Below are 72089 nucleotides of genomic sequence, written 5' to 3' on the forward strand. Positions count from 1 at the left end.
TGTTTTTTTTGTCTTAGTATACCTTTCAAAATAGATGATAGATTTATTTAGATTTTGAGTTTTGATATTGTTATTTGTATAATGTGATTAAAATCATTGTTGCTATTCTTATTTGCATTTATCTATTGCTCATTCAACTATCTGTACATCATACATCGACATTCAATCATATTACATTTGTTTTAAAAATGGTGTTTCACTGAAGCATTTAAATCATTTTATTTCGATAAATTTTTAAAAATGGTCATTTTTCATGATTCTCGAGAGGATTGTGCCCTAACTTACTGGGCTTCAATTCTTTACGATAAATTTAGATAGCCAAGTATTTATTTTGCAATAAAACCATACAAATTTTAAATAAAAGTTTTTCAGGATTTCAAAATGTTAGATCCTAACTCACTGGATATGACATTTTGCTAACTCGAATTAAGGATTTTAAAAATAAAGGCAATATTCGGTATTTAGGAATTTCGGGAAATTTAACCCTAACTTACTGGGTTTTGATTTTTCATTTTACCCAAATAACCAAATATCCTTCTCAAAATGCATGGGTTTTAAAAATGTTGCGCCCTAACTTACTGGGTATGACGTTTTATTTCTTTGAAATAAGAGTGTTTTATTTTCAATTTATTCAAGTTAAAAGGATTGTATGTTAAAATATTTTCCAAATTTCGACACTAAGACATTAAACAATCAATTCGGTACCAATTTTGGGCGTTACGAGGGTGCTAACCCTTCCTCGTGCGTAACCGACTCCCAAACCTGTTTTTTCATATTTCGCAGACCAAAATCGTTTTTAAGGTGAGCCGATCACACCCCAATAAAGGATCGGTGGCCACTCCAATTTTTGTTTTTAAAGTCGACAACTAACTTTTGTTTCAAAAAAGTGGTTTCGACACACTTAAGTGAAACTATTCTTTGTTTGTTTGTTTTCTTTTTACTCTTATAATGATGCGAAAACTAAAAATTACTTTATTGTGTAATAAATAGATATAATAATAAGAGAGGTTGGAAGGTTTAGGTAAATGCATTCTCATGAGATTGATGGGTTGTAAGATTTATTGATACAAAAAAGTAAAAAATTCCCCAAACAAGGTGGTGTCGACCATTATGTGCCACCACCAAAATTTTTTTACTTTTTCGTGATTCGTGCCGCCATTGACAAACTAAAACTTGAAAAAAAAATTTCCGTGTACAGGAGTGCCGACCATTGACAGGCCAGCACCCAAAATTTTTTTTATTTTTTTTCTTTTTTGTATATCAGTATTATACAATTTAAAAAAAATACACTGGTTCCGGCCATTTACAAGCCATAACCAAAAAAATCATTTTTTTAAGTCTGACACATTTATCAGGCAATTATGGGTCCAAAATACGAGTTGGTTCCGGCCATTGACAGGCCACAACCCCATTTTACTGTTCATTTCAAGTTATTTTGGTGATTATTTTTAAACCTAGGTTATTTTTGTAAATATAATATTTTTTTGGACTATTTAGGTAAAATAGCCACCCTTTTAATTAAATAAAAATTACATTTTAGTCTCTTCTAAAATTAGTAAATCATTTTTAAGGACACATAAAGTGAAATAAATTGAATCTTAAATGAGTTAAAATGTTTTTAGCTTCTGTTTCTCATCTTTAAAATTTAAACTCGAAATTTTATTAAATTTTAATCTGTTCAAATAATTTAATTTACGCTTTTAAACTCCTTGGTAAAATGAAACAAATATATCATTGGTACCTCTGAAAATAATAATTACATTAAACTCTTTCAATACAAAATATTTAATTTTAACTCTAAAGTTATATATATTTTGTCTATTTTTATTCAAAATCTCTAAACCCTGAAATCCGCTTTTGAATTCACATTCTCTTAAATGTTTTAATAACAATAATACCAATTAAATTAAAACTCGATTTGTTAACCCCAAAATTTTAATACAAAATAATTATTGTGTTATATTTATAAATTATTTGGCCAACGAATTAAAACAGAACAAAGTGGATAAAAGTATTTTGGAGGATCTTATACTATGAGTTAGATTGCATTTTGCTCATTCTACTAAAAAAGGGACAAATTAGTCTTTGTAAATTAGACTCAAGAGCAAATTAGTCATTCTGTTAACAAATTTATCCATTATTGTTAATTAAAACTGATTCTTATAGGTCAACGTGAGGTATATGGGATACGCCACATGTCACTAATTGTTTATTTTGTTAGCCATATCATTTTTTAATAGTACAAATGGATAAAATTTTAGCAAAAAAGATCAATTTGTTCTTTGATATTGTATATAGAAAAAACAAAATGTAATCCAATTTTTAATATAGGGACCTCTACGATAATTTTACAAAATAAAATGACATGTATGTAGAAAAATGAATCAAAATTTATTCAAATAACATTACAAATATGATTATCACTATCATAGTAAAACAATGGATCTCATCTCACATAACATCAAATAACAAAAAGTGCAAAATGGAATTAATAACCTAATCAGCACATCAAAACTAAGGCAATGGCCATGAAGAAGACAGGAGACAGAGTAGAAACAAGGGAAGAAGCTGAGTTGGTCTCAGAAGGAGGACTTGAAGTTCCAGGCGAGGTGGGCGTCGCAGCGGTACGGTTGTTCCCATTTCTAACTTCGACGTGGAGCTTTTGCCCGCCGGAACAGTGACCGGGGACAGTACAAGTGAAGTAAAAAACTTCGGGCCTGTTAAGAGGAATACTTGCCGGTCCGGTGCTGACGGTGTATATATTATTGGTAGTGTTGCACGCATCGTAAGCAGTTTTCGTTACCTCTGCAACATCATGTAGTTGTCCGGTAGTGAAATTGATTACCTCTGCAACATCATATAGTTGTTCTGTAGTGAAATTGAACACTGCAAAACCACACGCATAAAAATATCAAATTTCGAATCAACAAGCTCAATTAACAAAGATTTTAAAGCTAAAAAACTCACCAAGAACATCTCCAACAACGAAGACCGAAACTCGAAAAAAAAAATTTCCATGTACAGGGGTGCTTTTTTTTTTTTTCTTTTTTGTATATAAGTATTATACAATTTAAAAAAATACACTGGTTCCGACCATTGACAGGCACCAAAATTTTTTTTTTTAAATCTGACACAATTATCAGGCAATCATGGATCCAAAATACGAGTTGGTTCCGGCTATTGACAGGCCACAACACCATTTTACTGTTCATTTTAGGTTATTTTGGTGATTGTTTTTAAACCTGTGTTATTTTTGTAAATATAATATTCTTTTGGACTATTTATGTAAAATAGCCTAAGATTTATTATAAATTTGGATTATATTTGTTTTTTTTATATATATTGTTTGGAATTATTCATATTTCTTTTTCAACTATTAAATAGAAAGATAATATATTTCAACGTATTTAAATCTATATCCTTTTATATTGATGATAATATTGATACTAATTAACTTAAGATTCAATTGACTTTACAATTATATTTTTAAATGTAATAAGTCAAAATTAAAATATTGTTGGCTTTAATACTATTATATCATACTGAAATCAAAAGCTATTTTACCAAAACAATCCAAAAAAAAATTTATATTTACAAAAATAACTCAGGTTAAAAAACAATCACCAAAATAACCTGAAATGAACAGTAAAATGGGGTTGTGGCCTGTCAATGGCCGGCACCACCTGGTATTTTGGACCCATGATTGCCTGATAATTGTGTCAGACTTAAAAAAATGATATAGTGAGTGGTTTGAGTTTTGATAGTGTAAATGGAATAAGAAATAAAATTTGAGAGAGCCATCAAAATGAGAGTGTTTTGTAGTATATTATCAAATAATTTTTTTTGGAGTGGATTGTATATGGAGTTTTTTGTAGTGTACAACCAAATTTCGGGTTTGAATTATATACTGTCATATTTTATTGGAGTTGAATTATATACTGTCAAGTTCACCCTAAAGGTTATGCTATTAGGGGTTGGATGATTATTTGCACCATAAATGGCTAATCGAGTTGTCTAATATGCAGATGGACATTATCTATGGTGTAATAGTGTTTATTCCACAACTAGGTTCTGATTGGAACCGGTTGGTAGAGTCTCCATGCAAAGGTATCTCATGGGACCTCATGGGACAATGGAGGAAGAAAAGGTCTAGAGTAGAAGACGATTAATTGTGAAGAAACTAGTACCGATGCCACGTAGACCTGATTCAAGCAGAAGACGATTAATTGTGAAGAAACTAGTATTGAAAATAATTATATTATTTCTTAAGAATGTTATATTTATCGTTTTAAAATAATTTAAAAGAATATTTAAAATTAAATAAGACATTTTATTTCTCGGTTACCTTGTGCACAATGCTTGCAATGTGGTCGTTGTCATTTAAAAGAACATTCGGATTAGGATCCATGGAGTTATCGGCGGTCGTCGGCGATGGTTAAGCGTGAACAGCGGCGGTCGTCAACAGTGGTTGAGGGTGGCGGTGGACGGAATGGCCTATTTATAGTGGGGGACCATTTGAAAGGGGGCAAAATTGGAAAAAAAATTAATACTTCTGACACACTTTTTTTTTTCATTCAATTTGATTTATTTCATTTAATTTTAAGCATTCAATTTTATGACACACTTTTTTTTCTACCAATCTGATTTATTTCATTCAATCTGACACACTTTTTTTTTTCATTCAATTTTAAGCATGCCAACATCTGACACACTTTTTTTTTCATTCATTTCAATTTTTTTTCTACATCTAACACTTTTTTTCATTCAATCTCATTTATTTCAATTTTATTTTTCTACATCTAACACCCTTTTTTTCATTCAATCTCATTTATTTCAATTTAATTTTCTACATCTAACACCCTGTTTTTTCATTCAATCTCATTTATTTTAACTTTTTGAATTTTTTTTTTACATAAAGGTGGTGTCGGCCATTGCCAAGCCACCACCAAAATTATTTTTTTTGAATTTTTTCGTATACTGGTGCCAGACAATGACAACCAAAATGTAAATTTTTTTTACATAAAGGTGGTGCCGGCCATTGCCAGGCCACCACCAAAAATTTTTATTTTTGAATTTTTTCGTATACTGGTGCCGGCCAATGACAACCAAAATGTAAAAAAAAAACTTGGTGGTGGCCTGGCAATGGCCGGCACCACCTTTATGTAAAAATTTTTTTTTACATTTTGGGCTGTCATTGGCAGGAAATTTTTTTTTTTTTGGTGGTGGCCTGCCAATAGCCGGCACTACCTTTACGCGAAAAAAAATTTTCCGGTGCTGGCCTGTCAATGGCCGGCATTAAACTTTATATAAAGTGGGTGGTTTGGGTTTTGATAGTGTAAATGGAATGAGAAAAAAATTTTTGAGAGAGCCATCAAAATGAGAGTGTTTTGTAGTATACCATCAAATAAGTTTTTTTGGAGTGGATTGTATATGGAGTTTTTTGTATTGTACAACCAAATTTCGGGGTTGAATTATATACTGTCATATTTTATTAGAGTTAAATTATATACTGTCAAGTCCACCCTAAAGGTTATGCTATTAAGGGTTGGATGATTATTTGCACCATAGATGGCTAATCGAGTTGTCCAATATGCAGATGGACATTATCTATGGTGCAATAGTGTTTATTCCACAACTAGGTTCTGATTGGAACCGGTTGGTAGAGTCTCCATGCAAAGGTATCTCATGGGACCTCATGGGACAATGGAGGAAGAAAAGGTTTAGAGTAGAAGACGATTAATTATGAAGAAACTAGTACCGATGCCACGTAGACCTGATTCAAGCAGAAGACGATTAATTGTGAAGAAACTAGTATTGAAAATAATTGTATTATTTCTTAAGAATGTTATATTTATCGTTTTAAAAATAATTTAAAAGAATATTTAAAATTAAATAAGACATTTTATTTCTCGGCTACCTTGTGCACAATGCTTGCAATGTGGTCATTGTCATTTAAAAGAACATTCGGATTAGGATCCATAGAGTGATCGGCGGTCGTCGGCGATGGTTAAACGTGAACAGCGGCGGTCGTCGGCAGTGGTTGAGGGTGGCGGTGGACGGAAGGGCCTATTTATAGTGGGGGACCATTAGAAAGTGGGGCAAAATTGGAAAAAAAATTTAATACTTCTGACACACTTTTTTTTCATTCAATCTGATTTATTTCATTTAATTTTAAGCATCCAATTTTATGACACAGTTTTTTTCTAACAATCTGATTTATTTCATTCAATCTGACACATTTTTTTTCATTCAATTTTAAGCATGCGAACATCAGACACACTTTTTTTTCATTCATTTCAATTTTTTTCTACGTCTAACACCCTTTTTTTTCATTCAATCTCATTTATTTCAATTTTATTTTTCTACATCTAACACCCTTTTTTTCTTTCAATCTAATTTATTTCAATTTTATTTTTTACATCTAATTTCCCTTTATTTTCATTCAATTTTATTTTCTACATCTAACACCCTTTTTGGTTTTTTAGGTGTGACACCCCATTCAAATAAATTAAATTTGTTAAAATAAATCTAATTTCATTTTTGATTTTAATATTTTAATTTATTTATTATTTTGTCAATTGAAAATTTAAACTTATTAAAAAACATCGATTTTTTTTCTAGATTTTTTGAGCCTGACACCACATTTATCAGGCCTGATAACATTTATTTTTACCTCATTTCATTTTATATTTAAAATTTCTATTTTCAATGCAAATTTATTTTTACAAGAATATGCGCTTAATAATATTTTAGTCGTCATCTTGGAGTCCAGCATTACGAGACGATTGGCCAGAAACGTAGACACGATGTGGGCATGTTGATCGGTTGTGTCCGGATGTTCGACACATAGTGCACAATTTGGGTTCACCCGTCTCCCTAACGTCCATGTCATTTCGAATTCTCGTTGATTGTAGTCGACCTTTAGGATGTCTGCGGAGACTACTGTCAGGCACCATCTCGAAAGCAGGCGGTGGAACTTCCCAGTTTGAGACATCGGGCATTACAGGAAATTCGTTCCCCCATTTGCGTAATGTGTGTTGCAACGTGTTGATCTCGTCTACGAATTGTTCAACATTTAAGTTTGCTCTCGCACACGCTGCATGAACATGCGCACACGAATATCGAAGAGTTTGAAATATCTTGCACTCGCATCGCTTGTTTCGCAGATCAACTGCGCACACAGATACCAATTGTTGTACGAAAGCGTGTAAAAGAGTAAAATTATTGTACTAAAAAATCACACTAAGTTCAATTCCCAGGAAAGAGAGGTGGATCACAAGGATTGCCTAAGTACCAGGTCTTTCCTAGCCAGAATATCCCTAAATCGTAATTTAATAGCACAATAAATCATTACAATCACACTCACAATTTATGCAAAATAATACAATAAAGAACACAATAATTTAATGAGGTTCAAAAATTTTGCCTACGCCCTCGGCACTACCAAATATATTCCACTCCAAAATACAAGTGAGAATTTACAAAGAGAGAGAGAGAGAACAATGCCTTAAGTAGAGAATGGAAAATATGGGATCTGAGAATGAGAGATGGTTATACCTATTTATAGTTGAGGTTCAGGATCAACTTGCAAAGTCACTTTACAATTAAGGACCAAATATTGCAAATATCTCGATTTCTTATGCCAATATCTCGATACCCATATCTTTGACTTTCCAATATTTGATACCCATATCTTTGACTTTCCATTATTTGATACCCATATCTTTGACTTTCCATAAATATGGATGATTACCAATAATCTCCACCTTGAAGATTTGATTCAATAATCTTATCGTCACACAATTCTCTCGCTTTGTCAACAACACTTGATAGTGCCTTCTTCAACTGTTAAACATGCATAATATTGATCAAGTTCAAACAATGTTCGAACTTGATTGTTGTTACCACCTTGGTTATCATATCTGTGGGATTATCTGTAGTCTTAATCTTCTGAAGGTGAATTTTTCCCTCATCAATAATTTCCCGCACAAAATGGAAACGTGCATCGATATGCTTTGTACGTGCATGATAGACTTGATTCTTTGCTAAATGAATAGCACTTTGACTATCACAATACACGTTAATATGCTCCTGAACCAATTCCAAGGTTTTAACCATACCAACCAAATAGCTTCCTTTACACCTACATCACGACCATGTATTCACTTCCGTGGTTGACAACGCAATCAGAGATCGCAGTGTAGACTTCCAACTTATTGGTCCTCCAAGCAAGTGTAAACACATAACCAAGTGGTTGATCTTCGTTTATCCAAATCACCGCATAATCGTAATCAACGTATCCAATAACATCTTTACCAAGTGTAGTATCCCGCTGAACAAGAATCCAATATCCATGGTATTCTAAATATCGTAGAATCAATTTCACAGACTTGCCGTTGTCCTTTTCTAGGATTATGCATATACCTGCTCACTATACTAACTGCCTGTGAAATGTCGGGTCTTGTACACACCATTGCATACATCAAGCTACCTACTGCATTAGAATATGAAACTTGTAACATGTATTCTTGTTCCGTATTTTTCGAAGGAGATAGTTGTGCAGAAAGCTTGAAATGAGAAGCCAACGAGGTACTTACAACTTGTGTCTGCTCGTTCATGCCAAACTTCTGTAGTACCTTCTTCAAATATTGCTTTTGAGACAAACTAACTCATCATGAGCTCTAACCCTACATATTTCCATGCCAAGAATCTTCTTAGCTTCACCTAAATCTTTCATCTCAAACTCAAGGTTGAGTTGAGTCTTCAATCTCTCAATTTCAACTTTACTCTTAGATGCTACCAATATATCATCAACATATAAGAGCAAGTATACGAAAAATCCTTCATGTAGCTTCTGAAAATACATGCAATGATAAATTTACTTCTTGTGTACTTTTTCTTTTTCATGAACTGATCAAATCGCTTGTACCATTGCCTCGAAGATTGTTTCAATCCATAAAGCGACTTATCAGTTTGCAAACCTAATTTTCTTTATCAACAATCTTAAATCCATCCGGTTGAGTCATATAGATTTCTCTTCCAAATCACCGTAAAAATGTGGTCTTCGCATCAAGTTGAACTAGTTCAAGATCATATTATGCAACCAAGGCTAGCAAAATCCGAATAGACGAATGCTTTACAACCGGAGAAAACACTTCATTGTAGTCTATTCCTTCTTTACAGCGTAACCCTTTGCTACCAATCTAGCCTTGTATCGAACTTTATTCTTACTAGAAATCTTTCCTTCTTTGCATATACACATTTGCATCCAATTGCCTTCTTTCCTTTGGGTAGTGTCACCAACTCCCAAGTCTTATTTTTATGAAGAGACGCATTTCTCATTCATAGCTTGCTTCCACTTTACACCATTAGGGTTACTTCTTGCTTGTAAGTAGAAGAAACATTATCATCTGCAATTGAAAGTGCATAGGCCACCATATCATCAAAGCGAGTAGGCATACGAATCTCTTCTTGGTCTCCTATATGCAATTGAATCATGTTCTTGTAGAAGTTTTTGGGTCGAAACTTCTTTATTATTTGTTCCTTCAATATTAGCTAGACCATCATTAACCTTTTCAAGCTCCACATTTGCAAAGTGCCACGGTATTGTTTTTCTTTTGTAAATCCTTGTTCTTCATCATGGTTGATTCATCAAAAGTCACATCTCTCGAAAACAATCTTCCTTGTATCACGACACAGAGACGGTATCCTTTTACTCCACCAGTTATACCCATGAATAATACTTTCTTTGCTCTTGGGTCTAACTTAGATTCTTTACATGATAATATGCAAGGAACCAAAATATGTAAAGAATCATAATTAGTAGTAGGTTTACCACCCACCTCTCATAGGAGTTTTTCCATTTATTGCAAATTGATGGCAACCGGTTAATTAGATGGCACGATATGTAATCGCCTCATTCAAAATTCCTTGCCCAATCCAAAGATTAGACAACATACATCGAACTTTCTCTAGTATAGTCCGATTTATACGCTGTCACCCCATTTTGTTGTGGTGTATTTTGAATAATGAAGTGTCGCACAAGCCCTCATCTTAACATACTTGTAGAAATGGATCATTCTTGTACTCGAAGATTATTGTCGATCAAGTCGTTTGACCTTTCGACCGTCTAGGTCTCCACCATCTTCTTCCATTTCAAAAATGCATCCAAAACTTCATTTTTTTTCTTTTCATTAGATACACCCATACTTTTCTTGAATAATCATCAACAAAAGTAACAAAACAGTGCATACCTCCCAAAGAAGCCACTTTAGTAGGTCCCCACACATCACTGTGAACGTAGTCTAGAATTCCTTTTGTATTGTGAATTGCTAAACCAAATTTTATCCTCACCTGTTTGCCCAGAACACAATGTTCACAGAATTCCAATTTGCAAGAATTTTCACCTTTCAACAAGCCTTGCTTCGCCAAACTCTGTAAAGCTTTTTCACCAGCATGTCCCAATCGTATATGCCATAACCTGGTAGCCTCTAAATCTGCATCTTTCACAGAAGCTGTTGTTGATCCAATAATTGTAATTCTATTTAAATAGTACAGATTATTCCTTCTTGTTCCTTTCATCACCGTCAATACCCCAGTTACTACCTTTAGTAATCCATCTCTCAAAGTGATTGTAAGCCCTTTAGATTCTAGGACCCCTAATGAGATGAGATTTTTCTTCAAGCTAAGTATGTAGCGAACATCTGTCAAGACTTGAATTGAGCCATCGTGATTCTTCAATTTGATTGTACCTACTCCCATTGTCTTACAAGCACTGTCATTGCCCATAAAAACAACTCCACCTTCTAGTTCTTTAAGACTAGAAAACTAGTCCTTATTAGGACACATATGGTAAGTACATCCCAAATCCAAAAGCCACTCATCTCAGATGACATGCCATTGCCATGCCAACCAAGCTAAAGTCGACTCCTCATCATGTTCACTACACATTAATCGAAATAGCCTTGCCCTTTTGTAACTTAGGACAATTCTTTTCCAATGCCCTTTTCACGACAAAAAGCACATTCATTTTTGGCAGGTCTCCCTTTGGACTTACTCCTTCTACTAGATTTGTTGTTGTGCGAACGACCTCTTACTGTTAAGACTTCTGTAGTTGTATCTCTGATATCTTTTTATCTTTCTTTCGAGTCTTAAATCTATACAACGACATGATCGCATCAAATGTGAGATACCAATTGTTGTACGAAAGCGTAAAAGAGTAAAATTATTGTACTAAAAAATCACACTAAGTTCAATTCCCAGGAAAGAGAGGTGGATCACAAGGATTGCCTAAGTACCAGGTCTTTCCTAGCCAGAATATCCCTAAATCGTAATTTAATAGCACAATAAATCATTACAATCACACTCACAATTTATGCAAAATAATACAATAAAGAACACAATAATTTAATGAGGTTCAGCAAATTTTGCCTACGTCCTCGGGCACTACCAAATATATTCCACTCCAAAATACAAGTGAGAATTTACAAAGAGAGAGAGAGAGAGAACAATGCCTTAAGTAGAGAATGGAAAATATGGGATACAGAATGAGAGATGGTTATACCTATTTATAGTTGAGGTTCAGGGATCAACTTGCAAAGTCACTTTACAATTAAGGACCAAATATTGCAAATATCTCAGATTTCTTATGCCAATATCTCGATACCCATATCTTTGACTTTCCAATATTTGATACCCATATCTTTGACTTTCCATTATTTGATACCCATATCTTTGACTTTCCATAAATATGGATGATTACCAATAATCTCCACCTTGAAGATTTGATTCGAATAATCTTATCGTCACACAATTCTCTCTGCCTTTGTCAACAACACTTGATAGTGCCTTCTTCAACTGTTAAACATGCATAATATTGATCAAGTTCAAACAATGTTCGAACTTGATTGTTGTTACCACCTTGGTTATCATATCTGTGGGATTATCTGTAGTCTTAATCTTCTGAAGGTGAATTTTTCCCTCATCAATAATTTCCCGCACAAAATGGAAACGTGCATCGATATGCTTTGTACGTGCATGATAGACTTGATTCTTTGCTAAATGAATAGCACTTTGACTATCACAATACACGTTAATATGCTCCTGAACCAATTCCAAGGTTTTAACCATACCAACCAAATAGCTTCCTTTGACCTCATCACATGACCATGTATTCACACGTGGTTGACAACGCAATCAGAGAGACTGCAGTGTAGACTTCCAACTTATTGGTCCTCCAGCAAGTGTAAACACATAACCAGTGGTTGATCTTCGTTTATCCAAATCACTGGCATAATCAGAATCAACGTACCCAATAACATCTTTACCAAGTGTAGTATCCTGCTTGAACAGTAATCCAATATCCATGGTATTCTAAATATACCGTAGAATCAATTTCACAGCTTGCCAGTGTCCTTTTCTAGGATTATGCATATACCTGCTCACTATACTAACTGCCTGTGAAATGTCGGGTCTTGTACACACCATTGCATACATCAAGCTACCTACTGCATTAGAATATGAAACTTGTAACATGTATTCTTGTTCCGTATTTTTCGAAGGAGATAGTTGTGCAGAAAGCTTGAAATGAGAAGCCAACGAGGTACTTACAACTTGTGTCTGCTCGTTCATGCCAAACTTCTGTAGTACCTTCTTCAAATATTGCTTTTGAGACAAACTAACTCTGTCATGAGCTCTAACCCTACATATTTCCATGCCAAGAATCTTCTTAGCTTCACCTAAATCTTTCATCTCAAACTCAAGGTTGAGTTGAGTCTTCAATCTCTCAATTTCAACTTTACTCTTAGATGCTACCAATATATCATCAACATATAAGAGCAAGTATACGAAAAATCCTTCATGTAGCTTCTGAAAATACATGCAATGATAAATTTACTTCTTGTGTACTTTTTCTTTTTCATGAACTGATCAAATCGCTTGTACCATTGCCTCGAAGATTGTTTCAATCCATAAAGCGACTTATCAGTTTGCAAACCTAATTTTCTTTATCAACAATCTTAAATCCATCTGGCTGAGTCATATAGATTTCCTCTTCCAAATCACCGTGTAAAAATGTGGTCTTCGCATCAAGCTGAACTAGTTCAAGATCATATTGCGCAACCAAGGCTAGCAAAATCCGAATAGACGAATGCTTTACAACTGGAGAAAACACTTCATTGTAGTCTATTCCTTCTTTCTGAGCGTAACCCTTTGCTACCAATCTAGCCTTGTATCGAACTTTATTCTTACTAGGAAATCTTTCCTTCTTTGCATATACACATTTGCATCCAATTGCCTTCTTTCCTTTGGGTAGTGTCACCAACTCCCAAGTCTTATTTTTATGAAGAGACTGCATTTCTCATTCATAGCTTGCTTCCACTTTACACCATTAGGGTTACTTCTTGCTTCTGTGTAAGTAGAAGAAACATTATCATCTGCAATTGAAAGTGCATAGGCCACCATATCATCAAAGCGAGTAGGCATACGAATCTCTCTTCTTGGTCTCCTATATGCAATTGAATCATGTTGCTGTAGAAGTTTTTGGGTCGAAACTTCTTTATTATTTGTTCCTTCAATATTAGCTAGACCATCATTAACCTTTTCAAGCTCCACATGCTGCAAAGTGCCACTGGTATTGTTTTTCTTTTGTAAATCCTTGTTCTTCATCATGGTTGATTCATCAAAAGTCACATCTCTACTGAAAACAATCTTCCTTGTATCACGACACCAGAGACGGTATCCTTTTACTCCACCAGTTATACCCATGAATAATACTTTCTTTGCTCTTGGGTCTAACTTAGATTCTTTTACATGATAATATGCAGTGGAACCAAAAATATGTAAAGAATCATAATTAGTAGTAGGTTTACCAGCCCACCTCTCATAGGAGTTTTTCCATTTATTGCAGCTGATGGCAACCGGTTAATTAGATGGCACGCATATGTAACTGCCTCAGCCCAAAATTCCTTGCCCAATCCAGCATTAGACAACATACATCGAACTTTCTCTAGTATAGTCCGATTTATACGTTCTGTCACCCCATTTTGTTGTGGTGTATTTTGAATAATGAAGTGTCGCACAAGCCCTCATCTTAACATACTTGTAGAAATGGATCATTCTTGTACTCAGTACTATTGTCTGATCGAAGTCGTTTGACCTTTCGACCAGTCTAGGTCTCCACCATCTTCTTCCATTTCAAAAATGCATCCAAAACTTCATTTTTTTTCTTTTCATTAGATACACCCATACTTTTCTTGAATAATCATCAACAAAAGTAACAAAACAGTGCATACCTCCCAAAGAAGCCACTTTAGTAGGTCCCCACACATCACTGTGAACGTAGTCTAGAATTCCTTTTGTATTGTGAATTGCTAAACCAAATTTTATCCTCACTGTTTGCCCGAACACAATGTTCACGAATTCCAATTTGCAAGAATTTTCACCTTTCAACAAGCCTTGCTTCGCCAAACTCGTAAAGCTTTTTCACCAAAGATGTCCCAATCGATATGCCATAACCCGGTAGCCTCTAAATCTGCATCTTTCACAGAAGCTGTTGTTGATCCAATAATTGTAATTCTATTTAAATAGTACAGATTATTCCTTCTTGTTCCTTTCATCACCGTCAATACCCCAGTTACTACCTTTAGTAATCCATCTCTCAAAGTGATTGTAAGCCCTTTAGATTCTAGGACCCCTAATGAGATGAGATTTTTCTTCAAGCTAAGTATGTAGCGAACATCTGTCAAGACTTGAATTGAGCCATCGTGATTCTTCAATTTGATTGTACCTACTCCCATTGTCTTACAAGCACTGTCATTGCCCATAAAAACAACTCCACCTTCTAGTTCTTTAAGACTAGAAAACTAGTCCTTATTAGGACACATATGGTAAGTACATCCCAAATCCAAAAGCCACTCATCTGTATGACATGCCATTGCCATGCCAACCAAGCTAAAGTCTGACTCCTCATCATGCTCCGCTACACATTAATCAGAAATAGCCTTGCCCTTTTGTAACTTAGGACAATTCTTTTTCCAATGCCCTTTTCACGACAAAAAGCACATTCATTTTTGGCAGGTCTCCCTTTGGACTTACTCCTTCTACTAGATTTGTTGTTGTGCGAACGACCTCTTACTGTTAAGACTTCTGTAGTTGTATCTCTGATATCTTTTTTATCTTTCTTTCGAGTCTTAAATCTATACAACGCATTACAGACTGCATCAAATGTGATCGTATCCTTCCCATGAAGCGATGTGGTGGTAAGATGATCATATTCATCAAGAAGAGAATTCAACAACAGTAATGCCTTGTCTTCATCTTCAAATTTCTCATCCAAATTTAGCAAGTCTGCTAAAATTTTATTGAATGAGTTCACATGGTCATATATCTACATACCGGGTGCATACATGAATCGATAAAGTTTTTTTTTCATATAAAGCCTATTTTCAAGACTTTTTGTTAGAAACTTTTCTTCCAGTGTATCCCACAACTTCTTCGCTGATGTCTCCCTCATGACAGAGTACTTCTGCTCTTTGGCCAAACATATACCAATTGTTCCACATGCTTGTCTATTGGTCTTAGCCCACTCATTGTCATCCATCTTGTCAGGTTTTTCTTCAAGGGCTATATCCAGCTCTTACTGACATAAGACATCCAGGATCTCACATTGCCACATACCAAAATTATTGGTACTATCAAATTTCTCTATTTCAAATTTTGCATTGGTCACAGTAGTCTTTGCTGATGACGATACCTTTTCCATTTTTCTCCTCAATCCCAACTACTGTACGTGAACAGTGCCGTGAACGATTGTATTCCTCAAGTACGAATCTAGCTCTGATACCAATTATTGTGCGGAAGCGTGTAAAAGAGTAAAATTATTGTACTAAAAAATCACACTAAGTTCAATTCCCAGGAAAGAGAGGTGGATCATAAGGATCGCTTAAGTACCAGGTCATTCCTAGCCAGAATATCCCTCAATCGTAATTTAATAGCACAATAAATCACTACAATCACACTCACAATTTATGCAGAATAATACAATAAAGAACACAAGAATTTAATGAGGTTCAACAAATTTTGCCTACGTCCTCGGGCACTACCAAATATTTTTCACTCCAAAATACAAGTGATAATTTACAAAGAGAGAGAGAGAGAGAGAGAGAGAGAGAGAGAGAGAATAATGTCTTAAGTAGAGAATGGCAAATATGGGATACAGAATGAGAGATGGTTATGCCTATTTATAGTTGAGGTTCAATGATCAACTTGCAAAGTCACTTTACAATTAGGGACCAAATATTGCAAATATCTCAGATTTCTTATGCCAATATCTCAATACCCATATCTTTGACTTTCCAATATTTGATACCCATATCTTTGACTTTCTATTATTTGATACCCATATCTTTGACTTTCCATAAATATGGATGATTACCAATACTTACTTTAAGAAATGACACCAAAATTTTTTGAAATGTCTTATGCAACATTGTAACTATCATATGTATAACTTTAGAACTTTGTTTCTTTGTCCTTAGGAAGCGGCTTGATTTATCTCTTCAAGATTTTGAAGAGAAACAACACAGCAAGAGAGAAACGGTTGGTGTTCTTCTTCTTTTTTATGTGCCTTAGTTCTCTTTTATGCTATATAAGACATTTCTATATAACGTTAAACAATAGTAGTGGAACATGTTTCTGTTCTACTTTTTGCAAATTAATACTATTGTTCCTTGTTAAACAATTGAATAGTTTAGACAATCATTAGAAAAAATGCCTATTTGAGACACATGGAATAGCTATGATTGAGATTGTTTGTTAGTATGGTTCAACCTGCTACTAAAGTTGCACATAATTGTTTGTTATATTTTTTTTGAGTCTTAATGGCTATATATATTTTTTATTTTTAACATCTCTCTTGTTTACCAAGTTTGTTGGTTTATCTGATCATTTGATTTTGCATCCTTTAGATATTGATGGTGTAGTAGAGGATTCAATCTCTTCAAGCTGGAAAAGCCAAGGCTTAGCACTTCTTCAAGTGGAATTTTATTTAATGTTGCATTCCATGGTCGTTTATCTTAGTCGGAACTTGAATTTGGTGTTATTGAAACAGGGTTTTATAGCTACCTTGTGTACTAGCTTCTTTAACCATGATTGTTAACTATTACGTGTTTTGTAGCTTCTTTTATAATTGGCCGAGTTAATATAGATCAGATGAGCTGTGAGGTAGATTGCTAATTTATTTAAACATAATATTTAAATTCTAAATTTAAACTCATTAATTTTTATATTTAGTTTTAAAGTTAAAATTTTAACAGAAAATTTAATTTAATTAATATTTTTATCCTTAAAAGTATATAGTTTAAAGTTTAAATTTCAAAAATAAAACATAATATAATATTTATCATCAAAATAAATATTATTTAATTAAAATATTTTTTAAAGGTTTCTTTAGCGGCGTTTCTGGAAAAAGTGCCGCTTAAGGTCATGTTCTTTAGCGGCGTTTGTGATGAATGCGCCGCTAAAGGTCATGTTCTTTAGCAGTGTTTATGTGAAAAAATGCCGCTAAAATTAGTAACATTGTCTATAGCGGCGTTTTGTGTGGCGCTTGTGAAAGTGCCGCAAATACTTTTAGCGGTGCTCCTAAAAAAAGCCGCTAAAAGCCTGTTTTGCTGTAGTGATTTCCTAAAAACTTATAATTTTGCAGAGGAACTCTTTAAAAGTTATATTTTTGAAAACACAATTTGTTATTTGAAACCTCTTGTTTTTGCAAAAACAATCGTTGTAGATAAATCGTTTAAACAATTTAATATGGAAAACGGAAAATAACGTTCAAACCCAAAACAGTCCAAAAAGTCCAATTAGTCCAAAATTTACAAAAACACTTTAACCCAAATTAAATTAATTATAATAATCAACCTAAATGAAAAAACTTTTTATAACCGATCACCATCACACCGACCTGTCTAAGTCTGAGGATTAACTGAAAATATCAGACAAAAGGAATGTGAGTTTTCAAAACTCAAGGTGTAACAAATAACTTAACCATAAATTTATACAAGATAGATTTCACAATAACAGAATCATAACAGAGCAGACATGCTTTCCTACCACCATCCGCTACACACCATCTCCGCCATCTCAACACACCATATGGGGTATGAAACACCCATCCAACCCTACACACCACTTAGTGACATTAAGAAACTTTTCAAAATCTTTGCAACTGTGCTGCCAGTATAATGAACGAGATTTCACCTCTCACAGAAACACTTCCTCCACATAATATAACCCGTCCCCGATGCAAATATAATCAGAACAAAAATTATACTTGCTACAGTTATACATGCATGTCATAACAGATAACCTATTACAAGGTTAACATATCATATGTTATCTCAAATACACAACATATAATGAAGCATGCTAATAAATGACTAGATTCCATGTTTTATAGATTATTTTTAAAATTATTCATGCATCGATTAGTATACAACATTTTGATCGATATGATTGAAATTTGTCGGAATAAATTGGTGCAATTAATATAAGTAAAAATTTCATTGTTGCAAAATAGAGACTAAATTAAAACTTTTTTAAAAATAATTAAAAAATTAAAGTTCTTTTAAATAGAAATTTGAGAGGAATTTGAGAGGAAATTTAGAGGAATTTGAAAGGAATTTGAGAGAATATTAGAGAGAAATTGAGAGAAAGGATTTAGTTGTGAAAAAATAAAATGGGGGTTTATAGTTTTTTTTTACCGTTGGGGGGTCACCAACGGTCAAAAAAATATCCGTTGCTACTTTCATGCACGGGCAAAACGCGTCCCCAAGGGAGCGCTTACATGGCAAGAAAATGCGTTCTTGAGAGCGCACTTTTTGTCCACGTAGGTAAAACCCTTTCTCAGGGATACGTCTTCCTGCCACGTCCCCTGACATCGTGCTGACATGGACGCGCTTTCGGGAAATAGGGTCATTCCGGTAAATAATTATTTATCGGGCCCATTTCGATAAATTTTTTAAAAAAGGGTATTTTATATGTAATTTGCCCCATAATAACTGTACATAGATAGTCAGGGTGTCAAAGATTCTCAAAAGCCAAAATTCTCGAACATGGCAGAAATAAGCTTAGAACGAGCTCAAGAATCCATTGTGAATCGACAACAGGAATTGAAAGCTTTCGATGAAACAAAATCAGGAGTGAAAGGGCTGGTAGATTCGGGCTTGTCAAAGATTCCAGCGATTTTCATCGACGAACAGTACAAGCTTGAGAGAAACAACGTCCATAACCAGAAACCTGGAAGCCCCACCAACAATGACGGAATCCCAATCATAAACTTGACCGGCGTCGACGATGATCCAAATTTACGTCGCGAAATAGTGAAGAAAGTTGGAGAAGCTTGCGAGAAATGGGGTTTCTTTCAAGTTATCAACCATGGGATTCCGTTGGCGACTACGGATGAAATGATAAATGGGGTTCGCAGGTTTCATGAACAGGATGACAAAGCTAAGAAAGAGATTTATTCTCGAGATTATTCCAAGAAAGTGTACTATAACAGTAACATCGATCTTTACAAGGCGGAAGCAACCAATTGGAGGGATACTTTATCTTGTGTTATGGCACCTCGCCACCCTCTTCCTCAAGAACTGCCTGCGGTTTGCAGGTAAGTAGTAAATATAACCTCTATTATCAATGTCCGGAATGAATTAATTAAGTTTAATTGGAGCAAATGTTGCTAGGAATATAGATCAGACACGTATGAAATGAAGGAAATTAAAACGTAAATAGCTACTTATATGAAACATATTTTGATACGGAACATATATTTGCAAAAATCATATCTGAAGCTAACTTCATCCGCAGAGATATAATGATAGAATATTCAAGCAAAATGATGCAATTAGGGCAGACTTTGTTAGAATTGATGTCGGAAGCCTTGGGTCTGAATTGGAGTTATTTGGAAGATATTGGGTGCGGTGAGGGATTGTTTGTGAAAGGCCATTACTATCCACCGTGCCCTGAACCGGACTTGACATTGGGCACCAGCAGTCACACCGATAACAGCTTCTGCACCGTAGTTTTACAAGATGAAATCGGCGGACTTCAAATCCTCCATCAAAATCAATGGCTTGATATTAATCCTGTCCGTGGAGCTCTTGTTGTAAATTTGGGCGATATGATGCAGGCAAGCTCACCTTAACTTTAACCCTAATATCATAATTTAGGTATTTTATTGCTATATATATTATATTATATTATAAAGTCTAAGATCCAGCATAACATATTTATATTATTTACATCTCACTTATTAAATTTATACATTTTCTAAAAATATATAATAAATTATCTCAGTAATTTTTAATTTTAATTACTTAATATTTTGTTAATAAGTTCAGTTTAAATGATCTCAGTACTTAACCATTTTAAAATAAATTTTAAAATAAGCATGATATACAACTAAAACAGACCTCAATTCAAATAAAACACGGAAGATATTTACATTATAAAAAACACACGCGATTAAATATTTAAAACACACACAAATTTTATTTACTTCTATTATTTTTAAAAAATAGAAAATAATTGAATCTCATGTGATAACTTAATAATCAAGGTGTTCATGTCCTAGGTGTGATCTGGATTTGAGTTGCACTAATCACATTTGTTATTCGGGCTTTGTCCTGTTATTATAATTTATCAATAGTAATAGATATTACTAATGAGTAAACCTCTAGCAATAAGATAAAAAACGAATTTTTCTTTTTGTAAAATGAAATTTAAATTTGGAGAGACAAAAATACGAATTTTATCTTCCTCTATTGCTTATGTATATATAATTTAAATAGAAAATAAAATAGAATAGAAATATAGAGTTTTGCATCTTTCCATATCTTCCAAAAATTCTATTTTTACTAATAATCTCTGCTATTGGATTGGATTCTAACGAATCGAATCTTTCGATAAATTGTAATAAATTCTTTCTTTATTAAATTCAAAAATTGAAATAGAAAACAAGAACAATAGAGTGATAAGAAAATTAAGAATAAAGTAAAATAATAAAGAAAAGGATTATCTTATCATATACACCTATTTTATTTGATTTAGAAAGATGTGCTACATTATTTGAGATAAATATAAAATATTCAAATAAAAACAAATGTGATCTCTATAAGATTTTAAATTATATTTTAATTTTAGATTTAATTTTAGTACAGTTGATTTGTTTTAAATATATACAAAATGACTCCGTTTTTAAATTTTTATATATCTCAATTCATTTAATTTTCAGTTTTTAAAAATATCATTATAATTTTATCATAAAAGAGATAATGTCAAAAAATAAATTCTGAGTATTATAAAAAATATCATATTTGCATCTTAATTTATTTATTTTAACTAATCTACTTTTCCATTAATTACTTTATTCATTTTAATATTTAGATTAAAGTTAAAAAATTTCTTACATAATTTAATTGAAATTATTTTTTATTGCTCCTTTGAAAATATAGTTTAAAGTTCAAAATTTAAAAATATTTATCATAAGCAAGGGCGTAGCTAGGGGCTGGTAGGGGCCCCGGCCCCCTAAAATAGAAAAAATTTTATTTAGGTCTTTTAATTTTTTTCTAAAAATAATAAAAATTTGATTTAATCCTAAAGATATATGTTATTCAAATGATGAAATTACATTTCTACTATCGTAAAAATTAAAAGTATTTGGGTGATGATGGATGGGGCTTTCTCATCTCCTGTTTTTCCTCATTAAAACGAAAAGAAAAAAGAAAAACCCAAATCTATTGCCATTTGTGAGCCTGAACATGGAGACATTTGAAGTATAGCAATTACTGGGGCAATTTATCAAAAAAAGCCGGTTTTTTTCAAAATTACCGAAATGGGCTGATTTTTTTATTATTTACCGGAATGGGCCATTTTTCGGGAAATCGCGTCCACGTCAGCGCTATGTCAGGGTACGTGTCAGGACATCGCGTCCACGTCAGCGCGACCTGCTGACGTGGAAGGAAATCATGTCCTTGAGGGAGCGATTTCCTTCCACGTCAGCAGGTCGCGGACGCGATGTCCTGACACGTGGCGCGTTCTTGGGGACGTGATTTTGACGCATTTTTCACGTTTGGTTTTTTTGGCTTTTAGGGTTTAGGGTTCAGGCTTTTTAGGGTTTTTAGGTCCCGGAATAAATTATTTCGAGTTGACGTTTCTGGTCAAATAGTATAAAATCAGCTCTACCAGGATGCTATTTGAGAATAAAATGTGAAATCGCGCCCTCGTGGACGCGATTTTGCTACAGTAGGTCATGTAAGAAATAAATTTTTTTGACGTTTCTGAGCAAATAGTATAAAATCGCCTCTACTAGGATGCTATTTGAGAAGAAATTGTGAAATCGCACCCTCGTGGACGCGATTTTGCTACAGTAGGTCATGTAAGAAATATTTTTTTTTGACGTTTCTGAGGAAATAGTATAAAATCGCCTCTACCAGGATGCTATTTGGTAAGAAATTGTGAAATCGTGCCCTCGTGGACACGATTTTGCTACAGTAGTAAGTTTGGGCTGAGGCTATAAATTAGGCAGAAAATGTTCTTAGAATGCATAAGTCATAGCAGAAACAATTTAGAGAGGTTAAGAAAGTTAGAGTTTCAAAATGAGTGAACGTATTAGTGCTGTTATTTACTACGATGGTGAGGTTTGCCACACCGAGAATGGTGTTGTTTTTTTGTCGGAGAATACGGTGCGACTGTCATTTAACCAGAACATAGATTTGATAGAACTTCGTAAAAGAATTAGGCATAAAATCTTCGGAACGACGCCAATGAAAGTTCTGTCAATCACATATCGATTTTGTTCTTGTGTTGATCCGGTGACATATGACTCGTTCGACATAAAAGGTGCTCGTAGCTTCGAGGCAATGGTGCAGACTCATCTTGCTAGTGGAGCAACTTATATTGAGTTATATGTACAATTTACGTTGCCAACTGATGTACTTTCGTCCGGTGTTCGAGATGTATACACGACCCCTGGCCGACACTCGGTTAGCGGGTTACAAAATAAGGAACAGCCCATGTTCGATAGCGGCGTCGAATGCACATCCCCCGCAAGACACTCTGTCGGTGGATGGGACATGTACGTCGGTGGCTCGATGTTTGATGCTGGAAATACGTATTGGGGAACTGCATCAAGTTCTAGTGGATGGCAATCTACATCCAATTGGGGACGTTATCAAATGCCCAGAAGAAGGGATGACATACTACCTACGACGTCAACCAGTGAGGGGACGTCGTACGCTGCAGATGATTGTGGGTTAGAAGATGACTCCGATGTGGATCCACCTCGAGAGCCCGGGCCGGATGGTGCAGAAGTGGGATTATTTTCTGAACCGAAGCCGATTCCAACAGAGGGTGAAGATGCTGAAAGGAGTTCAGATGAAGAAGAAAATCCATGATTCAGAGCATACTCACCTCCAGCCCACATGCATAATGTTGATCTGTCAGCGGATGATGCGTTAGAGTTTCCAGATCTACCACACCGATTGCGCGATCGTACAAGTTCGGGGGTAGATTTTGGTGAACTTGAAGTTGGTAATCAGTTTACCAATAAAGATAGCTTTATTGGTGCTTTGAAACAGCATAGCATCAAAAACGACGTTAATAACCATGCCGTTAAATCAAAATCTGATAAGTTTGAGGCGAAGTGCGCGGTGCAAGACGACACATGTTCATGGAAAATCGTCGCCTCGTTAAGGAAAAGGACAGGGTTGTGGGAGATAAAAAAAAGTACAAAGTTCCACATACATGTGCTGCAGGTACAGGATTGAATGTATCTGAATAATAATTTTATTTTGCAATGTTGCATTATTTAATGTACTCCCTCTGTAGGTGTTTCACAAGATCATCCCAAAATGGATTCAACTATGTTAGCTAGCTTGATACTACCCACGATAAAAGTAGATCCTAGGACTTCAGTGCCGGTGATAATTGCCAATATCCATAGCCAAATGGGGTATACGCCCTCTTACCGCAAGGCTTGGATAGCTAAGCAGAAGGCGTTGGAGAAGATGCATAGTGGGTGGGACACCTCATATAATGAAATATGGCAGTGGTGTCAGGTGCTAGAGAGATACGTCCCAGGTGCCATCACAGACCTTGAAACGGAACATGAGTACTACAACGGCCGATTGCTACGTGGATGCCAAGTGTTCAAACGCTTATTTTGGACCTTTAAGCAATGCCGAGACGTATTTCCATACTGCAAGCCGTTGGTACAAATTGACGGTACCTTCATGTTCGGTAGCTATACTCATCGGCTATTGGTTGCAGTGGCACAGGACGGCGGTGGGACAATTCTTCTAATTGCATTTGCAATAACACCAGGAGAGTCGTCTGATGACTAGGATTTCTTTCTTTCGAGGTTAAGGAGGCATGTGTGCCCCCAACCTGATATCTGTGTTATTTCAGATCGGGGCACCGGTATACTGGCTGCATTTGATCGAGAGGGAAGCTTGTGGCAGCGTACACACCATAGATATTGCCTAAGACACGTTGCTTCGAACTACTACAGGCAATATCCATCTAAGAGCGAATGACAACAAGTGACCAACATGGGTATTTAGTCTATAACTGTATTATTTCGTTTGTCAATTTGAATTAGTTTTATTGGTAGAAGTGGTATAAAATATTCACTATGATCTTATATTGGCAGGGTATGAAATAAATAAAGATCATTTTGCCGAGATGTTGGCAATTTTACGATCTCAGAACGGAGAAGGGGCAGACTACATTTGTAACATACGTTTCGAACAGTGGGCACAAGCATACAACGGAGGCCTACGATATGGCCATATGACGTCGAACCTGGCAGAATGCATAAATTCTGTTCTTAAAGGAACACGCCATCTACCGATAACATCGGTTATGCGAGAGACATATTTTCGTTTGGCGACGCTATTTCCAAAGCGAGCAGCAACTTATGCAGGCCAGATGCAGGGTGGTCATGTATGGTGCAGTAAGGTAGTTCAAGAAATTAACAAGACGAAGGCGAGGGCAAACATCATGCACACAGTGTGTCACGATCGAGACAATTTATGGTTTCGCGTGACGGAGTTTGACAGACCGCACCAAGGTGTTGTTGGGGGCAATATCGTGTACACTTGCGAAACAGGACTTGTGATTGTGGGAAGTTTGATGCACTTCGTTATCCATGCGTTCATGTTATTGCAGCTTGTCAGAAACTCCGTCTGGATCCGATGAGTTATGTGGACGAAGTGTACAAATTAGAAAACATGTACAACATATAGAAACACGTTTTCCCACCGGTCCCAGATGAACGTAAGTGGCCGCCCGTATCTCTTGCTCCTTTTAAGCTGTTACCGGATAGAGAATTGTGTCGCAAACAAAAGGGTCGACCTTGCTCCACTAGAATACGGAACAATATGGATATCCGAGAAACAGCCAGTCAACAGAAGTTGTGCGGATGGTGTAGGAACCCAGGCCATACAAGTCGGTCATGCCCTAATGCAATAGTTGAATGTAATTTTAGAAAAAAATTATTTTATTCAATTATTAATTGATAATTGTATTAATTGTTAGTAAAATTATCAAATTAGTTTAATTTCTTAATTGTTAGTACCAGTCAAAACATTTTACCAAATCTAACATTATGTAAAATTATGTAAAATTATTAAGTCCCAAAATTTTGTCAATGGTTAGTAAAATTTTCAAATTATGTAAAATTATGTAAAATTATTAAGCCAAAAAATTTTAATTAAATTAGGTAAAATTATCAAATTATGTAAAATTATTAAGTCCAAAAATTGTGTTAATGGTTAGTAAAATTATCAAATTATGTAAAATTATTAAGCCAAAAAATTTTAATTAAATTAGGTAAAATTATCAAATTATGTAAAATTATTAAGTCCAAAAATTGTGTTAATGGTTAGTAAAATTATCAAATTATGTAAAATTATTAAGCGAAAAAAATTTAATTAAATTAGGTAAAATTATCAAATTAGGTAAAATTATTAAGTCCAAAAATTGTGTTAATGGTTAGTAAAATTATCAAATTATGTAAAATTATTAAGTCCAACAATTGTGTTAATGGTTAGTAAAATTATCAAATTATGTAAAATTAGGTTAGGGTTAGGATTTTTAATTAAGTTAGGGTTTTTAATTAAGTTAGGTTAGGGTTAGGGTTTTTAATTAAGTTAGGTTTTAATTAAATTAGGTTAGGGTTAGGGTTTTTAATTAAATTAGGTTAGAGTTAGGGTTTTAATTAAGTTAGGGTTTTTAATTAAGTTAGGTTTTTAATTAAGTTAGGGTTTTAATTAAGTTAGGGTTTTAAATAAATTAGGTTTTATTACATCAAATAGAACTTCTATTTTATTATATTAAATAAACTTCTATTTTATTACATCAGATAATAAATTTAAATACGGCAATCAATGTCTATGCCCGGGGGATTCGGTTCCACATGGCGGTAGTCGTGATTCTGTGTTGGATTCCTCCTTCCTCTAGCTTCAGGCGGCGGTTGTTCTTCCTTCGGTGATGATTGTGGTTCTTCCGGTTCGACATCTGGTTGTCGGACTTGGGATGATGATCCACCTTCAAAGAATAGTGTATGTGGAGGTGTTTGCATCATGAACGGCGACGGTGTTTGAAAGCCATACGTTGGTGGCGAGTAGTAAAAAGGAGAGCTCCCCGACGGCCCCCCTTGCAATCCCTCCTACGCCGCTGGCCTAGATATCGATGGTCCGCTCGGCATAACAGGAAATGGAGCTGAACCGGGCATTTGGCTCCAACCTGCCATAGGATTCGGAAAAGGATACATGTAAGGGTTAGGGTACATATAAGGGCTAGGAAACACACCTGGCATCATAGGGAAAGGCAGTTGCGTGGGTATCATCTGTTGAATTGCTGCGTCAGGTGACTGCGTCGGTGCTCTCGTTGGGGACGGTGATTGCATGGCCGCTGATGATGAGTCGGGTGACTGTCTGGGCCTCGTTGAGGGGCTGCCTTCGTAGTCTTCTCGTCTTGGATTTAGAGGCCCGCGCATTTCCCTTCCGACACATATTTGCCGCTGCCTCTCCTCTGGCGTAAGTAAATACGGCTTGCCATAGATCCTAAACCATGGCATGTATTCTGGAACGTACGCTAACTCCAAAACGATGATTTGTTCCCGAGTAGGTAGATATTCATGCCGATTTTCCCACATTTCTGTGTACTCGGACCAGTATCTAGGCCAATCCGTACCTAATAGCCGAAGGTCGATTTTGTGGTGATCGTCAAACACCTCAGGGTCCGCAGGAATCGGTTGTCTACATCCAAACTGTCGTAGCACTCTGTCTGTCTGGTGGGGCTCCATGGTTGCATAGTTGATCAACACCACTTTCGTGTGCCAAGCGTTCGGATTTTGTAAAAACTCTTCCGGGATTACTGCCCGAATTGCCAGATCCTCGTATGGTGTCCATTGAAACTATATGAACATGATAGAAATATTAGTTATATACATAATACTAAATACTAAATACTAAATATCAATCGACTAGCGAATGTATGGAAATATCTATTTGCAATAATACTTACTACGCTTCAACCGTTGCTCCAATAGAAGCCGTATATCTTTAAGTTCGACGGTAATCCACGATAACTTGCCGGATGGTTCCACCTAATTAAATAAATTTTTAGCATACTTTTATTCTTACAAAATCTACATAATAATTCCAAAATGTAATATAAAATTTACCTCATTACGAGTGGGAATGTATATGGGTGGTTCACTCGAGGACGAGAAATGGAAAGTGGCTGTGCCCATGATTGCGAGTGACGAGCAACCTCCGATGTTTGCTCTCCTCGGTCGCGTCGCCCCGCACATCTCCCAATATAATGTTGCCAAGATGGTAGACCCCCAACTAAATTCACCGGCTCCTCTAAAATCAACGAGTTTTAGCAACCACCTTAGATGTACACGGCTCCGTGACGTGCCGGGCATCAGATTACCTCCAATTATTTGAAGAATGTATGATCGAGCATATCGGATTCTTTCAATTTCAGTTGAATTTGCATTCGGATCGGGGAAGGTGGCACGTAACCAGCCCATCTCGACCTTACCTCTATCCATTTTATCCGGAATAGCGCCCAAAAGCTCGTAGCACACCGCCTCCCAATTGCTAGATTGGGCAGACCCGGTGACTGGGTGCCCGTCCACCAGCAATCCCAATTGCAGATGGACATCTTCTAGAGTGATAGTGCACTCTCCACATGGAAGATGGAATGTGTGCGTCTCGGGTCTCCACCTCTCGATCAACGCACTGATCAGTTTCGAGTCCAACTTGTATCCTCGGCCTACCGTCGCCACGTGCCAGAAACCCGCTTCCCGCAGGTAGTTCTCTACTAACGGTGATGGAGGAGCATGCATATTCCGGATATTGCATTCCAATACTCGATCTTCAGACTTTTATAACAAATAATAAATTAATAATTATCTAAAAATACATAAATAAAAAATCTTAAATAATATTTAAAAATTAAATTTAATACTTACCATTTTCATTTGCTCCACCGATATGTGATTCCTATCAAGACGAATTAATGATCCGCCATTGATGAAAATATAAAAAATTAAAATTATTTTAAAAAATATAAAAAAATTTAAAATTATTTTAAAAATGAAATTGAGGGGAAATTGAAATTAAATATGGATTTGAGAGAATTTTGGAAGGAAATTGAGAGGAAATTGAAATTAAATATGGGTTTGAGAGAATTTTGGAAGGAAATTGAGAGAATTTAGGAAGGAAATTGAGAGGATTAGAAAGGAAAAATTAGATAGGATTTGTTTGTGAAAAAAAATAAAGGGGTGGGGGTATTTATAGTTTTTTTTTACCATTGGGGGGGGCAACGGTCAAAATTTTGACCGTTGAGTATCTATTCACTTGTGACCTACATCGCGTCCACGTCGCCAGTCACGCCGACGTGGACGCGATGTCTCGACATCGCACTCTCGACATCGCGCTAACGTGGACGCGATTTCCCGAAAAATGGTCCATTCCGGTAAATAATCAAAAAATCGGCCCATTTCAATAAATTTTGAAAAAAACTAGCTTTTTTGATAATTTACCCCAATTACTGTCTATAAAACTATATAAACCAAAAAATATTTCCGGTGGAGATTCCTGACAGGACACATTCAAAACAAAACCCATCAAAACCTAATATTAAAAATATCTTTAATGTTTGTCATAAAGATAAAAACTATTATCAATAAATAAATATTTATTTCATAATTATAGTTATTAAATATATTTGAAATCTAAGCTCATATATCTTATTTATTATATTGCATTTAATTGTGTTTAATATCAAATAAATTTTATTTATTTATTTTCCTCAAAATTGGTTTTTAAATTTTTAAAACTGTTATGCAATTTAATATATTTTATGTAATAATTTTAAATATTTCACTTCTACTTAAAACACTATTCATATTACCAAAAAATTAGTGATTTATTTTTTATTTTTAAATAAGTCAAATATATGCTTTTATGTTATTTAAAACTTTATTTTGAACCATAAAATATATTATTTAAAATTTTATTTCTAAAATTAAAAATTCTTAGGTACATATAATATGATTTCTAAGATTAAAATTTTAAAAATAAAATTATTTTAAACTTTATTATAACAATTTTATCTTTCAAATTTCCTTCCTCCATAAATTATATTCATAACCTTACAAATATATTATATTTTAAAAACTTAAGTATATTTTTTAATTTGGTTATATATTTTAAATATTTTTTATTAATAATTTATTTAATATATCGCTATTTAAATAAAAATTATAAAACATATGAGTAACCTGTGCATTACACGGGATAAAAATTAGTATATTATATTTCAAAAATTTAAGTATATTTTTAATATCTTTTAAATATTATTTTATCAATAATTTTATTTAATATATCGTTATTTAAATAATAATTTTATAAAACACACAAGCAACCCATGAATCACACGAGATAGAAAACTAATATATTATATTTCAAAACTTGAGTATATTTTAAATTTTGATTATATCTTAATTTTAAATATTGTTTAATCAAAATTTTATTTAATATATCATTATTTAAATAATAATTTTATAAAACAAACTAACAACCCATGCATCACACGAGATAAAAATTAATTATTTATATTTGAAGCTTTGAATATTCATTTTTTTCTGAAATGTTTGTGGGACATACATATATAATGTGATTTTCAGGGTACTAACTACATAAAAAGCTTAGAAAGTTTAATCATATCCATGTTGAACACATCTATATCCATCTTTTACACTCGAGAAGCAATATAGGTTTAAGTTAATCATGTTTGTGTATACTTTTCATGTTATACTATATAGGTTTTGAGATGTCCATATATGTTATTTTTGTGTTGTATTATGTTTTCATTATGTTTTTCAAGTTGTATTCAATAATGCTTTTACTAAATCTGATTAATTATCAGCTTTGACATAATCATATGATGTGAGCATGATAAGAATACATGAGTCGTATTAGTTTGTAATGTTAGTAATCTCACACTACTAACAAATATATATATATAGTATGATAAATTTAAAATAACCAATTTTTATAATTTGGGTAATTAAATTTGTTAGAGTTGTATGATCTAAATTATAAGAGATTGCTTGCAAGTCAAGATAAACAAAATATATTTTCTTTCTAGAAGATTTAGTATTTAGTATAATATATTTAACATTTATTAGCATAATATATTTGACATTGATTAAAATTAGGTTTTTTTAACCTGTAAATAGATGTAGTCGAAACTCCCCTTCTATCATTCGAATTCGACATTAGTGAATTTTCTTCTCCTCTGTTTTTTGATTTTTTCCCGAAAAGATTTTCACGTAAAATATGTGTGTTATATATTTTTTTTCTTTACATTCTTTTTACCTCTTCATTATCAACATTCAAATTTTTAATAAAATTGGATGCTTAACTCACTAAATAGGTGAGCTTGCTTATTGAACTTTATAAATTTATGGTTAAAAATAGACATTAGAGTTTGAGTTTGGTGGTGTGATAATTTTTTTATATATAATTCAACTACTTGAATAATCTAAGCATTAAAATGGTTGAATTTGGTTAGCTCCATGTTTCGAATTACTCAAACTTTGTCTAACAATGTCTAAATTAATTTACAAATTTCTCATTCCTTCTTCATGGTCGGTATGGGTTATTTTTTTAACATTTAATGCATTGATTTTATTAAACTAATAGTTTTTTTTTCATATTCTAACATTTAATGTATTGATTCTATTCAATTTTTTAAAAAAATTGTTAATTGTAATTTTCTTTTTAACATTTAATTGATGGATAAATATCTTATATAAATAAATAATAATTAAAATTTAAAAAGACATTTGACATCATTTTAGACCAGTTTATGGAGTTTTTAACTTTACTAGGGACAAAATAATTACTCTTAATTGATTATGGATTAATTTTTTAACATTTTTCAAATATCTATTATAATCTTTTTCTTATTTTTATGCAGTTAATAACTAATGACAAATTTGTAAGTATTGAGCATAGAGTGCTTGCTAATAAAAAAGATCCAAGAATTTCAGTAGCAAGTTTCTTTAGAACACAACTTCCACCAGAGAATACCTCGAGGCTTTATGGACCAATCAAGGAGTTGACATCTCAAGAAAACCCTCCACTTTATAAGGAGACTACCATGAAAGACTTTGTGTCAAACTACTACTCGAAAGGAATTCATTGCAAATCTCTCCAATACCTTAGGTTATGAGTTGTTGGTGAACTTAATCCAACTACTTTCAAGTGCCAAATTGTTTTGGAACTATTTGAGTCCAAAATTTTACTTCTGAAATGAATTACGTGTTTGTAGATTATTGTGTTGTTTGTAAACTTAATCAAATTACTTTTAAGTTTATTTCCATCTTTCAAGTGTCAAATCATTTTGGAACTATTCGAGTCTAAAACTTTATTTCAATAAGACAATGAAATAATTTATGTATTTATAGATTAGTGTGTTGCTTGTGATCTTAATTATATTTTTAGTTCATTTTCAACCTTTTAAGAGCCAAATTTTTATTTCAAAGTTACAATTACTTGGACTTCTTTTTAGGCTTGGTTACACAATTTAAAAGGTTGTTAGGGCAAAGGCAAACGGAGTAAGGTCCTCCGAAAATGTAAAATATAAAATTTAATTTTACAATTAATGATTTAAAAAATTGAGTAAATATATAGTAAAATTATAATTTGGAGAGGTTGGGTGGAACATATTCAAACTCTTTTGAAAACCAGTTTACTATAATACTTTTTAAAAGAACTAAAAGATTTGAAAAGGACCATCTCATGCATAAGCAAAGGTTTTAAGTTTGGGGTCAAAATCATTTTATCATAATAACTTGTTTTTAAAAATTAAAGCACTACCTCACATACATGCAAAGGTTTTCGTTTTAAAGTCAAATATACTCGAACCCTTTTAGGCATAGCTTTTAACGTTTATATTTTTGTATCTTTAACACTAATTTTTCTACTTTCAATCTTGAAAATTTAGTTATATTGTTTAGTTTTAAATGAAAAAGTTAACTGAATTACTAAAATTTTTATGACATTAATGTGGCGGCCTACTTCATACTCCAATTATACTTCACTACTAACATGAATATGTTTAAAATATATATGATTCTTTTGTAATTTGTTGAATTTTTAATAACTTCACTACCACACAAGTTGTCATATTAACTTTTCCATATGATAAAAAGCAATTTAACAAAAATTGAAGGTTGAAGGCCAAAATAAAATAATAATAAAAAGTAAACGTTAAGAGGTTAAATTTATTATTATGCCATAATCTTATTATGATTTAGAAAAATAAAACCTAAACCATTTGAAAATTTGATAAAGGGATTATATATATATATATATATTGCTTTGAACTTGACAACTTGGTTCATTTTGGTTAGGGATGGCAGCGGGTCGAATATCTGCAAATTTTGAATTATCTGAATCTAAATCTACAAATCTACCAAAAATCTGAATCTAAAAATTATTTGACTTTTAATATCCAAATATGAATTCGAATTAAATCTCTATCCGTTGAATTTCCGACTCAACATTGATTACAAAATATATAGTTTTACTTCTTGCAAGATTCCAACACATAACCTTTAACAACTAAAGCTATATTTTAACTATAAAACTAATCCTCAATTTTGTTTAAAGTTTATACTAACCAATGAATAACATATAAATATCAATAAATTAAATATAATAATTAATAATAAATTTAAATAGAATCATTAATAATAAATTTAAATATGTGTAAAAAATTATCAAAAACTATATCTCATTTAACATCTTATTCTCTTAAATCTCATGTAGCTTTTCTTAAATTATATTTTTTTTCTATTTGTAAACCTAACTGAACAATAAGATGGAGTCATTTGAATTTTTAAATTTGTGATTATCCTTTTATTATTTGATCAATTCAATTAGTTAACATTTTTAAACAAAAAGTTAATTAATAATTATATAATTAAAATAAATATTATGATATGAATTTATTTTGTAACATGACATAATTATATTCGGGGTAAAGCCGAATATTTTTTAAGGGATCCAAATTAAATTGTAATTTTACGATAGTAAAATGTAATTTTTAAAAGATTAAATAAAAAAATTATCGTTTTTAGGGGGCCAAAGTGCAATTTTACCTTTACTAATTTAGAATTTTAAACATTTTAAAGGGCCTAAATGAAAAAGTTTTCATTTTAAGGAGATCGGGGCCCCTGCAACCCCCTGGATTTGCCTCTGATTATATTTAGTACATATTATATTATATCAAATAGTATACATACACATTTAAGGAAATATAATATATTAATTGCTATATAATTAAATTATGAATTAATGTAAAATAATTATTATAATATTATGATATTACTATGTGTATTCTTCTATTAATAATATTCAACTTAAACCTTAAATATATAAATACTTGTATATAGGCTACACTCCTCTATTACATCAGCTAGACTCACTCCCATAAAAAAGATTTCTTTTACTAATCAATCCTAATTTCAAATAGATCACTCTTGTTTGTTTTTATTTTCTTGCCTTTTTTATTAGTGAAGGGGATCCTCAAGAAAGTTTTTGGCCAATCCAGTAGAATTTGGTATATGACAATGTTATTTCCAACCAACATGCCAAATGGAATTTGATATGTAACTCTGTGATAAAGAATGAGTGCATAATAGGATCCTAAGTTTGTCTAAGTTGTAGATTTGACTTAGGGCTCTAAATGATCAGAAAGAAACTTAAATTTTGACACAACCTGAAACACAAACAAATTCAAGTCGTTCTAAGAATTTAAAAATTAAAGGAAGCTATTAAAATAGAAAATTAAGATAGAAAAACAATGAAATAAATCAAATATTTGAATAATTAAATAGGAACAAAATAGAATAAAGATGAAAATAAAGAAGATAGATGGAAAAGATGAAGATGGTGTGTAGAATTTCTAAGGAGCCTTGGAAAAAAGTTGAATCCATAACCCCTTCAAACAACTCCAATATTTCCTCCAAGAAAGAAATTTTAGTAAGAAAAAGCTTGAAGATGATCCTCACAATCTAAAAAGTTGTAAAACTTAACATATAGATTATGGCATATAAGTTAATGACATCATCTAACTTTTTGTTAATGTATAAACATTATGTTTGGATGTAAAATATAATTCTCAAGTTATTTATTATTTCTAATCTTTTACTTTTTAGTTTAGAAGATAATTAAATTATTTGTTTTGTCAATGATATTTTAGCACATTGTATCTTAAAAATAATAAAGTAGATTATATATTATTTTTATAATATTATATATTATGATTCTTATTAATTCATATTTTAATAATAATTATATTAAGAATGTTGCTAAATTGTATTTAATAATTATTATGTTAAAATATGATTAAATTATTTATTTTTTATTAAATTATATTTAATAATGCTCTTATTAAAATTTAATAACAATAATCATCTACCGAAAAAATTATACTAAGGGTATTTTAGTCATTTTAGCATTTTTCTTTACGCTATTACAACATCTATTACATCCAACCAAACACAAGAATACTATAACAACTCTATTCCATTATAGTTTTATTTCATTATATCCTATTCCATTCACCCCAACCAAATGTGGTGTGAGTATATGTACATTATAAACCCTCTATTCCAAAATATTCCAAGTTAAACACAAAATATTATTTACATAGTTAGTTCTATTAATCTTCTTGCCTTAAGCCTTAAGCTAACCGCTTCTTTAATGCTTCTAAGAATCTCCTCTTCATTACAAACCAAACCCCTAAACTGTCTTTTATTTCTTTCTCTCCAAATAACGTCATACTAATTTTAGAATGATTGAAACCAGAGCTTTATCTTTGAGTTTGCTACAAATCCAGCCAAATTCAAGTTGCCAATTTACCATAGTCCTTTCGACATTGCATAACACCAAAACTTGTTCCCACACTCATTGTAAATGCACATTTTGCAAAAATATGATCCGTATTTTCAATCTCATAATGACAAAACAAGCAATTACCATCAATACTCATTCCCCTCTGTATCAACTTTTCCTTGGTTGGAAGTCGATCTAGAATTTCCATCCAAGTGATGAAAGAATGTATTGGAATATATAGAGGAAACCAAACAATCCTATGCCATACAAACTTCTCAACTTTAATGTAACAACCCAATTTTCAATGGTATTAGAAATAGTGATTTGGGATCACTAAATCCGACAAGTAAGCTTGAAAATTTAATAAATTAATAATTATGGGTCAAGTGTGAATTTAGAAGAATTTTTGAATCAGTGGATTTTGTGATTTAAAAGAAATTTAATAGGTAAATTGGGTCTAAAACGAGGTATCGAGACCTCGAATTCATAAGCCAAGCCATAAATATTTTTATAAATATTTATGGAGTGTCATTGAGTTAGTATGAATGTTTCGTTAGAAAATTTTAACGTTCAGATAGTCAATTAATTAAAAAGAACTAAATTGAAAATAATGAAAATTTTGTTAAATTGTGATTAAATAGCTTAAGTGACTAATAAGGAGGTATTTAAAATGCAATTAGGTCCAAATTATATAGGCTGGATGGTTTGGGCAAGAAAATCAGCAAGAAAATAAGGAGAAACAAGGGCAAAATTGAAAATTTTGCAACTTAAACATATAAAATAAAGACAAAATTGAAAAATGTAGAGATATCATCATTTTTCTTCAGCCAAAATGCCATATGAGAGATTTTTCAAGATGGTTTTTCATATTTTTTATCATGTAAGTTCAATTCTTTCTTTTTTCTTTGTAATTTTTCATGTTTTGTGACTTTAACAATTAAGTCCAACTATTGAATTCATTTGTTTTTATTCTATGAATGATTTTGAAAGTTACCATGAGTGAGTACTGGAATTTTATGATGAATTATCATAGACTTGAAGCTTTAATTTTATTATATTATGATTTTATTAAGTGATTTTAGTAGAAAATGATTTTAGGACTTAATTGTGAAAAAGCTAGGAATTAGGGTTTTGTACTAAAATTTTGAATATCAAATGTTGTATAATAGCCTAAAATTATTAGATAAAGTGTTATTTGAGGAAAAATTAGTTCAATTAAAGTGTTAATTGAGTAGGGACAAGACTGTAAAACTGTAATTTTTGGGGTAAAAGTGTAATTTCAAAAATTGAAGGGCATAAATTGCGAAGTGAATTAGTATTGAATTATATGTTAATAAATGAAAAGGTTTATATTATAGATCGAGAATCCGAAGATAAACTCGGAAAAGAGAAAATATCAAACTAGTCCTTGAAATTTTTACAAATTCTACAAATTGGCCCAGGTAAGTTCATACGGCTGAACTTTTATGATTAACTGTTAATGTGGGAATGATATAATGTATCAATTCGTATATTTTTGTTAAATTATGATTATGGTAAAACTGAGAAAACAATGAGATTGTAAGTTCAAATTAAGGGATACGCAGGATTGAGTACATACGTTCAGTAAACAGTGATGAATTGACGAATAAATCCATGGAAAAGTGTGGAACGTAGGTATGGTTTCAGTAAAGAAAACCATACTAACTTTTGAAAAGTAGGTATGATATTTCGGTAAAGAAAACCATGCTGAGTTGTGAAAAGTAGGTATGGTGTTTCAGTGAAGAAAACCATACTGAGTTGTGAAAAGTAGGTATGGTATTTCCGTGAAGAAAACCATATTGAGTTATAGCATTGTGAAATATTCAAGCAAATCGTGGTACCGGGCAAACGATGTACTCAAATCCATAAGACAATCCTTAATTTGACAAGTACTTGTAAGTGTAGATGGAGCTAAATGTTGGAAATAAGTTGATATTTAATAATGAGCTCGATTGAGTAAATTCATTGTTTGAGATTGTGATTGGCAGGAAATGTTGTATTATACTTTAAAATTTCATGAATGCTATGGTATGTTATTGTATATGAATGTTATTAAACTGAGATAATCGTAAAAATATGGATGTTTGAATAAAAGTTCTAATTTAGTGGAACATTGGATTGAGTACTTTTGTTTAGTGACTCATACGCATTGACGGAAAAGACCATGGTTGGACCATGGCAATATGTGATATGTGATTTCCGTATAAGACCATATCCGGGTTATGGCATCAATGTGATATATGCTTCTGTGTAAGACCATGGCTAGGCTATGGCTTCGGTGTGTGATATGTGATTATGTGCAAGACCATAGTTATACTATGGTATTGTGAAAACAAAGTACTTAATTCCGTAACCATTCCCTAAATTGATTAAGAAAAGAGAGCGATAAATGGACCCAAGAGATTGAAATTGATCATTTATTGATATTGAGCTGAATCAAGTAAATTTTGTCATTGATTTTGTGATTGACAGGGAAGAATTAGTGAAATTATATATTGTATGATTGTTATAAGATGTTCGGTAAGAATTATTTTCTATGCCTATGAACTTACTAAGCTTACATAAGCTTACTCCTGTGCGTTTAATGTTCTTTGTAGATTGATGTGAAATCGGTGGATCGGATCAACACATCAGGGCACACTATCCAGATTACTTCGGTAAATTTTATCGTGCATCCTAAGGTTTATATGGCATGTATAGGGTTTAATTGAAAGAAAGTGAAGGTATTATAAACTTAGTTATCAACATTTTTTCACTAAAACAGTTTTGGACAGCAGCAGTAGTCCGACTTTGAAAATTCACCAAAAATTCTGGAAATCAAATTAGAGGTTGAATAAAATATGAAATTAAATTTTATTGAGTCTAGTTTTACATAGAAGAAAAGGTGTAAGCAAAAAAATTTCATATTATGAGAGATTTGAATTTTTTGGAGACAGGGTCAGAGTGATTTCGGAATCCCCTGTTTTGAATTTGAAAAATCATTAAAAATTGTATACAAATAGTTATGGGTTAGAATTTATATGTTTAAAATTATTAATGAGTATATTTTCAATATAAACAAATGAGAACATCATCCGAATCCCGTACAAGGAGATAATTAATTTTTAGTGAAGAAGGGTCGAAACTGTCAGACAGCAGAATAGGGATGACTTTAAAGAATAAACTGTACTTATTGACTAAACCATAAATTTTAAAAATTTTATGGTAAGAATATATGTGAGTGTAGTTTCAAAGAAATTTAGCTATCTTAATTCGGAGTTCCGTAGCTCAAGATATAAATAATTTAATAACTATGACTCGTGTAGACAACTTGATATGAACATAAGTAAATTGTGGAATTATGTGCAATTATTCTGTAAACTCCGGTAATGCTCCGTAACCCTGTTCTGGTGAAGGATGTGGATTAGGGGTGTTACAGGCCTGATCACTTTCCAAATTTTGGGAACAATGACCTTCCTCCCATTTAACTCAAAATTTCCCAACACAGCTGTTTTTTCCTCTCTAAGTTTTAGAATTTCCTCTAACTCCAAATAATGTTTCTTTTAAATGGAACCTATCTCAAAGAACACTTTTTAAGCAAGTACTCTTTGATCCAAGCAATCCAAAGAGATCCATGTCTTGCCAAAATGTTTTCTTATATGTTGGATAATACAAGCTTTATTCCAACTCTCAAGGTCCTTCATTCCAAGTCCACCCGCTTCTTTAGGAAGACAAATCTTCTTCCAACTCATCCTTGCCCCTTTAGCTGAGCCTTCATCACCCTTCCAAAAAAACTAGAACACATTTGGTTGATCTTTTTAAGAATTTCTTTAGGTAAAATGAAGTGCTTACACCAAAAATTTTGAATCTGAAAGATAACAGATTGAACCAATTGCATTCTCCCAACAAAACTCAATTGTTTCAGTCTTAAGTAAATATCCTAGACCTGATTCTCTCTAACAAAGGCAAGCAATCTTTCTTTGGAAGTCTCCTAGTAACTAGAGGAATACCAAGATATCTCACTGGCAACTGCCCAATTCTGAAACCAGTGGAACTTTAAATTAGATTGCGTTCTTCTTGTGACACACCTGCAACAAAAATCTCATTTTTTCCAGCATTTAACTGAAGCCCAGAAAGTTGATAAAAAATTGAAAGAATACTCCAAATACCTATCACAGAATCTGTTTTACCCTTGCAAAAGATAAGCAAATCATCTTCAAAGCACAGATGAATCAATTGAATGCGATGACATTTTGGACGAAAACTGAACACTCCTTCCTTTGCTCCCAAGTCCAATAGTTTCAAGATGATATTCATGGTAAAGAAAGGTAGGGTGACAATGGATCACCCTACCTAACTGTTGCGAGATAACCAACCATGCATTAACGAACACACATGGTGAACAACACAAATAGCGAACAGCCCAATTAGCGAACACATATGGCAGACAGTTCTAGCTCTAAGTCACATGACGGACAGTCCGAGCATAAGAAGGCTTGCGGACTATCAATATGCGAACTGTCATGCGAAGAAATTTTTTACGACAGGCTTGGCGGATTGTCTAAGCACATTGGCGAACTGTCTAACTGCAAGCATATCTGCAGACCGTCTAAATGCGAGCTACTCAGAGATAAAGTGAACTGAGAGATGAAGTGCTAGTTGTCTTCTTAAAGCAGAAAATCGATGTTTTGGTTTAATCTTTTGTTCAGTTCTTATGTTAAGATACTTAGTTAGGAACAAACTAAGTTGGTAATGACTTGATGTGTTTAGGTGCTGATTTCATAATCAGTTTGTGTACAAATTTTCTTATTTCCAATATATTAGTTGGATTAGTGATATGTTTGGAAAACAAAAAGATATATATTGTAATTTTCTAAAATGAAATATAGTGTTGAAAATCAGTTCATCTTGCTATTTCATTGTCTCGTTTTCTTTCTTTCTTAGTCTCAAAGCACCAAGAATAAACCTCAACTCAATGAATCAAAGCCTTCTTCAAGTCAACTTTGAAGGCACATCTAGCTGAAATTTTACCTCTGCCATACCCTCTAAAAGCATGAGCTAAAAGAGAATTATCAGATATGCTCCTCCCTTTTCCAAAAGCACTCTGGCGTGGTGAGACTAAATTAGGCAGAAGAGGTGTCAACCTTCTCACAAGGATCTTAGTTACACACTTGTAATTAACTGAGCAGTAAGAAATAGGCTTGAAATCAGCAACATTACTAGGTTTCTGCCCCTTGGGAATAAGCACCAAGGTGGTTGTATTGAAAGCAGGAAGCATTTCAGAGCTTTAAAAGAAGTATTGAACTGCAGCAAAAACATCCTCCCAAACTACAGACCGTGCACTCTTAAAGAAGTGAGGGGTATAACCATCAGGTCCTGGAGATTTTCCACTACCCTGCTCAAAAATTGCACTCTTAACTTCTTCCATGGTCACTGGTTTCACCAAATGCTGTTTACCTTCCTCATGCACAGAACATTGCAGAAGGTCCTTAAACAGAACACTTATTTATCCATGAATAAATTTGTTAGTCATTTAGTGGTAGTTGAGAATAGTTAAAGTTTGTTATTTTAGTCATTTTAAAATCCCTGTCATGTCTTAATACAAAGCAACTCCAAACAGATAAATTATGGCTGCTAGCTTTACAAGAGATTCCGGCACCCAAACTCCAACTACTTATGACAGATTCCAAGAGCTCAAAGCCTTTGACGACTCTAAATCAGGCGTCTAAGGTCTCGTCGACGCCGGAATAACCAAAATTCCCCGGATTTTCCGCCGGCCGAAGGTGGAGGACCATGATTCCGTCAAGCCAATCCCAACCCAGTTCACGATTCCAGTGATTGACCTTGAAAACATTAAAACCCGGTCCGATGAGGTGGTGGAAGGAATCCGGAAGGCGGGTGGGGAGGTTGGGTTCTTCCAGGTGGTCAATCATGGGGTGCCCCGAAGTGTGTTGGAAGGGATGTTGGCGGCGGCGCGTGGGTTTCACGAGCTTCCAACCGAAGTAAAGAAATCGTATTATACTAGGGAGAAAACGAAAAAGATTATATATGGAAGTAACTTTGATTTATATGAGTTGAGATTTGCAAATTGGAGGGACACTTTGTTTTGTGTTATGGGACCTGAACCTCTTCATCCTCAACAACTGCCTCTTGTTTGCAGGTACTCAAATCCCTAATATTTAAGCCTAACCCATCGAATGTTGTTAATATTTTTCATATTTTGCAGAGATATAACAATGGAGTACTCGAAACAGATTCATAAACTAGGAACAACTTTATTTAAGTTACTATCTAAGGCAATTGGGCTAACTCCAGACCACCTCATAGGGTTGGATTGTTCGAAAGGGCATTGTCTTTTGAGTCATTATTACCCGGCATGTCCTGAACCTGAGCTGACTCTGGGAACTACAAAGCACTCTGATCCTGATTTCCTCACCATCTTACTTCAAGATCATATTGGTGGACTCCAAGTTTTTCATCAAAATCAGTGGTTTGATGTTCCTTTTCTGCCTGGGGCTTTGGTTGTTAACATTGGATCTCTCTTACAGGTATGTTATGTTGCTTCAAAGATTGAATATACCTGTGCGGAATACATACATTTATTGAATATTCATACTCGACTCCTAGTAACATAGATGTAATGCATTTGTGATCCTCCAAATACTGTTTGATCGTATGTTGTTGCAGCTTATATCAAATGACAAACTGATAAGTGTGGAATATCAGGTATTGGCAAATGAGAAAGGCCCCAGAGTGTCAGTGGCATGCTTTTTCACTCCACATTTGTACCCTTCAACCAGGATCTATGGACCTATTAAGGAATTATTGTCGAAAGAAAACCCTCCATTGTACCGTGAGACCACAGTTGAAGACTTCATTAGTTACTATGATTCCAAAGGACTTGATGAGAAATCTGCACTTGCACACTTCAAGTTGCAACCTTAGCTCTCCATCACTCTTCAGCTTCCTAAGGATCTAAACCGCTTTGCACAAGGGTTTTGTGGCATTGAATATATAAAGCCTTTGAGAGAAATGATGCAAATAACAGCAGTTACCATGTATTTATATAACTTCTAATTGGATCTTTTTAGTTATCAACTTTTAAATTTTAATCAATTTGTCCTTTTTCTTTTAACTTACAAAGTGATCAGCCAAATCAAGTACTAAAATATTTGATTATTTAAACTATTCAAATTCTTCTATACTGAACTGATATAACTCATAAATCAAGAATTAGATGGTCATCATGAAATTTTGGGCATTGATTTTTTTTTTAAATGTTCTTGACACCGATTCAAACCGAATTCTACGGCACAACCAAATATGCTTAAGTATCTGAACTGAACATTAAGGTTCAACTCGGTTTTTGGTTTGCTCGGTCTTTCTGCTGAACAATTTCATAAAAAAATATTAGCTTTATTGAGCAGGAAGTTTAGACTTAAATTTCTGTAAACTCTTGTGTTTGAGTTTGAAGATCATTATTTGGACAAGTTGTGAATCAGCTTAGACCATTTACCACAGAAGTGAGGAAATGTTCAAATTACATGAGCTTCATTCTTAAGCTTGTCAATCAGCTCATCGACAGACGAGAGTATCACTCCGGCTTTTCTCTTGGGCGGTTCAGTGACTTGAACAACCTCTAAATCAGATTTGATTTCAACATTCAACTCTTCCGGAGTATACCTCTTTATCGGCTTTGATTTCGCCTTCATTATGTTGGGAAGCGTTGCATACCTTGGCTGGTTCAGTCTTAAATCAGTTCTGCATATCACAGAAAACTTGAAATGAGAATCCAGAAGACTGCCTATTATAAAAACTGTATTAAATTATCCAAAGCAATTCTTTATGTTGAACCGGACTCTTCATTTTTTCATAAAATATCCGTGCCTGACACCTTTGTATGATACATTCAGACATGAGTATGGGCCTACGGAGGTAGGATCCTCTAATGATAAGGGAAAACTTAGAAAAAAATTATTAACATACCCGAGTCTAAAACATACCCATACTTGAGACTTGCCTCGAGTCCAGATAACATAGGTACACATACGGTACCAATGGAAGTATATATTATAGACAGAGCAATTAAAAGGTTCCCATTATTGTCTTATTAAGCTGGTGCATTGTGCACAACTTCGTTACTTGAACTCAGGTGCCAACATTAGATATGAGCATGTATTCAACACAGGCACATTCAAATTTATTATTTTTATATTTTTCATGTATTTGAAGGATCTTTGGAGGGTCATATCCTCATTACCCATGTCCAAATACATATTGGACACGGGTGTAGAACACGTGTACTTCAAACAAAATGAAGAGTCCCAAGAACATAGATGCATGGTGTAAAAGATCGTAAGTTTACCACAACTGAACCACGAACGTTCAAGATCAGACTTACAAACTTAGCACAGACCCTCAACAGATAAGTCAGTCACGAATCCATGTGTTAGACATATACCCATATCCAACACCTATTCCAATAGTATAACAGTTAACAATTAACATGCTTACTCTCACAAACTAACAAATTTTGGTATGATTTGTCACCAGAGTAGCTTTAACGTGCCAGACACAAGTAACAAACTTCGGATTAGTGATAACTTACAATAAACATGAAAAGTTGATCGGATTAGGTACTTACGTTATCACAGCAGGTAAGTCTAAACAGAGTGTTTCAAGACCACCATCCACCTCTCTATCTACAGTTGCCACCTGTTTCTCCTTGTCCAACACAACCTACAAAAAACACAGCAGTCAAGACCACAAAAACATTTGACAAGCTACCATAGATGTTAGATACTTATTTTTCCCTAACTCTTCATTTAAAAACAAAAATTTGAATAACCCCTGTTTGTCACATATTTGGACATCCTCCAAGGACCCTCTGAATAGATGGAAATCTTTAAATAAATTGAGCATACTTGTGTCTAACACTCACATCTGAGTCCAAATAACATAAATGCAAAAAAAGTAAAGAAAAGAACAAAACCCACAGACATTCTAATACCCCTAACAACCAATCTCAAATTTTCTTCTTATGACCTTTGGTCAGTACTAGCTCATTTTACTTAGACTCAGGTGCAAGTGTTGCATACGAATGTGTCTGACAAGTGTACGTTCACTTTTTTCCACGTATTTGAAAGGTCATTGGAGGATCATATCCTCATACACATGTCATACACGTGAGCTTCAAGAAAAAAAGGAAAGAAAGGCAAGGGTTTTAGTTTCTAATTAACCGAATGTGATTTTACATCCAAGAAAAAGCAATACTAGTTCTGCTAAAGCTTTATATGAACTATGAAGACATATGTTATGAACCAAAAGAACAGATAAAATGCAAAGTAGTAAATAGCAATAGAAGGGTAGTTCCCAAATAAGATGACTGTTGAACTGACCTTTGAAGCAAATGTTCCTTGAGGCCACCCGAGTAGCGCAGCTATCATTTGCCCTGTTTGATTACAGTCGTCATCGATTGCCTACATAGAATCAGGATAATAAGAAAGTCATTTTCTATATAACTTCCTCCAACAAAAGAGGTAGTAAAAGAAGAAAAAGGAAGCCAGTTCTGATTAAAAACAATAAATATACAATGAAAGATTAACATGTCAAAGATCTGGTAAATTTAACTATGGCATACTCGTTTAAGGCTGAAATGTAGAGAAAAACTTCATCACGAAACTCTCTTGTCAATGAAATAGACACCTAAATGCCTCTTTTCAAGTAAGAAAACTTTGAAAATGTAAAATAGCTAAATGTGATGATCATAAGATGGAACTGGGTAATCTTTTCCGGAGAAAACTCCGATAAGATGAGAACGTTTTGAATAAATTAACTGAGATCATGACCAGACTTATCGGAAGGCAAAAGAGCAGTACATTAAAACAGGAAACACCATTCTTATTCAGTTTACTCCATGTTCTCAGTAATTATCAAGAGGGAAATGTTAACCGTTAAGGCAATGATTATAGAAAGTGTAATTTAATGAATTACTTTTTGTGAACCCAGGAAAAATAATGGGAATAAAATCCTAATCCTTAACTAGTGCCTGCACTGGTTATCCGAACTCATCATTTGAAACAGGAAAAAAAACCATATAAATACTCCAACTCTTCATTTTTTCTTCAAGTACCTGTGTTTAACACATTTTTGGGACATAGGTATGAAGATAATCCACCGAAGACTTCCCAAATACATAAACAAACTTAGAAAAATTAGACATATTAGTGTTGGACATATACTAGTATCCAATACGTGCACCCAAGAATCTGAGTGACATAGTCCTATATCCTTTAAATCTGCAATAACATTCAAAATCTCTTTCATTAAAGATTAAAAAAAAATCAGCATTTACATAATCAATCATCACTTTCAGCTCCATCTAATATAATGGACAACTACACTGTTATATAAACCATTTCAGCAAACACTTGGAAGATCAAAACTTCCCACAATTATAAAACAATCCAATGTAACCAACACCTTCAGATTATGTTGCTCTGATTCTTTATTTTTCTTGAAGTACCCATATCAGATGTTAGTAGGACATATTTTCCAAGATGTCCATGAAAATACTTTGAAAAATTTTAAGAAGCATACTCATGCAAGATAATTTACCTATATCCCATGTAACCTACATGTCAGATCTTTAAGCAAAAAATATCCTTAAAAAGAAAGACAACTAAGGGGAAAAACGAACTTTCACCCAAATTTAAAACAATCCCAAGTAACCACGACATTTAAGTTACTCACAGAACCAAACATTTCAGAATCTTTAAGCAAGAACATCCTTAAATAACAATGAATGAGCAACACTGAACCAAACCTGCTTTCCAAGAATGAGCAACCCAGGATTCTCAACCTCAACAAGCTTCTTCAAAACCTTAGCAACACTGAGAGGAACCAAATCACGAGCAGCTTCGACATGGATCCCTCTATCGGCACCCATAGCCAGACCCGTTCGAAGCGTATCGACGCAGTTCGAAGGTCCCATGGTGACCGCAACGACCTCCTTAGCCAACCCAGATTCCTTAATTTTCAAAGCCTCTTCTAAAGCTATCTCGCAAAACGGATTCATCGACATCTTCACATTCTGGGTTTCAACCCCACTCTACCCAAAGAAAAAAAAACATTTTTGTGGAAATTGTCATAAATTGATTTAAGGTTTAAAACCATGGGTCTCCATTGTTATTTACCTTATCGGGTTTGATTCTGATCTTAACGGCATAATCCACGACTCGCTTTACGGCTACCATTATCTTCATGGTTGGCAGTTCTTTGTCTTACGTCTTACAGCCGTTTTGGTCTTTGAAATTGGAGCTTTGGTAATGGAAGTTGAGACGTAGAGAACTATATAAATTGTTTTGGCACACCTGTCTATATTTGAATACACAATGATAAAAGGGAAAGAAGAGACGAATGACAAAAAAGGAAAATTAAATTAAATTTTATAAATAACAAAAATATCATTGAGATAAATAATATAGATATTCGTTTAAAAATAATACATAATTTTAATCTATTTTTAAAATTTTAATATAGTATATATTTAATATGTTATTATTTTCAATTAGCTTCAAGTCATATATTTCATTATTTATGATGTGTTATTTTTAAATACGTATTTATATCCTATATTTATTATTTACACGCGCACATGATATATATTTTTAATATTAATAATGTAATGCATTTAGTGTTCTATAATATATTTATGTGTCTATATGATTTTTCTTATAATAGCAATATAGCTACAATATATGATCTAGTAGTTACATACCATTCCTTAACTTTGCAAAATAATGATACACAATTAGTATTTAGTATGACATATCAATGTATGAGCCAAAAATGTTATATTTTTAGACTCACTTAAAGTTCACCAGTCACTTCAAATAAGATGGATATTCAACCACCTCAAATAGGCAATCTAATCAAAATATAAACAAGCTTGCTCAATATGCCCTTCAATGTATTATAAAGACCATTTTATTAAAAAAAAAAAAAGTTTATTTTCAACTTTATTTACGGAAATAGTTCACTTAAAACTTTATTTACCGAAATAGGCCAAAAAACTCAAAATGTGCCTACATGGAAGTATTTTAAGAGAAAATTTTAGAGTACTTAAACTAACTTTTTGAAAATTTACAAGAACAAGCCTTTATAAAGGCCTAAAGTGGCAGTACCATTTTTTTTGTGTCACCAATTAATGTAAAGATAAAACTTACAAAACAGATCTTTATAGGGGCCCAAAGTATCATTTTCCTTGTTTTTTTAAGTAATGTGGGATGTGAGATATGTGTATATATAGATTCATGAATAGGTTTGTAGCTTGTTCCTAGACAATGTGGGATTCTTTCCTCTTTTAACTAACAACATAAAATTAAAGGCTACACTATATTTTCTATTTTTTACTTATAGAGTTTAAATTTTTTACAAAAGTTAACATTTGTTACATTACAAATAAATTTTTAAACTCTATAAGTAAACAAATTATAAAATATAAAATGAGTATGGTAAAATATTTAAAAATAAATATTTAAAAATTACTAATAGTTGAGTGATCATTTTGTAAGTTTTATAATTTGATAACCAAAAATCATAGTTAAGAGACTACTAATGTAATTTAATCTAGATATAAAAATATGAAAAATAATTATTATATTTTATGTATATTATATATTTCTAAAAAAATTATTTAACATAAGTATATACTATGTTTAAATAGATTATCTATCTAGTCAAAATACATCGAAATAAATTTATCAGCATTCATTAGGTGATGAAAATTAAATTAAAATTAGGATTAAAAATTAATGAGTATAGTAAAATATTAAAAATAAATATTTAAAACAAGATATATTAATTTTTAAATTTACAAAAATATACTATTTGAGTACCAAATCCTCACCATTTATTTATTAATCAAACATTCATAACATAAAATAAAATAAATAAATAAAAATTAAAAGTATAACTTCTAAATTGAAGTAATGGAAAATCATTTTAAAAATTAGAATTGTATGGATATTAACTTCAAACATTTAAAATTGAATAGAATATTGCTGTATGTACAAGTTTCATATGTGCAATTTGTTCTTTTTTAATAGTCCTTTTGTATATGCTAACAATTCTAAAATGTAACAAGATTAAAGGATCTCAAAACATAATTTTATAATATGAGAAAGTGTTAACAAAATATAAAAAAATAGAAATTGCTTTGTAAAAATAATTATAAAATATAGTATAGCCTTTAATCTTATGTTGTTAGTTAAAAGAGGAAGAAATCCCACATTGTTTAGGAACAAGTTGCAAACCTATTAATGGCTTTATATATACGCATATCTCACATCCCATTTTACTTAAGAAAATAAGGGAAATGAGACTTTAGGTCTATATAAAGATATGTTTTGTTAGTTTTATTTCCACATTAATTGGTAGCGCAAAAAAATTTATGTTGCCATTTTAAGTCTTTATGAAGGCTTATTCTCGTAAATTTCCAAAAAATTGGTCTATATATTTTTTAAAATTGACTTTTTTTTGAAAATTTAGTCTGAGCATGGGCTAAAAGCGCGCTCACATCAGCGCACTTTTGCTGACATGGGGTAAAGTGCGTCCCCGTCAACGTGCTTTTTTTAAATTTCCCTTAAAATATTTCCACGTAGGCGCATTTTAGATTTTTTGGCCCATTTTAGTAAATAAAATTTTAAGTGACCCATTTCCGTAAATAAAGTTGAAAATAGACATTTTTTAATAAAATGGTCTATTATAAAATTTCCTCTAAAGATATTGTCTCATTTCATCAAATCTAAATATATTTTCTATTCAGTAAATGATTTATACAATTTTAAGAAATAAATCAACGTTGAATCATAAAATTGAAATAATCAGATGTAAACAAAACTCGTTTCAATTAGAAAAAAAGAAAAAATTTAAATTTTAAATTAATTAAATTGAGTTGTTCAAGTTATTCAAGTCAACTCAAACAAATAATTTGAGTTTTGAGTTCGAGTTAAATTTTACAATTCGGATAGTTTAAATAATGATTGGTGTAAATATTCTTTTGGTCCCTATCAATTTTGAAAATGAGCAAATTGATCTCTCTTTCAACAAATATTACAAAATAATTCAAAATAACATTCAAAAATTAAAAATATTCATAAAATTCTAAAATTTATCTTTTTTAAAAAGTATATATATTTTAAAAAATCCTAAACAATATATAAAAAAGTTAAAGTTTTTAAAATTTTCTAAAATAATAATTTTGGGACATACATAAGTTAATTAATAATTCAAGTTTATCATACTAAAATATATATATTTTTACCATTTTGCTTTGAATTTATTTTTTAAATTTCTATGCTCTATCATGGAATTAATAATACTGTAACAAGATTTTAATTTGACATGTTTAATTTTTTAATTTAACTCAAACGAATTCACTTGATTCGATTCGACTCGACTCGACTCAAGTTTTATTTATCTCGACTCGATTCGAAAAAAAATCGAGTTAGGATGATAAAGTAAGACTTGTCAACTCAATTAACTCGAAAATTTTTCACTCAATTTAATTGAACACACCCCTAGAAATAATATGTTGAGCAAACAACTATTCAACTACCCATTTACTATTTAAAATTAATAAAATATTAAAATTATATTTTAATTGATATTTTATATACTTTTATAATTAAATTTTAATTTAAAAAATATTTTTATTATTTAAATTGAATTGGGTCAAATGGAGTCAACCTAAGGTGCGAAAATCTAATTTACATGCTTTAATTAGTTTACATGATTAATTAGAGCATCTCAAAAATAATTATGCGAAAAATGAAAATTTATAGTTATATTTTTAAAGAAATCTCATGTGTTGTTTGTTTTAAAAAGATTATTTATTAGAATCTCATTAGCAAAAGTTGAGATTAAGGTTTTTAGAATCACATTGATGGCCAAACTAATAAGACCATCAATTCTCAATTCAATCAGTTCAACTGGTCTAACCGTCGGTTCAACCGATTTAAATATTAAAATAAATAAAAATTTGAAAAAATCAAAAATAGGTGACGAGAAAAGTTAAATAAATAAATAAATAAACCGGTATCCATTGATCTTGAAAGAAATTCTTTTTAGAGAAAAATAATAAACTTCATTTAACATTAATAAGAAGTTGGGGCAATTTACCATTAAAAGCCTAATTTTTTTTAAATTTATCAAAATGGGCAAGGTATTTTATTATTTACCGGAACAGACCCTTTTCCCCTAAATCGCGTCCACGTAAGCGCGGTTTATTGATGTGGCAGCAAATCGCGTCCACATCAGCGCGATTTGTGTCCATGTCAAGAAACCGCTACCGACGTGGATTAATTTGCCCCAAGACGTGATAAAGGTAACGGTTATTTTTTTGACCGTTGCCCCCCAACGATCCAAAAAAAAACTATAAATACCCCCACCCCTTTTATTTTTTCACAAACTAATCCTCTCAAATTTCCTCTCAATTTGCTCTCAAATTCCTTCCAAATTTCTCTCAAATCCATATTTAATCTCAATTTGCTCTCAAATTCCTCTTAAATTTCTCTTAAATCCCTATTTTTAAATAATTTTAAAAAAATTATTTTTAAAATTTTTTTAAACCGTAAAAATTTGTACGATTTCAGCAGTGGCCGGAGAATTGACTCGTCTTGATAATCAGCACATATTGGTGGAACAAATGAAAATGGTAAGCGTTAAATTTAATTTTTAAATATTATTTAAGAATTTTTTATTTATGCATTTTTAGATAATTATTAATTTATTATTTGTTATAAAAGTCTGTAGATCGGATATTGGAATGCAATATCCGAAATATGCATGCTCCTCCATCACTGTTGGTAGATAACTACCTACGGGAAGCGGGTTTTTGGCACATGGCGACGGTAGGCCGGGGATGCAAGGTGGACCCGAAACTAATCAGTGCGTTGATCGAGAGGTGGAGACCCGAGACTCACACATTCCATCTTCCATGTGGAGAGTGCATTATCACTTTGGAAGATGTCAGTCTGCAATTGGGATTGTTGGTGGACGAGTACCCAGTCACCTGGTCTGCCCAATCTAGCGATTGGCTTGCGGTGTGCTACGAGCTTTTGGGTGCTATTCCAGAGAAAATGGACGGAGGTAAGATCGAGATGGGCTGGTTACAAGACACATTCCCGGATCCGGATGAAGATTCAACTGAAATAGAAAGAATCCGATATGCTCGGGCATACATTCTTCAATTAATTGGAGGTTATCTGATTCCGAACTCGTCACGGAGCCGCGTACATCTAAGATGGCTGCTGAAACTCGTTGATTTTAGAGCAGCTGGTGAATTGAGTTGGGGGTTTGCCGTCTTGGCAACGTTATATCAAGAGATGTGCAGGGCGACGCGACCAAAGAAAGCAAAAATCGGAGGTTGCCTGTCACTACTGCAGTCATTGGCATGATTTCGCTTTCCATTTCTAGGTCCTCGAGTGGACCACCCATATACATTCTCACTCATAACGAGGTAAATTTTATATTAGATTTTACAATTATTATGTAGATTTTTAAAAATAAAAGTAAGCTAAAAATTTATTTAATTAGGTGGAACGATCCAGCAAGTCATGCTCAATTACCTACCTCTCTTGAAGATATACGGCTTCTATTAGACCAACAGTCAGAAGCACATGTAAGCATTAAATAAAATTGATATTTCCATCATTCGCTAGTTGATTGGTATTTAGTATTTAGTATTATGTATATAACTAATATTTCTATCATGTTCATATAGTTTCAATGGACACCATAAAAGGATCCAGTAATTCGGGCAGTAATTCCGGATGAGTTCTTACAAAATCCAAACGCTTGGCACGCGAAAGTCGCGTTGATCAACTACGCGACCGTGGAGATGCACCAGTCAGACAGGGTGTTACGGTAATTTGGATGTAGACAACCGATTCCCGTGGAACCTGAGGTGTTTGATGATCACCACAAAATTGACCTTTGACAATTGAATATGGATTGGCCGAGATTCTGGTCCGAGTACATCCAAATATGGGAAGATCGGTATGATTAAATACCTACTGGGGAACCGATCATCGTTCCGGAGTTAGTGTGCGTGCCGGAATATATGCCATGGTTTAAGATCCATGGCAAGTCGTATTTACTGTCGCCAGAGGAGAGGCAGCGGTAATTACGTATCCAAATGGAAAGACGCGGGCCTTTAAATCCAAGACGACAGAACGACGATGCTAGCCCCTCAATGAGGCCCAGACATTTACTTGGGCCATCATCAGCGGCCATTCAATCACCAAGCCCAACGAGAGCACCGAAACAGTCACCCGACCTAGCAGTTCAACCGATGATACCCACGCAACCGCCTTTTCAGATGATCCTAGGTGCGTTTCCTAGCCCTTTTATGTATCCTAACCCTTATATGTTTCCTTTTCTGAGTCCTATGGTAGGTTGGAGCCAATGGCCCGGTTCAGCTCCATTTCCTGTTACGCCGAGTGGATCGCCAATGTATAGGCCAACGACGCACGAGGGATCGCAAGAGGGGTCGTCGGAGAGCTCTTCTTATTACCAATCCACACCACCGTATGGGTTTCAAACACCGTCGCTGTTGGTGATACAAACACCTCCACATTCACTATTCTATCAAGGTGGCTCATCGTCCCAACTCCGACAACCAGATGTCCTACCGGAAGAACCAAAATTTCCACCGGAGGAACCACAACCGCCACGAAAATTTGGACAAAGAGGAATCCGGTAGCAGAATCAGTCGATGGTCGCCATGTGGCATTGAATCCGTGAACACAGACATTGATTTTTGTATTTAAATTTATTTGTACAAATATTTTGAATATTTTGATATTATTTGATGTAATAAAATAGGAATTTTTTTAAGTTATTACTTGAAAACCCTAAACTAATTTATTAAAAATTTATAAATTTATAATTTATAAATAAATCCATAATTTAATTGACAAACCCTTAAATCCTTAAACCCTTAACCTAAAAACCCTAACCCTAACCCTTAATCTAAAAACCCTAACCCTTAACTTAAAAACCCTAAACCCTTAACATAAAAACCCTAACCCTTAACCTAAAAACCCTAACCCTTATCTAAAACCCTAACACTAACCCTTAACCTAAAAACCCTAACCATTAACCTAAAAACCCTAACCCTTAACTTAAAAACCCTAAACCCTTAACTTAAAAACCCTAACCCTTAACCTAAAAACCCTAACCCTAACCAAAATGCATATTTAGATAGCTTAATTTGTTAGATTTTTCATAGTTTTTCCTCCGTTTATATTTGTTGCGAGTACTAACCAATGTTATTTGTCTTCATTTTATTTTTCATCATGCATCATAGGCATCTTATTAGGAAGGTGTTGATTAGAGATTGGTTTCCAAAAACGGGATTCTAATGGAGGAGTCAATTATACAAGTAACCGAGAAAAATACCGTAGTCTGAGACTGGTCTTTAAGGACTCAGAAAGTGAAAGGGGACAGTTTAAAGGAAGGATACATCTCTAATCTTCCTGAGCCTGTGACTTCAAATGCTTGTTAGAATGATCTCGAAAACTTAACTAGGATCTGAAAACAGTGGGACTCAAATACCAGAGGCATTTTTACTGAAAAGTACGGGGATATAGCTCACTTGATAGCAATCAATGTGAACGAGCAGTTGATTCAAGCCACGGTTAGATTTTGGGACCCAGCCTATCAGTGTTTCACTTTCAATCAGGAAGACATAACTCTTACCATAGAAAAGTATGCCGCCCTGCTTCGCATTGACAATGTACAACTCAACAAGATATATGTGAAGGAGCCTAAACCAATGACCTTCAAGAAAAAAGCTAATGAAGTTGACAGGGATGACTGATACATAGGCTGAAAAACAGATAAAAAAGAAGAATCAAGTTAGTACAGAATCATCCAGATATTTTGAAGAGAGTAGATCTGTTTTCCTTGGCCGTTTACGAGCTAATCGTCTTCCCAAAGGTTCTTGGGCACATTGAAGTTACGGTAGTGGATTTCTTTGAAAAGTTGAGGCAAGTAATCAACCCCGTCTCAACCATCTTGGCCGAGACTTTTAGATCTCTAAATACTTGTAGGAAGAAAGGGGAATGGCATTTTATCGGATGCGCTTAGTTACTTAATGTTTGGATTTTTAGCCACTTTTGGAAAGGGGAGCGCACACATTTCCATATGTTTTCAAAAAAATTCGCTCCGTTAGAAGCACACCTTAAAAAAGATTGGCCAAAGGATGTCACTGAATAGCACTGGGTCTTAGTTTTTCAGAACCTTTGTGCTGAATATATAACTTGAAGAGCACCTTGGATTCGTCCTTCTGCTTTGTTATACAAGTGTGGAAACCAAAACTGGGTGCCTTTGCTAGGATTATGGGGAGGAGTTGGATATGCTCCGTTGATGGTTCAAAGACAGTTCGCTTTGCGATAATTTGTATTAGTTACCAATGGATTAGCACAATCAGAGTTTGCCTTTACGGGTGAGGGTTACATGAAAAGGGGTTCGAGATACTGCGAATCCTTGGAGAAAATCTACCTGATGGAATTGGCTCTCTATGCTGATACTATCATTGTAGATTATGACATATAGAGGCCACGACGAGTAAAGAGTCAACTAACCCCGCTGATTGATGATGCTTGCCAGAATCCATTCTCAGAGGAAATGCTGTCTGAGCTGGAAATGGTAAGACATGAATTTGAACGTGAAAAAGCCAAACTGTTACGAGATATTAGTTCTCTTTAGGAGGAAAACTACCACCTAAAGATTGATGTTCAAATTGAAGAATCTAAAACTGAAAAAGTGCAAAAAGAAGTTAAGGTCATGAGAAAGGATTTAAGAGACCTTCATTTGAAAAATAAGAAATTAAGAGGCACTATAAGGAATAGTGGATTGGGCAAATCATCGACAAAATGGAAGGAGGAACTAAGCAGCATCAAATATGGGATGGAATTCTGGAAAGCAAAAGCGATGGAGGAAGAAAGAGCTATATGTGCTATGATAGAGTTAAGAAAGAAGAATGTTGATGGCTAGTCTGTCTGAGCATCAAGAGCTAAAAGAAAAAATTTGAAGTCTAGAAAGTACACTGCATGCTCATCAGCAACATTTGGATGACCTCTTGAGAGCTCTAGAAGAGAAGAATGGTCAGCATGATAGAGATATTCATGCCTACAAAATAGCCCTCCAAGAAAAGGATATGCATCTCAATAGTTTGATCAATGAAATTCGTAAGACGGTTGCGCAAATAGTGCAATTATCAGATGAAGTAGAAGCTCTCAATTTCCAATACCCTCCAAGCCAAAGGTAAAGCATATCGGAGTTCTTAGAACGTATAAAGAAACAAGACAATGTGGCTAGGAAATTTGTGTAACCGTTAAACCAAGATGGCAAAACTTTTTGTAATAGACTCTTTTGATTAATGAAACGCCAAGTATAGGTCTATCTTGAAATCAACACCCATTTTTGCATATTTTCGCATAACTAACATTTATTAGTCATTAGTCATCCATTTATTCATTGCATGTACATATCAACCTAATCACTCGTTAAGGCGAAAATCGTCTAATTCACAGTTCCTACACTACGAATCTGGAATCACGTCACTCTTATAGGACGCGCCTAAGAGCTAGAGCTATGGATGCTGAACTCAATAAAAGAATGAAAATGATGGAAAGGACCCAAAGAGATTTGCAAGAGCAACTGGCCAAGTCACAGCAAGAGGTGAGAGATTTGATGGTAAGATCCCGAGAAGAATCACTAGAGCAAATAGATCAAATGGCCAAAATGATAGAGATGATGACAGCCTTGATAAAAGGAAAGGGACCTATGTAGAGCCCCGATACCATAGAGCCCCAGTCAAGAGCCAATAATAATCAGGATCTACTCTATCCCCCGGGATTCACTCCACCTCATGCCCATATAACACAAAAAGGATATCCCCAAGGGGAATTTACTGTATTAGGGCAATACCCTGTACAACCTATTCACTTAGGACAAAGAATGTTTGTATCAAACCCTGGGGCTAATCCTTCAGATCCCATTGTCCCAGACCTAGATGACCTTATAGAAATAGTAAGGCTAAAAATTGATGACAATAATGCTCAGGATAAATATAGGATCCTTGAAGAGAGGATCAATACAGTAGAAAGTACTGAAGTTTTCTCTACTTTGAGTGTCAAAGAGCTCAGTTTGGTACCCGATCTGGTTCCACCCCCAAAATTTAAGGCGTCAAATTTTGAAAAGTATCATGGAACAAGATGTCTAAAGACGCATCTTATCATATTTTGCCGAAAGATGACTGGCTACGTGAATGATGATAAATTATTGGTACACTATTTTCAAGATAGTTTGGTTGGCTCGGCTCTTCAATGGTATAATCAACTCAGTAGAAAGAGGATCCGATCATGGAGGGACTTAGCATCAGCATTTTGTGAGCAATACAAGCATGTATCAGATATGGTACCTGATCGACTAACTTTGCAAATGATGGAAAAGAAGCCGACAAAGACTTTTAGGCAATATGCACAAAGATGGAGGGACATCTCGGCTCAGGTACAACCCCTGTTAACTAAGACGAAGATAATAATCCTCTTCATTAACACTCTGAAAGCACCGCTTTATGATAAGTTAGTAGGAAACACCACAAAAAACTTTACAAACATTGTAATATCTGGGGATCTTATAGAAAACGCCATCAAGAGTGGGAGAATAGAAGGCTCCGAGGGTTCAAAGAGGGTAGTACCCGTAAAGAAAAAGGAGGCAAAAACCTATATGGTTGGAACCGAGAGCCACTGTACCTCCAATCCATACCCAGCCCAATCACGACCTTGTTATCACCTACCTACAAACTTCTATTTTTCTCTCCAAAGTCCTTACTATCAAGCACCTCTCCCTTACCCCATTTATGTAATAAATAACCAAAGACCATTCACCATGTTCCCACCAAGTACCATGCCTACACAAAGCCAACCCAAAAATGAACAAAGGCCAGCAAGACCCAAATCTGAAAGACCTCAGTTCACACCAATTTCTGTGTCATATAGAGAATTATACCCGAAGCTATTGGAAAAGTAATTAATATCCCCACATTATATGGCATCCCTGAAGCCCCCATACCAAAATGGTATGATCCTAACGCTAGTTGCATGTATCATGCTGGAAATCAAGGGCATTCTATAGAAAACTGCCTTGCATTTAAAATGAGGGTTTAAGGTCTCATCGATGTCGGCGTTCTGTGATTTGATGGTGTTAGCAATGTAACTAGAAATCCTCTTCCTAACCATACTAGTGGGAATGTAAATGCAGTGACAAATGAAGACGATTGGCGAGCTAAGGGTTATGTTACCAAAGTAAAGACACATTTGCGGAAGGTATGAGAGATGATGGTTGAAAAGGGTTTATTCTGCCTGTCCAATAGAATTTTTTAAGAAGAAAGTATAAAAGACCAAGGTTTCTGTGATTTCCGTGGCATCGAAGGGCATGACATCCAATCTTGTAAGGAATTTAGAAAACTACTTCAGGACATGATGGATAACAAGGAAGTCAAGGTCTTTGATAGAATGAAGGAGGCCGAGGAAGGAGAAATATGTGCCTCTGATAATTAATTAATGGTTTTCCCTTATAGCACTGATAGGCCTTTGGTGATTTATTATGAGATAAAGAAGGAAGAAGTTAAACCAAATGTGATAATTGAAGTGTCTGCTCCTTTCATTTATAAGGACAACAAGGTAGTACCATGGAAATATGATGTCAATATCGTTGTACCTGAAAGTGAAAAGTCAAAAGTTATGAGTGAAGGTTTCAACGGAGTAGGACACTTTACTTGCAGCGGGAAATGTTATTCTCCCGAATTAGTTGAACCAAAGAAAAAAGTTTTGACCCGAGCCGAAAGGGAAAAGTACCAATGTATGAGGTTGAGGTCGATATTGAAATACCGTCTGAGTAAAAAGTTAAAAAGCTTGTGAATGAGGATCAAGCATGAGTTCTTAAAGTTTATTAAGCACGGTGAATATAGTATCCTAGAGTAATTAAACAAGCAGCCAACGCGAATCTCGGTACTATCTCTATTGTTGAACTCAGAGCCACATCAAAACGCATTGCTAAAAGTGTTAAATCAAGCTTATGTGGCAAGTAATGTATCTGTGGAAAAGCTTGATAGATGGATAAATAATATGAATGCGGATAATTTTATCTCTTTTAATGATGATGAAATACCGCCAAATGGTAGGGGCTCTATAAAAGCGTTGCACATCATAACCAGTTGCAAGGGCTATATAGTACCAAATGTGCTCATTGACAATGAGTCTGCACTCAATGTCATGCCTTTGACCATGCTTGTTAGGATGCCAATTTATATGTCTTATCTGAGGCCTTGTCATTCTACAGTAAGGGCATTTGATGGAACTCGACGAGAGGTCATGGAAAATATCCAGATTCCTCTAGAGGTAGGCCCATGTGCATATTATATCGAGTTCCAGGTTATGGACATCACGCCTTCATACAATTTCCTTTTAGAAAGGCCTTGGATTCACTCTGCTGGGGCAGCTCCTTCATCTCTCCATCAAAAAGTGAAGTTTATTATGGACAATCGTTTGATTACTGTCGTTGGCGAAGAAGACATTGTCGTATCTATCTCTGCTGATACACCATACATTGAAGTAAGCAAGGATGCAGAGGAATGTTCCTTTCGTTCCTTCGAATTTATCAATGCCACATTCATCGCAGAAGGAAGCAAGGTTCCCACACCCAAGTTGTCAAAGAATACCAAAATGAGAATTAAGCTGACTGTGGGAAAGGGAGCTCGAGCAAGGAAAGGTTTGGGAAAATATCAGCAAGGGATAGCTAGAGTATTGAAACCGATACACCACAAGTTTCGATGCGGTCTAGGGTTCGAGCCAAATATATATTAAAAAAGAAAACAATTACAGAAAAATTGAGAAAGAAGAATCGCAAGAGCCTCAGGTCGGGAATTGGAATGGGAGCCGATGGCATATCCTCTTTTGTCAGAAACATTTACATCGGCAGGGGTAATGTACCAAGGGTAAGACAATCCGCAAATCATATTATTGATTGAAAAGGGTCTTCATAATATCAACCTAAATGCTATTGACGATGAGGACGATGCAATTGAGAATGCTTCAGTAATACACCATTGTCCTCCTAGATTTACTTTGAACAACTGGACTGCTGTGGATCGTCTTGTAGTTTTTAAGTCTCATTCAGGGTAATGCCCAATATTAACCCTTCATTTTGTGTGTCCCTAAGTAGTAGGGCTCCTTTTGTAAGAGTTTATGTTTGCTCTTTATCATTTCAATGAACATTAATGAAGATGCATTTTGTTTTATATTGTCATGATCTTTTCATTTCCATTAACTTCGTGACTATTCCTTTTCTTTATATCGTTTTCTTGCATGTATCTCATATCATTCCATAACATTGTGTTCGTTGATTCCAATACCTCGATACTCCTCTATAGTTTTTCTAATTTCACCTTTTAGGTGCTCAGATATCAATAGTATGAACAATCCCGTTATACATCTAGAAATTGATTTCGAGAAGGCTATTAGTTTAGGAGAATTCAAAGTTAAGGAAAGTGCTGAGGATTGTGTCTCGTCCCCTGAATTACTGAGAATGTAGAATAAGAAGAGAAACAGATCCTACCCCATCAAGAATCTGTAGAGGTAGTGAACTTGGGGAATGAAGAAAAAAAACAAGAAGTGAAGATTGGGACTTCCATTTCAGAAAATACCAAGCGGGATTTGATCGCCTTGCTCCGTAAATACAATGATTTGTTTGGCTGGTCTTATCAAGACATGCCAGGGTTAAGCATATATATTGTGTTCCATAAGCTCCCATTAAAACCAGAATGCAAACCTGTTCAGCAGAAGCTAAGAAGGATGAGACCCGAAATGCTGTTGAAGATAAAGGAAGAAGTCAAGAAATAATTTAATGCCGGCTTTCTACAAGTCTCTAAATATCCTGAGTGGGTAGCTAACATAGTCCCGGTACCGAAGAAAGATGGCAAAGTGCGAATGTGCGTGGATTATTGTGATCTGAATTAAACAAGCCCCAAGGATAACTTTCCTTTGCCACACATCGATACTTTGGTGGATAATACGAAAAATCATTCACTGTTTTCTTTCATGGACGGTTTCTCAAGTTATAATAAGATAAAGATAGCTCCCGAGGATCTGAAGAAAACCACATTTGTAACAATGTGGGGAACGTTCTGCTATAAGGTAATACCGTTTGGATTAAAGAATGTTGGGGTAACATATAAGAGGGTCATGGTGACGTTGTTTCATGATATGATACACAAAGAAATAGAATTTTATGTCGATGATATGATTGCTAAATCTCGGGAAGAAAAAGAGCATGTTGGGAATCTTAGGAAGCCGTTCGAAAGATTAAGAAAGTTCCAGTTGAAGCTTAACCCAGCCAAATGTACTTTTGGGGCTACTTCGGGAAAACTGGTAGGTTTCATTGTCAGTGAGAGAGGTATCGAGGTTGATCTAGACAAGATAAAAGCCATACAAGAACTGCTACCCCCGCGTACACAAAAAGAAGTCAGAGGATTTTTAGAAAGGTTGAATTACATTGCTCAATTCATTGTTCAACTTACCAATAAATGTGATCCAATTTTTCGACCCATTCGAAAGCATAATCCGGGAGAATAGAACGAGGAGTGCCAAGCAGCCTTTGAAAAAATAAAACAGTATTTGTCTAATCCTCTGGTGCTAGTACCGCCGACCCCTGAAAAACTTTTAATATTGTATCTGACCGTGTTTGAAAACTCAATGGGTTACGTACTGGGGTAACATGATGAGTCAGGGAAAAGAGAAAAGATGATTTACTACCTCAATAAAAAGTTCACAGGGTATGAGGCAAAGTACCCGTCAATTGAAAAATTATGGTGTGCATTGATCTGGGTAGTTCGGAGGCTCAGACAATACATGTTGTATCATACGACATGGTTAATTTCGAAGTTGGATCCATTAAAATATATGATGGAATGACCCACACTCTTAGGAAGAATGGCACAATGACAAATCTTATTGTCTGAGTATGACATCGTGTATGTGAGCCCAAAGTCGATAAAGGGAAGCGCGATAGCTGACTTCTTGGCAAGTCGAGCAATAAAAGAGCACAAGTCTTTGAGATTCGATTTTTCAGATGAAGACTTGATGTGCATTTCAAAAAAAGAGGGTGAGTCATCAAAAGAGAAATCATGGAAGATGAGCTTTGATGGTGCATCGAATGCATTGGGGCATAGGATCGGAGCAGTCTTAGTGTCACCGGAAGGGGACCATTACCCGCTCACTGCTAGATTAAATTTCTTCTGTACTAATAATATAGTGGAGTATGAAGCTAGCATCATGGGACTTCGTGCAGCTATCGAGAGAAAAATTAAAATCTTTGAGGTGTACGGGGACCCAGCATTAGTCATTGATCAAATCCGTGGAGATTGGGAAGTGAATGATTCAAAATTGGTCAAGTATCGCGATCTCATTGCGGAATTGGTCAAAGAGTTCAAAGAAGTGACTTTTAACTACTTCCCACGAGAAGAAAACCAATTGGCTGACGCCCTATCCACCTTGGCTTCAATGTTCAAAGCAAACAGAGGAATTAAAATAATGCCTCTCCAAATGAGCATATATGAGGTTCCCACACATTATTTTAATATTGAGAAGGAGTCAGATGGACGACCATGGTTCCATGATATCTTGCAGTATATCAAGAATCAAATATATCTCGAGCAAGACAACGAGAATGACAAAAGAACGATAAGGAGAATAGCAATTGGATTTGTTCTTGATGGGGATATTCTATACAAAAGGGGAAAAGATCAAGTGCTCCTGAGATACGTAGACGCTGTTAAAGCCAGAAAGATACTTGAAGAGGTCTATGAAGGAATTTGTGGAACGCATGCCAATGGTTTCACTATGGCTAAGCAGATGATGAGACTTGGTTATTATTGGCTGACAATAGAAAGGGATTGCATTAGCTACGCACGAAAGTGCCATAAGTGTCAAATTTACGGCGATAAAATTCATGCAGCTCATTCGCCCCTTCATGTCATGACTTTTCCGTGCCTTTTTTCTATATGGGGCATGGATGTTATAAGGCCAATTTTCCCGAAGGCTTCTAATGGACACCGATTCATCTTTGTGGTTATAGACTACTTCACAAAATGGGTAGAAGCCATTTCGTTTGCCAATGTGACAAAGACTACAGTCTATAGGTTCCTAAAAAAGGAGATCATATGTCAATATAGTCTGCCTGAAAGAATCATTTCAGATAATACTTTGAATCTAACAACAAGATAATGAAAGAAGTATGTGAGCAATTTTAGATAAAGCATCATAATTCCTCACCCTATCGCTTGAAAATGAACGGAGCAGTAGAAGCGGCTAATAAAAACATTAAGAGGATTATCGGGAAGATGACTGAGACGTATAAAGACTAGCACAAGAAGCTAACATTCGCTTTGTACGCATACCGCACCTCTATGTGGACATCTACGGGAGCAACTCCTTTCTCCTTGGTTTACAGGATGGAAGCTATTTTGCCTATCAAAGTGGAGATCCCATCCTTACGCGTCTTGATGGAGTCAAAGTTAGAAGAATCAGAATGGGTTCAAGTTAGATATGATCAGCAAAACCTTATCGAAGGAAAACGCTTGAGAGCAATTTGTCATGGACAGATGTACCAGAAGAGAATGATCACGGCCCATGACAAAAAGGTGCTGCCAAGAGAATTCTGTGAATGGGAGCTTGTACTAAGAAAGATTCTCCCAATACAAAAAGACTTTCGAGGAAAATGGGCACCAAATTGAGAATGGCTATACGTTATAAAGAAAGCATTCTCGGGAGGGGCTCTGATTCTTACTGAGATGGATGGGAAAGAATTTCCTAATCTAGTGAACTCAGATGCTGTGAAGAAATATTATGCCTAAAAAATTCAAGATGAAAACCCGAAAAGGGTGTTTTGATAAACAAAAAGGATTAGGATGAAAACCTGAAAGGGCGTCCTAATGAAGCAAGTTCGAACTTAAAGGAGCAAGACGACTTGAACGGAGAGTTGAATGGCGAAGTTACAACATTTGAAGCATTTTCAGAAGCTTGAAATCTTCTACACAAGAAGCCGTGCTCGAAAATATCTAGGATGAAGAAACGTGGAGAAGTTCATGCGTTGGATATCTAGAGCATTTGTGGCCATTGAGTTCTCTTTCCTTTCTTTATGATGTTTTCTTTATTGAACTATTCCTTGTCAATTTTCATTATTTGTTGCTTTTGAAATAAAATATGAATGTGAGATTTTTCTTTTGTACCTACTTTGCCATTTTCAAGCATATCGTGTTTGGCTCATTTAAATAATAAATAGTAAAGTGATATACTCTAAACAAAAGGAACGTTGAGCATTACCTGGATGAGAATTTAATAAGTACAAGGGCCCCAAAGCAAGAACAAAGTTCAACAGGGGGCAGGAGGGTGATATACGAAGAAATGTGGGTTACTCACCAAACTTGAAGATGAGTACAAAACATGAGAGAAAAAGTCAAAGATTGAGGCAATGAATGCAGTCCCTCACGAAAAATGGGGCACTTGACAAACAACCCAGGGTGCATGGCATGGTCATGTAGGCATAAAAGCATTTAGGACAAACACGTGCATATCATAATAACATCATACATGACATATACAGGTTTCCCAGTAGAGCAAGAAATTTTAGGAGAAAGCTGCACAGAATCAATGGAAAAGAAGGCTTTTAATTTCACCTAATGATTTTTTTGAAACCTTGATTCTTGCAAAAATTATTTTTCAATTTCTGTTTTCTGAAAAAATCAACTCATAATGCGAGATGTGAGTTGGGCCTCGGGTCACACACTGAGGTATTTTTCAATTTCTGTTTTCTGAAAAAATCAACTCATAATGCGATAGGTGAGTTGAGCCTCGGGCACACGCCAAGGTATTTTTTAATTTCTATTTTTGTCAAAAATTAACTCATAATGCGAGAGGTGAGTTGAGCCTCGGGTCACACGTCGAGGTATTTTTCAATTTCTGTTTTTTGAAAAAATAAACTCATAATGCGAGAGGTGAGTTGAGCCTCGGGCACACGCCGATGTATTTTTTAATTTCTATTTTTAAAAATCAGCTCATAATGCGAGAGGTGAGTTGAGCCTCGGGCACATTTCGAGGTACTTTTCAATTTCTGTTTTTAAAAATCAACTCATAATGCGAGAAGTGAGTTGAGCCTCGGGCACATGCCAAGGTACATTTCAATTTCTATTTTTTCAAAAATCAACTCATAATGCGAGAGGTGAGTTGAGCCTTAGGGCACATGCCGAGGTATCTTTCAATTTATATTTAAAAAAAAAAACAAAAACAAAAAATTAGACAGTCTAACAAAATTCAGTGATTTTAAGTCTTTGCTCTATCCCTGTTTCACAGCAATGAGTAAAGAGGGGCAGCTGTAATCACTGAAATTTGTCCGGGTCAAATTTCGTTTTTTTCAAAATTATATTTTAACCCCCTAAACTTTTCAAAATTACAATTTGACCATTAAAATTTCTTAAAATTACATTTTAACCCCTAAACTTTCTTTAAATTACATTTTAACCCTAAACTTTCTTGAAATTACTTTTTAGCACCTAAAATTTTCAAAAATTGCATATTGGCCTCATATTTTTCTAAAATTATATTTTGCCCTAAAAGTTTTGTATCCTCTACAGTTTAGTCGTTCTAGACATGTCAAATAACCCAATCGGCACCCGGACGTGCCCTACCACCTCCAGCTACTCTAGCAGCCTCCCTAGGTTCATGATGCCCTCCACTATCACCTGAAGACAAAGAGAAAGAAGACAAAATCGGTAAGATTAAAAGAAGAAAAATGAAAGAGAGAAAGGAGAATTGGCATCCAAGAAAAAGAAAAAGAAAGCAAAGAAATTGCAAAAAAAAACTCTTGAATTCGGCCGATTCCCCCATAGCCACCGTCGCGCCATTGCTTTCCCTCCACCGCTATCACCTAAAACCCAAACAATTAAAGCAAAAAGCAAAAGAGAAAAAGAAATAAAAAAACAGCAACCGAAAAAAGAAAAATAAGGGAGAAAAGAAGAAAAGAAAAAGAAGAGAGAACCACCGCGCCACCATCAGCTGTTGCACCAAGCGAAAGAAGCGTCGTCGACGGCGCAATGAGCTAGAGGGCCGAACGAAGAAGAAATGAGAGAAAAAAAATAAAGAAGAAAGAAAGAAAAAAAAGGAAAGAAGAAAAAGAAAAAAAAATTAAAAACAGTTGGTTCGACCCGACCCGAACAGCATACCCTGCAGAAGCAGCAGCAAGCAGACCACCCAACAGCCCAACAAAAAAAAGCAAGAACCATCCAAAGAAGAAAATAACAAAGAAAGGCACAATCCCGAGTAGCGACCAAGCGCAAAGAAAGCCGGGCCCAATCCAAGAGGGCCTAGCAGGCTATGCGACCGATGAGCCAACCAGTGATGGGCTGCTTTGCCAGCAGAGAGGCCCCAGGCCCGTTCCAAGAAGAAAGCCAAAAAAAAAAAAGGAAAAAGGAAAAAAGAAAAATGAGAAAAAAGAAGAAGGCTCGTTCTTCAAGCCCGTAATTTTAGGGCTTTTTGGTAATTTTTCAACCCGTTTTAAATTTAGTTTATGTATTTTTATAACATTTCATTTTTAATATTATTGGTATTTTTAGCATTTTTATTTTTATTTATATGTTTAATTTTATTTTATTTTATTTTTAATTTAGATAATTTTAATAAATAAGGCAACGGACCAATTTAACACTAAGTCGTTGATTTCATCGTTATGTTGGGTGAATATCATTGGCTCGTGTTAAATACGGGATGCCCTTCTAAAAATCGAGAAATTCAAAAATTCTCGTGGTTTGAAATAAAAAAAATATTTTTGTGATTATTTGTAAATTATCGAAATTTTATTTTTTAAAAATGTATATACTACGATAATATGAAATTTTGGTTTTTTTAAAAAAAATCAGATCTTGATCATACATTAAATTGAACTCGTATTTTTGAAAATTAAGACAACGCACGCTTAACGAGATACCAATTTTGGGTGTCGCGAGGGTGCTAATACCTTCCTCGCGCGTAACCGACTCCCGAACTCAAATTTTCTCTGGATTTTAACGTAGACCTAAAATTACCTCTTTTTTTAAGAAAAGTTTAAAAATAAAATTTTCTTCTAAAAATAGTATTTTGTAGGTGTCCGATCACACCTAAAGAAAAAAGATCGGTGACAACTTTTTTTTTTCTAAATAAAGTCAAGACTCTATTTTCAAATTTTCAATTATCACTTCGATTAGCATCCGTGCTAAAATTTTTAGGTCGCTACAGTTAGAATCGAATTTGACCTATTTATAATATATAGACGAGTTTGGAGAAATTTTTGAACCAACAGAAATATTTTTTTTATTTTCTATCATAATAATAAATTGAAATTTAAAATAATTATAATATTTCATTGAGAATCATTAGTTAAAAAGTGACATAAAATAGAAATTGAGATAATTATGTATTTAAAATAAGTATAATTTAATAAAATTTATGATTATTATACATTTAAAAATATTATAATTTAATTTACAATTATTATTTTGAAAAATTTTAATGTAAACTGAGTGTTGCAATTTTAAAATCAAACTATTACTTGAATGGAACTCTTAGCATAAAATATGATTATTACAATTATAATTTAATTTAGAATTATTAGTTAAAAATAATTATAATTTAATTTTGAAATTATTATAAAATGATTTTTAATTTTTAAAAGTGTTAATTCTATTTATGTAAAATAGAATTATTAATTGAATAGAACTCTAAACATATTAGTTATCACTTAATTAGTATTAAAGTTATATACCAATTAACATCCAATAGTTAGGTATATTCAATTAAGTAGCTTCTAAGGAAAAATTACCAATAAAAATTAGAGATTTTAAGCAATAAAAGTTAGAATTATATAAAAAGAATGGAGCAGGCAATGGTTCTTGAAAAGGTAGTATCGAATCATATTAAACCAACAATAGCACTAGAGAGAGAGAATATTATTTTAATTGAAGATGAGGCAATATAATATTATGATATTATATTTTAAATTTTTTGTAAGTTGTTTACATTATGCGAACCAAACAATCTTAAATCCATTTTATTTATCCATTATTTGTTTGGTGCAAGTAAAAAACGTTATGAAAATAAAATCAAATTTTAACAATTATTTTTATTGTTATATTAAATATGATCATTAATTTAGTGTAAATATATTTTATATTTAAATTTTTATATAGTTATATTATTTCAATAATTTTATATAATTCAATTTTTTATTTTATTATTTCTAAAGCGTTATTTTATTTTCTCAGTTACTTTTTCAAAATTAATTGACCTTTACTATAAATTAAACTAATCCTCAATGAGTACAAATATATATTAGAAATTATAAAATATATTATTTAATGAATTAAAAAATATATAAAATCACGTGTAATATAACATTAAAAGTTAATTCTAATAAATGAAAAATAGTCCTAGAATTTAATCAACATAACATATATAACTTGTCATTGGTGCAGACAGGTTCGGGGAGTATGGCCTATGGATGGTGGTAGAGAAAGCAACAGCGAAATCCTAGGGTGGACCGGAAAATGGGGAGAGGATTTTGTGGATCCTAACATTAAGCAGAATCGTTCTACTAGAAGGGGTAAGGGCAGTGGTAGAAGAGATATTTTTAATAAAGCTAAGGTAAAATCTGGGCAAAGCTTTAACGTGGGCCAGGGGAATAAAAAAGGGACTATAGGGCCTAGTGGTAGTCAACAGGCCGGGTGGGAAAGTATTCATTTGAAATGGGTTGTTATTGGTACTAAGGCCCAAAGCAAGGGGAATGCCCAAATGAATGAGTTGGGCTTTTTTAATTTAATTAAACTGAAAAATAAGAAAGGATGCTGCCAATTTTGTGTGGCAAGGACGGACAAAGGGTTTCGACCCAACCTAGAGAAGACAATAAAACTGCAGAACTGGGCTTGCTTGTTCAGAATCGGGCTTTGAAGGAGAATGGTTTGATGGACCAAAATAGAGACAAACCAATACACTCAGATTTTGATCTTTCTTATTCTCCCTCAGTTGTTGATTTTGTTTTGGGTAATGATCGTGTAGCAGGGGATTGAGTTTTAGGTGTTTCTCAGGGCATGACTGTTACTCATTTTAATCCGACTTTCGATGACCATATTGAGATGGAGGTTGTATTGAAGGACGAAGTATTGGATCCAAATAGGCATTCGATGATAGTTTTTAAGGAAAATTCAGATCCTAATCTACGTGTTCCTAATCTCAATGGTTTTGAAGCTTCGGATAACAGTGTCATTGTTTCTTCAAGGCGTTATGGTGGGGACAAAATTTGTGATGATAGAGTTGGGGAGAAGCTTAATAAGATAATTTGTGGTTGGGGTTTCGTTTCATATTGTTAGAAAGCCCTCGGATTCCTTTATTAGATTCAGTTAATAATATGGTTGAACTCATCTCTATTCAACTTGAACATGAGGCTGAAAATGGAAGTTTGAAAGTAACTGGAAAGTAGTCAAAAGTGGATGATATCATTTGACAGTATATGTCAGGTTTTTTTTTTCATCTTTTTTGTTATGGATTATAGATTGTCTATTTTTTCGTGGAATTGCCAAGGGTGTGCTAGCACTAAATTTATGAGGATTTTTAAAGAATTCAATTCTAAACACAAGCCTAATATTGTTAGCTTATTGAAATCGAAGGTTAGTGGTTTAAAGGAAAATGTTATTATTTCCAAATTGGTTTCCAAAACTCTCATTGAGTAGAGGCGATCGATTTTTCTGGGGGCATTTGGATTGGCTAGAAGGATTAGGTCCGGGTTGAAGTTGTCCATAATCATCCACAGTTTGTCTTGGTTTGCTTGCACAATAGTCCTCAATCTCATAACATATCCGTTGCTTTTGTCTATGGTAGTCTGAATAAGATTAGAAGGAAGCTTTTGTGGAATGAGTTAAAGTTGTCCATACCAAGTAGGCCTGTTCCTTTTTTAACAATTGGGGATTTTAATGTCATTCTTTCCCCTAATGAGAAGAAAGAATGAAGCTCTCTAGAAAGACGATGTCCTTTATTTGGAGATTTTATATAAATGGCTTGGATGTAGGATCAAGGTTTTAGGGGTCCTCATTTTACCTGGTATAGAGGGAGTATTAATGAAAGATTGGACTGGGCAATTGGAAATGATGCATGGGTGAAGGTTTTTCCTAATTGTGTGGTTACTCATCTTTCAAGACTTAAGTTGGATCATAGACCTCTTCGCTTAACTCTTATTTTGAATATTAATCTGCCTAGAGGTCGTCATTTTCGCTTTCTAGCTGGTTAGACTGAACATCCAAGTTCCTCTGAGTTTGTTAGAGGAAAGTGGACTTTTGATGGGGACATAGTTGATTCTATTTCTTACTTTACTAATAATATCAGAGAATGGAATAAATCAATCTATGGTCATATTGGAGTTCAAAAAAAGAAATTGATTAATTCTTTGTCCCGGATCCAAAATGCGTTAGACTTTTCTGGTTCGAGCTATTTCACTCACCTTGAGATGAAGGTTAGAAAGGAGTTGGAGTTGGTTTTACATCATGAAGAGCTATTGTGGAAACAAAAAGATCGGTGAGATTGGCTTAAATTGGGGGATCGTAACACTAGATTTTTTTTCATAGTTATATGCTTCAAATGAGGAAGTTCAATCGTATTAATGGCCTTTATAATAAAGATGGTGAGTGGATGTATGATCCAGATAATATCAAATCTAAGGCGATTACTTATTTCCAACAATTGTATAAAGAGATGCCGACACCTATGAAGGGTTTACCTCCTCGATCTTTCCCACAGCTTGAATCGATTGATCAAGATTTCCTAGGAAAGGTGATCACCGATGAAGAAATTAAAAAAGGCTTTTTTTTATATGACCTCTTTTAAAGTTCTAGGAAGTGATGGCTTTCGTGCGTTTTTTTCTAGAGCCAATGGGATATTGTTGGAGATAGTATCTGTGAATAAGTTAAAAAGGTGTTTAATCATTGCTAATATATTCAAGCTAATATTCCCTAAAATTATTGCACAAGAACAGGTTGATTTCATGGAGGGAAGGAATATTTCGGACAATATTATTATAGCACATGAGGTTATTCACTCAATGAAATATATAAAAGAGGAAGTGGATGGCTATTAAAATATTCCTGGAAAAGTTATATGATAGGATTCAGTGGGATTTTATCGATGTTTCTCTTCAAGCTGCAGGTATTTTGAACTTGCTTAAGAAGGTCATTATGTCTGCAATCACGGGATCTACTATGCAGGTGTTGTGGAATGGGGTCCCTACCTAGAAATTTAAACCAACTAGAGGAATTCGACAAGGATGTCCTTTGTCCCCGTATCTGTTTGTTTTAAGTATGGGGTGGTTAGGTTATAATATTCATTTCGCTATCTCTGGTAATAGATGGTGCCCTTTACATTTATCTTGAACAGGTCCAGTACTATCCTATTTTTTTTCGCAGGTGATTTGGTTGTATTTGCTAAAGCTGATATAAAACAAGCTCAGATTCTTAAGGAGACATTTGATAACTTTTGTGATTTCTCAGGGCATTGGATTAATGCTTGGAGACAAATATTTTCTTTTTCTCGTAGGGTGGATGAGACTATAGGAGATAGGTTAAGCAACTTTCTTGCTTTTCAAAGGGTGAAAAATCTCAGGACTTACTTGGGAGTGTTTTTATTTCATGAAAAGGTTACTAAGAGTACTTTGAGTTTTGTGGTGGAAAAATGCGTAGTAAGTTGTTTAATTAGAATGCCAGAAAACTTTCCATTGTAGGTCGAGCTACCTTAGCGCATTTTTTGCTCGTGTCTATCCCAAATTATTTTATACAATCCATGATGATCCTCAAAGGAGTTTGTGCGGAGATTGAACGTTTGGTTAGGCAATTCGTTTGGGGCTCTTAAATGGCTCAAAAAAGATAGCTCTAGTTAGCTAGGACTCTGTTTGTTAACCTCGTGCTTGTAGAGGCCTTGGGTTTCATCACTTAGAGGATAAAAATGTCTCTTTTCTTATGAAACTAGGGTATGTTTTAACCTCAAAGGATGACACTCCGTGGGTACATGTCCTTCGGTGTAAGTACGGTATGAAAAAGAGGATGCCAAGTAACATTTCAAGAGGCAGATGTTCGTTTCTCTAGAGGGCACTGTCAAAGGGATGATCATTATTCTGTGAGAATTTAATTTGGCCGGTAGGGAATGTGAGGTCTATTCGATGTTAGAAGGATCCTTGGATCCTTAATTTAGGGCCTATTGTGAATTACATACCTTCGCATATAAATATTAAGTTAGATTGCATGCTTAATGATATGATAATAGAATAAGGTACTTGGAATCTTGAGTTATTCTGGGTCTGGCTTTCAGAGGATATAGTAAGGCGTATTGTGAGCATACCAACTCCTCATCTGTTAGCAGGTTTGGATAGGATCATTAGGAATCTTATGTCAACAGGAAATTTCACTATTAAAAG

At 34.0% G+C, this 72089-nt stretch overlaps 4 protein-coding genes, 1 long non-coding RNA gene and 1 pseudogene across 6 annotated transcripts; 4 read left to right on the forward strand and 2 right to left on the reverse strand.

Moving 5' to 3' along the window:
• Positions 1–2370: 2370 nt before the first annotated feature.
• Positions 2371–2905, reverse strand: LOC105797602 (blue copper protein-like; the record flags this gene model as incomplete). The annotated part of the gene is made up of 1 exon (XM_012627548.2): positions 2371–2905. A coding segment is annotated over one exon (405 nt), but the record flags the coding sequence as incomplete, so codon positions are not given.
• A 773-nt stretch (positions 2906–3678) lies between these two features.
• Positions 3679–5916, forward strand: LOC128032451 (uncharacterized). The gene is made up of 2 exons (XR_008188615.1): positions 3679–3958; positions 5530–5916. It is a non-coding gene; the product is annotated as an uncharacterized LOC128032451 (long non-coding RNA).
• A 13130-nt stretch (positions 5917–19046) lies between these two features.
• LOC105798808 (1-aminocyclopropane-1-carboxylate oxidase homolog 1) lies at positions 19047–32048 on the forward strand. Its single transcript, XM_012629009.2, has 3 exons — positions 19047–19657; positions 19858–20179; positions 31555–32048. Exons 1-3 carry the CDS (start codon positions 19107–19109, stop codon positions 31807–31809), a joined length of 1128 nt encoding a protein of 375 aa, XP_012484463.1. The 5' UTR covers positions 19047–19106; the 3' UTR covers positions 31810–32048.
• LOC128032737 (uncharacterized) lies at positions 20187–25580 on the forward strand. 2 transcript variants are annotated; one of them, XM_052621455.1, is made up of 2 exons: positions 20187–24603; positions 24701–25580. In XM_052621455.1, the coding sequence occupies exon 1, from the start codon at positions 22647–22649 to the stop codon at positions 23442–23444; it is 798 nt and encodes a 265-aa protein (XP_052477415.1). In that variant the 5' UTR covers positions 20187–22646; the 3' UTR covers positions 23445–24603; positions 24701–25580. The 2 variants fall into 2 exon arrangements, with proteins under 2 accessions (XP_052477415.1, XP_052477416.1); XM_052621456.1 differs by having other exon boundaries at positions 20187–23804; positions 23878–25580.
• An 8948-nt stretch (positions 32049–40996) lies between the features above and the next one.
• Positions 40997–42615, forward strand: LOC105798810 (1-aminocyclopropane-1-carboxylate oxidase homolog 1-like; annotated as a pseudogene).
• Positions 42616–42875: 260 nt separating this feature from the next.
• On the reverse strand, positions 42876–46858 carry LOC105798811 (electron transfer flavoprotein subunit beta, mitochondrial). Its single transcript, XM_012629010.2, has 5 exons — positions 46676–46858; positions 46306–46590; positions 44879–44959; positions 44125–44219; positions 42876–43241 (listed from the first exon to the last, which is right to left on the reverse strand). Exons 1-5 carry the CDS (start codon positions 46742–46744, stop codon positions 43016–43018), a joined length of 756 nt encoding a protein of 251 aa, XP_012484464.1. The 5' UTR covers positions 46745–46858; the 3' UTR covers positions 42876–43015.
• Between the last annotated feature and the right edge of the window lie 25231 nt (positions 46859–72089).

The sequence above is a fragment of the Gossypium raimondii genome, chromosome 9, assembly GCF_025698545.1.
Source record: "Gossypium raimondii isolate GPD5lz chromosome 9, ASM2569854v1, whole genome shotgun sequence".
NCBI classification, from domain to species: domain Eukaryota; kingdom Viridiplantae; phylum Streptophyta; class Magnoliopsida; order Malvales; family Malvaceae; genus Gossypium; species Gossypium raimondii.

Excerpts from the sequence above, each read along its gene's own strand:
- LOC105798808 (XM_012629009.2), top strand. The coding sequence starts at position 19,107 with ATGGCAGAAATAAGCTTAGAACGAGCTCAAGAATCCATTGTGAATCGA. Across the intron at positions 19,658-19,857 it reads GAACTGCCTGCGGTTTGCAG|AGATATAATGATAGAATATT; the intron begins GTAAGTAGTAAA and ends CTTCATCCGCAG. Across the intron at positions 20,180-31,554 it reads ATTTGGGCGATATGATGCAG|TTAATAACTAATGACAAATT; the intron begins GCAAGCTCACCT and ends ATTTTTATGCAG.
- LOC128032737 (XM_052621455.1), top strand. The coding sequence starts at position 22,647 with ATGAGTGAACGTATTAGTGCTGTTATTTACTACGATGGTGAGGTTTGC.
- LOC105798811 (XM_012629010.2), bottom strand. The coding sequence starts at position 46,744 with ATGAAGATAATGGTAGCCGTAAAGCGAGTCGTGGATTATGCCGTTAAG. Across the intron at positions 46,591-46,675 it reads TCAGAATCAAACCCGATAAG|AGTGGGGTTGAAACCCAGAA; the intron begins GTAAATAACAAT and ends TTCTTTGGGTAG. Across the intron at positions 44,220-44,878 it reads AAGGAACATTTGCTTCAAAG|GTTGTGTTGGACAAGGAGAA; the intron begins GTCAGTTCAACA and ends TGTTTTTTGTAG.